The sequence below is a fragment of the Oncorhynchus kisutch genome, linkage group LG20, assembly GCF_002021735.2.
Source record: "Oncorhynchus kisutch isolate 150728-3 linkage group LG20, Okis_V2, whole genome shotgun sequence".
Classification (NCBI taxonomy): domain Eukaryota; kingdom Metazoa; phylum Chordata; class Actinopteri; order Salmoniformes; family Salmonidae; genus Oncorhynchus; species Oncorhynchus kisutch.
The window spans coordinates 16,437,825-16,509,913 of record NC_034193.2 but is presented as its reverse complement, the minus strand read 5'-3'; the positions used below and the strand labels follow the sequence as shown (position 1 = coordinate 16,509,913).

The window sequence follows — 72,089 nt, the reverse complement described above, 5'->3', positions numbered from 1 at the left end:
GCCTCAAGATTATCCAGCTCAGTGAGAAACGGGCGGTCCACCTAAGTGGATGGTGAGAGATATGAGCTTGTGTATGGGGTGACCCAGAGTACAGCATACACTGTGTACAAAACATGTACAAAACATTTCCATGACATAGACTGACCAGGTGAATCCAGGTGAAGGATATGATCCCTTATTGATGTCACTTGTTAAACCCACTTCAATCAGTGTAGATGAAGGGGAGGAGACAGTTTAAAGAATCATTTTTAAGGCTTGAGACAATTTAGACATGGATTGTGTGTGTGCCATTCAGAAGGTGAACGGGCAAGACAAAGGATTGTGCCTTTGAACGGGGTATGGTAGTCGGTGCCAGGAGCACTGATTTGAATGTGTCAAGAACTGCAACGGTGTTGGTTTTTTAGCAACAAAACTGATGCATGTGCAATTATGGGACAAAACAGACAGGGTTTGGCTTAGACTGTTAACGACATGTAAACTATATTTTGTCTCCAAATGTTTATCGAACACATAAATACATTTGCACTATGAGCACTTGTTGTCTCTCAAATATGTTGTTACAGTTGTTGGTTAGCTAGCTAGCTAGCTAATTATGGCGCATGGCTAGAGCCCCTCTCTGTGGTCCCTCGGTGACCTCTCCCCTTACAGGCTTGTTGTGAGCTATACGCTGTGGTAATGTTGTGTTGAGATCAGGTTCTCTATTGCTTTTGGCCCTGCGTTAGCCAGCGAAGCCTTCCTCACCTGTCAAATTACAACTACTGTTTGTTTTTAGGTAATCACAAGTATCAAGGCCCGGCCTTCTCCAAACTGCCCTAGGGAAAGGCAGGCTACTTGACTTTATATTAGCTTTCATAGAACACTGCGGCCTCTCAGACGTTACTATGGAAGCAAATAAACAGGATTATTTTTCACTACGTGTTTTTTTAAGGTACAGCGAAGATAGTCGAGATCCAGCCAGCATCAGTTTTGGCGGCAAGTACAGGTATGTTCTGGTGGGGGGAAACATAGAGAGAGTTTTTGGATCATTAATAAAGCCTAATTGCAGTTAACCTAGCTGTTATCGGCTTGCCCTTAAGCAAGCTCTGTGGTATGAAACTCAAGATCTTCCTCTCAATTAGGCCAGTGTTAGCACACTTTATGTAAACACTTTATAAATCCTCCGTATGAGGTAGTTGGTAGTACTAGCCCAGGGCCATTCATGGCCTGTTTCTCCAGCCTGAAGCGATCTCTCTCTCTCTCTCCGCATGGGCTTATTTAAAATAGGTTCTGTCTCAGATGTTTCATGGGATTTATAGCAAACCGCAATCCGCTGGAGCGAAGAGAGAAAAAAAAGACCTGGATCATGATTTTTTTATTTGCCTTTTGGAATTATTGCCTTTGTCTGCAGTTGGAAAAATATCCATGTTTTATTTGGGGGGGGGGGGGGGGGGGCAGAGACAAAGGGGAGGTTGCCAGCAGGGAGAGGAGAGGCAACGCTAGAGAAAATCACTGCTCCACTTGGCAGGAAATTACAAATCCACCCTTCAGACAATCATGTCCTACCTGTACAACACTCAACCCATTCAGCCCCAAACACTGGGCCACTCCAAATGCAGCATAACTATAACCAGCCCAAACACAACCCAGCGCTCTCTCTCTCTCTCTAAAGGCACACGAAGCAGCAGGCCACGGATGTACAATGATTGACTCTGATTCTTTCTTCGCTTCACATCCCATCCGCAGGTGGGAGAGCTTGATGAGGGTCCAAGAGAACAGAACACAAGGCTGCTGTCCACACCGCTGGGATGGGATGAGAAATTGAGGTTTATGGTGTATGTCTTCCATGTGCAGTTGGGGAATACTGGGGGACTCAGGGGAGATGCATGGCCATTGGTCAACAGATGCTGATGTCATTATGGAGGGGAGGGGGGTCCACCGTCTCTCTCCTATACCCCTGTCTGACTATGTTATATCTTACACAGCCCATTGGCATGCATACTGTAGAGATCCCTCTCAGATGCACCTCTTCCTCTGTAGTTTAACCCCTCTATTTCCCACTCCACGCTCATACATAGTTCCGTTTCCAACCATTGCGTTTGTTGAAAGAAAGAAAATAGAAAATTGTAGTGTTAGAAGCAAAGAGAAAATAAACATAATGAAAGAAAGAAATGAACGGTCAGATAGGCAAAGTTCCAAAGTTCTCCACAAAGGCTCTCCTCGCACCATTTAAACGATACTTCATTCAAACTTCTGACCGGTTTATGTAAACAGCCATTTAAAAGTCTCACAAAAGGAGTAAGAGATGCATGTCAGATAGCTTGTAGTTGAGGGACCTTTGGATAATAGGTAAATGCATCGAGTGCCAGCTGAAACGGAAACACACACTAGTCAGTATTGTACGTATGTGCCTATGCCTACAGTACATAAAAACAAGCCAACAAAACCAGCTAACCATTACATATGTCTGAAGGCCTAAAGCCAATGGAGCCAGTGGACACAGAGAGAATAATGAGGCTCCTTCAGTATATTTGCCCAAGTCTTCTATAATCCACATCACTGCAGTGCTGAAGACCTAGAGCCACAGTGCTCTGTGGATGTTGGCACTCCAGTGGCCTGTACCCTGTCTGCCCACTGCTCCACCCCTCCATCACCCTGCCACCCTTCTTCCCCTTCTAAACCCTCTGTTCCAGCACTGGCACCAGCTTGAACCCCCTGGCACACAGGCCTATAGACTAGACCGGCTGTCCTTGTACACACGCCACACACCACACACACACACACACACGGTCCTCCACTCAGTGTACTGGGCAGCGGCTGCTGTTGGCTGGCTAGAGTAATTACCAATGTAATTAGAAACAGGAAAATATAATAACTCCCCTCTACTGCTGATATTGACTAAATAATAACACAGTAGAAAAAAATAACACTGCACATTTCGGCAATCGGGAATATCACCTAAACCCGCAACAACTTCCCATATGATGTAGCGTCTAGCCCTCTGAATGGTCAAGAGGTGAGGAGGCTACTCAGAAGTTTGGAACAAAAAGTTAAACAGGTTCACGGCCATGAGTAACTCTCTCTTTCTGTCTTTCTCTCTCGTTCCCTCTCTCTGCTCCCAAAACTAAATGTTCTCTCTCTTTTTTCAAAGCAAGAGAGCAAGATTTAAAGGATAGAAATGAAAGATTTAACAGAGATCTCAGTCCCAAGCTCGGTGCATTCGTTCAGGGGTTCCCTTCCCTTGGCTCTCATGTCATTTACAACACCAAGCCCTAGCCCACACTCATCAAGGGAAAAATATACACTATCCTGGAACAGACCGGTATTTAGCACCAACACTAACTAACCCGCCTACTGTTTTATCTGCTGAACCAATGAAAAATCAAGTGAGACTTCTTAACGGACAATCAAATTATTTTCATTGTGAGGAACCACATAGGGAATGTAAAGGCCTGGATCCAACCCAAAGATCATACACACCTCTGGCTGTCCTGCTCGTTTCTCTGAGGCAGAGAGGGGGATCCGAAAACGGATGTGATAAATATTATTAAGTTGTATCTGATACTGCGGTTGTGTGTTGGCGTAGAAGCTGGGCTAGTTAAGGGGCTGGAAGCTGTACAGAGGAGCAATTGCACACACCAACACACACACTCATGCCCCTTCAACCCCCCCTCTCTCCTTCTCGTCCCAGGTTTAAAACGCCGGTGAAGGTCCTAGGAAGTGTGTTCACTTAGCAGGTGACCTCTCACTGGCTTCGATGTCTAATAAGCACACAAGTAATACTCTATTGGTGAAGTAGAGGATGTACGTTTATGAGGATTTTCCAGCACTAAGATTATGAGAGAAAAAAGTCATTTTCGACGTCTCTCTTACACTCTTTTGTATCTCTCTCACTCCTATTCCCCTTCTTACTGGCCCGGCTTCCTTCTTCTAAAACTCCTCATTTGTCATGTATTTCAGTCACGCTACGGTCAAAAGTAACATATCCAGGAACAGCACTCATCATATCCATTGAAGCAGATGTCCTGTGATATTCATGCTCAGGCTGCGGTGAGTACCACGCTAATGCTCCTGCTGGAAGTCTGTCCATGCAAGATAAGGCTCTTACAGCTCACCTTCTCTGTCTGGGCTGGCTGTCCCCGTTTAGGCATTAAATGAGTATTAATGCACCTGTAATAGAACTGCGTGTGTGTGTGTGTGTGTGTGTGTGTGTGTGTGTGTGTGTGTGTGTGTGTGTGTGTGTGTGTGTGTGTGTGTGTGTGTGTGTGTGTGTGTGTGTGTGTGTGTGTGTGTGTGTACGCGCCGGCCTTCGTCCACACTGGCGTCTGGAAATGTCCATTGGGAGAGTCAGGACCTGGAGGTAGTGAGGGAGGAGAGGACACAGTGCCAGACACGTGTTAGGACTAACAAGAATCCTCCTCGACACCCTGCATGGCTGAGTACAAGGAGGCCAGTGTAGAAGGTTGAAGTAGTGTCATCCACAACAGCAAACCCTCAGCAAAGACAGTAGTCAGCAGACAGCTAAAATAGTCCCTCTCCCTCAGCATCATCCTTCCACAGTTCACCAACAGTCAATAAATAAGGACCGTGTATCTTTGACATGGCAGTGCTGGCTCTCGTGAATGGTGAGATGTGAGATGGGAGTGGTGTCCTATAGAAGCAGCAGTGAGCATATGCCTATGGGAAGTAGGGAGGGGCCTTACCGGACTCGCCACCCGCTCAGCCTGGCAGAGGCCCAGCACTGCTCTGTCAGCACCGCTTAGGGCTGTTTGTTTACCATGTGCCAACATGTCTATCAGTGACCGGACGGGGCAGCAGCAGGTGTGTGTGTGTGTGTGTACCCCCTCTAACGAACAAACACACAACCAGCCCCACACTCCACCCAGGGGCCCAGCTGCTCCTGTGCCAGGGATGAGGTGTTGAAAGATGTCTCAGACCCACTGGAGCAGATGGGCTGCCAAAAAGCAGAGGAGCTAGTCAAAGCATGGAGGTAGAGAGACTGAGAAGGGGAGGAAAGAGAGACCGAGACGGACAGGGAAGACAGACTGAGACAGGGAGGGGAGAGAGACTGAGATAGGGAGGGGAGAGAGACTGAGACGAGGAGGGAAGACAAACTGAGACAGACAGACAGACAGACAGACAGACAGACAGACAGACAGACAGACAGACAGACAGACAGGCAGGCAGGCAGGCAGGCAGGCAGGCAGGCAGGCAGGGAAGACAGACTGAGACGGGGAGGGAAGAGGAGACGGGGGGAGAGGAGACAGGAAGGGAAGACAGACTGAGACGGGGAGGGAAGAGGAGACGGGGGGAGAGGAGACAGGAAGGGAAGAGGAGACAGGGAGGGAAGATGAGACAGGAAGGGAAGACGAGAAAGGGAGGGAAGATGAGACAGGAAGGGAAGACGAGACAGGGAGGGAAGGCGAGGCAGGGAGGGAAGAGGAGACGGGTAGGGAAGACGAGACCGGGAGGGAAGACGAGACAGAGAGGGAAGATGAGACAGGGAGGGAAGGTGAGGCAGGGAGGGAAGACGGGACAGGGAGGGCAGACGAGACAGGAAGGGAAGACGAGACAGGGAGGGAAGACAGACTGAGATGCAGAGGGAAGAGGAGACAGGGGGGAAGAGGAGACAGGGGGGGAAGAGGAGACAGGGGGGAAGAGGAGACAGGGGGGAAGAGGAGACAGGGGGGGAAGAGGAGACAGGGGGGAAGAGGAGACAGGGGGGGAAGAGGAGACCGGGAGGGAAGACGAGACAGAGAGGGAAGATGAGACAGGGGGGGAAGAGGAGACAGGGGGGAAGAGGAGACAGGGGGGGAAGAGCAGACAGGGGGGGAAGAGGAGACAGGGGGGGAAGAGGAGACAGGGGGGGAAGAGGAGACAGGGGGGGAAGAGGAGACAGGGGGGGAAGAGGAGACAGGGGGGAAGAGGAGACAGGGGGGGAAGAGGAGACAGGGGGGGAAGAGGAGACAGGGGGGGAAGAGGAGACAGGGGGGGAGAGGAGACAGGGGGGAAGAGGAGACAGGGGGAAGAGGAGACAGGGGGAAGAGGAGACAGGGGGGGAAGAGGAGACAGGGGGAAGAGGAGACAGGGGGAAGAGGAGACAGGGGGGGAAGAGGAGACAGGGGGAAGAGGAGACAGGGGGGAAGAGGAGACAGGGGGGGAAGACGAGGCAGGGAGGGAAGATGAGACAGGGGGTGATGAGGAGACAGGAAGGGAAGACGAGGCAGGGAGGGAAGACGGGACAGGAAGGGAAGACAAACTGAGATGCAGAGGGAAGAGGAGACGGGGGGGAAGAGGAGACAGGGAGGGAAGACAGACTGAGATGCAGAGGGAAGAGGAGACAGGGAGGGGAGAGGAGACAGGGAGGGAAGATGAGACGGGGGGGAAGAGGAGACGGGGGGGAAGAGGAGACAGGGAGGGAAGAGGAGACGGGGGGAAGAGGAGACAGGGAGGGAAGAGGAGACAGGGAGGGAAGACAGACTGAGATGCAGAGGGAAGAGGAGACAGTGAGGGAAGGCGAGGCAGGGAGGGAAGGCGAGGCAGGGAGGGAAGGTGAGGCAGGGAGGGAAGACGAGACAGGGAGGGCAGACAGACTGAGATGCAAAGGGAAGAGGAGACAGGGGGAAGAGGAGACAGGGAGGGATGATGAGACAGGGAGGGAAGACAGACTGAGATGCAAAGGGAAGAGGAGACAGGGGGGAAGAGGAGACAGGGAGGGAAGATGAGACACGGAGGGAAGAGGAGACAGGGAGGGAAGACGAGACAGGGAGGGCAGACAGACTGAGATGCAAAGGGAAGAGGAGACAGGGGGGAAGATGAGACAGGGAGGGAAGACAGACTGAGATGCAAAGGGAAGAGGAGACAGGGGGGAAGAGGAGACAGGGAGGAAGAGGAGACAGGGGGAAGAGGAGACAGGGGGGAAGAGGAGACAGGGGGGAAGAGGAGACAGGGGGGAAGAGGAGACAGGGGGGAAGAGGAGTCAGGGGGGAAGAGGAGACAGGGAGGGAAGATGAGACACGGAGGGAAGAGGAGACAGGGGGGGAAGAGGAGACAGGGAGGGAAGATGAGACAGGGAGGGAAGACAGACTGAGATGCAAAGGGAAGAGGAGACAGGGGGGAAGAGGAGACAGGGAGTCAAGATGAGACAGGGAGGGAAGACAGACTGAGATGCAAAGGGAAGAGGAGACAGGGGGGAAGAGGAGACAGGGAGGGAAGATGAGACACGGAGGGAAGAGGAGACAGGGAGGGAAGACGAGACAGCGAGGGAAGAGGAGACAGGGAGGGAAGGAGAGGCAGGGAGGGAAGACAAGACAGGGAGGGAAGGCGAGACAGGGAGGGAAGGCGAGGCAGGGAGGGAGGGAAGACGAGACAGGGAGGGAAGACGAGACAGAGAGGGAAGATGAGGCAGGGAGGGAAGATGAGACAGGGAGGGAAGACGAGACAGGGAGGGAAGGTGAGGCAGGGAGGGAAGACGAGACAGGGAGGGAAGACGAGACAGCCACAACATTTTTAGAAGGCTCTCCTGAGTCCTGACAGTCCACATTTGTCCACTTCAATTAGAAGAGTTGGGCAAGGTTCAACAGGGTTATAAGGGTTACTACTGGGCTCTTCTGAAATGGAGAAACTAGGTGCATACTGTCTCACTCTCAGCCAATCATTTCACTGTCTCCCCTCTTTTCCCTTTCCAGGCTGTTTAGACGTAAAACATATGCTTCATCTTTATCATATAAAAGTGCCAATGGCTGGTCCCAATCTTAAATCTTAAACATTGCCATATTAGGCAGCAAGGCTAATCTCCATGGCTGTCCCAGAGTCTGCTGCTAAAGTCAGACAGGAGTGAGGAGAGTAACTGTCTGTCTCAGTAGCCCTGTAAAAAACGACAATCCCTTTCCACTTCTGTCTTCTATCTGACACACCGTGTTCCTGCCTTTTGCTCACGTCTTCATACTGTATGCTTGCAGTTAGCCACTGTCACTGATTCCTTACAAACCACTCATTGTTACATTTTTAGATTTCCAACTTGTTGTGTAATGTTTATGTCCAAAGGCCGATGAGCACGGATATGTTTTATCTAGAATTTCTCTTCATTATTTCTCTTCATAGTGTGACGACCCTCCCAATCTGTCTGCCGAATTCTTTCTCTTTGCTCTTGTTTTCCTTATTAGGATGTCGGGACACACCTGGGCCCGGGTGTGTCCCAGGATAAATACACCTCTTCCCCATTCATTGAGGAGACTCTCTCCATGCAGACACACTGTTAGATTTTGGTTGTGGCATTTTTGTGGCTATTTTGTTTGCTTGCTTTGGGTGCTTGCTTTGGGTGCTTGCTTTGGGTGCTTGCTTTGGGTGCTTGCTTTGGGTGCTTGCTTTGGCATCTTTCAACACTCCTCATTATCACATCTATACACACAACCACTCACTTACACTACTGATTACTGACTACACACACCATTGTTTATTGTATATAGATTACTTCCGTTAATAGATCTTTTTTTGTTATTCCTTATCTCCACGTTGTCTCCCTTTTTGTTAGGGGCTTTGAGTCGGTTCGTGACAATATGACAAGGATTAAAAAGGATTTGCCAGTAGATTATCGACTGGTTTCATGATGATGACTGCTTGTCTAGCTTGCTAGATAAGATTTTGAAAGTATGATGTTGAGATGATCAGTCCAATCAAAACTACTGTACATATAACGTGATTTGACGACCTTTTATCTGTGGCTAATGACCTTGAGCCTTCTTGGATGGGCACTCCTAATGTAACTCCATGACAGCACCCAAGGGGCTAGAATTTTCGAGCTCTAGCCTTAGACTTGGTGGTGACGGAGTGTCCCCATGAGTGACAGAACACTGAGCAAATCTTGGCGCTACGCTCCGTGTTTTCTGCTGGCTTGCCGCACCACCACAGAAAGCACTGAGCTAGGCTGAAGCACCTGCATTTTGGAGCTGCCTTACTCAAGAAAACCAAAAAGAGACCATATTTGTATGCACCTTTATTAATTCAATGATAAATATATTTTAGATGCTGTTTTCAAACTGATATGTGGTATGTATTAATGCCAAAATAACATGCGAAACACACAAGCCCCCCCCCCCCCCCCTAATTGGAAATTAGTATTAGTACTTCCGTTTTCTCAGCAGCAGCTGTAAGCAGCAGTCTCGTTGCAAAACGTAGACTTTTGCTGAAACAAAGACAGTTCTGCTGAGTTATTCGAGGAAGGAAAGAGAGGAAGGTCCAACACCACTCTCCCACTTTAGTATCTTACCTAGTTGTTTTCTGATTATCTCATTTCTGATATTTTATAGCTTTGTCAACTATGTGTGTTTTCTATACCTGTTCGTTCCTCTCCCTGTAGGCTTTACAGACACTCCCCACCACTTGGCTGTAACCCTTATAATTTAGTGTCCCCTGCGCACACAACCCATGTGGAATTCCTGGACTCTGGCAGCGTTTGAAACAACCGATCTGCGGTCAAGAACGCAGAGTTCATCTCAGCCTCTGCTGACCTTCCGTCCCTTGACCTCTTGGCCCTTACGGAGACATGGATCCCCTCAGAGAACACTGCTACTCCAGCTCCTCTCTCTTCATCTGACTGTGTTTCCTCTCGTCGTCCGAGAGCATCTGGTTGTCAAGGTGGAGGCACAGGGCTGGCTACTCCTTTCTCCTAAATTTAGATTTGGTCTTTTCTCCCTCTCTCTCCCTCTCTCACCTCATTTGAATTCCATGCTGTCACTGTCACTTGTCCACTCAAGCTTGACATTGTTGTCCTCTATCCCCCACCAGGTGTCCCTAGAGAGTTTCTCAATGAGCTTGACACCTTGATAAGCTCATTTCCTGACGACGGCTCAGCGCTCTTCGTACTTGACGACTTCAACCTCCCGACATCTGCCTTTGATTCATTTGTTCCCAACTCTCTCTTTCCCCTCCTTGCCTCTTTTGCCCTCACCCTTTCCCAGTCCCCTCCCACTCACAAGACAGTCAATACGCTTGACCTCGTCTTTACTAGAGGCTGTTCTCCTACTAATCTCACTGCAACCCCCCTCCAGGTCTCTGATCACTGCATTGTTTCCATTTCTGCCTCCCTCTCCTCCAACCCTAATCACACAGCCCCTACCCAGACGGTCATGCGCCGTCGCAATCTTTGATCGCTATCTCCCACTACTTTCTCCTCTTCTATCCTATCATCACTCCCTTCAGATAAATCCCTCTCCCTCCTGTCTCCTGATTATGCCTCTCTGTCCTTACTTTCCTCCCTTTCTACATCCTATGACTCGCACTGTCCCCTTCCTCCCGGCTGGCTCGGCCCTCCCCTCAAGCTCCGTGGCTGAGTGACTCATTGCGAGCTTACAGAACAGGGCTGTGGGAAGCTGAGAAAAAAAACTTCAGGAGAACCTATCATCCTTTCACTCCCTCCTCTCTACCTTCTCTTCCTTTGTATCCAAGGCTAAAGCCACTTACTATCACTCAAAATGTCACGCTTCTGCCTCTAACTCTAGGAAGCAAGTCACTAGGCTCTGTCATATCCTCACATGGTCTCTCCTATCATTGCTTTCCGATGACACTCAACTACTTTTCTTCTCCTTCCCCTCTTCTGACACACAGGTGGTGACACGCATCTCTGCTTGCATGGCAGATATCTCAGCTTGGATGTCGGCCCACCACCTCAAGCTCAACCTCGACCAGACGGAGCTGCTCTTCGTCATCGGGAAGAGCTGCCCGCTACAAGACCTTTCCATCATGGTTGACAACTCCACTGTGTCCCCATTCCAGAGAGCAGAGAACCTTGGCGTGACCTTGGACAACACCCTGTCGTTCTCTGCAAACATAAAAGAAGTGACTTCTCCTGCAAGTTCATGCTCTACAACAGAAGCTTCTGAAAACATCTAAAAAGCCTACCTCTTCAAAGAGAGCGTCTGCTAAATGACAAAAATGTCAAATGTAGACATATTAACGTGATCCGTCCGAACTTTGACTTCACCCTGTAGAAGTTGAAATTTAAGTTATGGTTAAGGTAAAGTTTAAGGTTTAGGTTAGGGACGTACCAAGGTTCCCGGATAGCACTAACCATTGGTTAATGATGGGAAATGTGCAATGTTCTTTCAAATTGATTGCCCACTCCGTACTAGTCAAAACGAGGCTCCACATCGAAATGCAGTGGGTATCAATTTATGCTTTGGCCAATGCCGCCATCTGCTGTATACATGAGGCTACTGCATTCAGCCAAGAACCAAGGCAGAGACGAGGTCGCTGTTATACAATACAATGCAGAATAACGTGGTAGGCCTGTGAGATTCTGTCCACGTCATATGGCTTCTCTTCACGTTTATCAGTAATCCGCACATGGTCAATCCAAACATTTGAGGTGATCTCACACACTGCGTTTATTGGCCACAGAGGGGGCTTCCAATATGCCCTGCGCCGTGGATGACGCACATGCAGGGTCCCCTGTATACACAACTGTCCACTTTCACTGCTGTTCAAATGCTTTTATGTCCATGGTGTGGTTGTCTGGCAAATATGCTCCTCGGTATTATAATCGATATGTATAATGGAAAATATGCACACAGTAAAATGAGGGACACATTCACAGTATAATAAATTCGCATACAGTGATATGTCATCTGGCCATCGGGCTCACGTGCGTAAAATAACAAGACCGTGATCGAGTAATTGCCTCCAAATGAGGGGATCATCATTTGATTAAATTCATTATAAATTGAAGCCACATTGATCAATGAGACGATTTTAGGAATGTGTTCTCACCCTTGATTGAAGATAATCCCTGATTAATTTAAAATGCGAATACACAAATTATCGGATTTGGTGACACCTCCATTCATTAGCATTTAATCCTGTGAGTCATTCAATAAACAACGCCCAACAGAAACGGAAACTCCCCGTAACAACAAGTAAATCTCAGTTTTCATTTGCGTCATAGGTTTGTGTGTGCGTTCCTTTGGGGACCAACTGGCCTCATACAGATAACGGATAACACACTATAGATTTATTTTAAAGAGGATAAACTGAGAAAAACGTTTGTCTTCTAGTTCATGATGTGAGGACGTGCGTCATTGGTCTTTTTGTTAAGCATAACGTGTTTTTTTAAAATCTATGCTTGAAAACTCAAATGTAAACCATATGATATCTTCAGGTTAAGATTAAGGTAGTATTTGACATATCAGTAGGCATAGTGATTTACGATCATGTCATGTTAAGTTTACCATTTAAAATTCGATTTATAACAATTGAATAATCTATCTTTTGTGAAGGGGAGAGAGGTTGGATCAGACAAATAGTTAAGATGACCCTCTTATTTGGGCCAACCTGCAATTTGTAGGTCAAATGATTCATTGTTTGTCTGAGGGGGTGCTACTTCCGTATTTAAATCCGCTATATGAATTCGTAGACCTTTAAATTGTCCATTCGACCATCACCCTCAGGACAGGGGCGCTTGCTCCTACCAAAGGCGGTGATAGCCGAATCACTGACCCATAACCAGTCGGGCTCATTAGGCTATCGCTAGCATGATATTACAGGGTCTACTCGTCTGGCTAGTCCTCACATTAACGCTAAGAACCGTGTCCATGTTCACTATCTCTTATGACGAAGAATCCAAAGAAACTGTTTGGAAAGAGAACCGTTTGGATATAACAAAGTCGGCTAAGAAGATGGACGAATTGTTCAATCCGAAGGATTTGCCTGAGAGCTCTTCAGTGCCTCATAGAAAGGCACCTCAGTTTATGCTGGACTTGTTCAACTCAGTGGCGGACTCCAATGGATACCCCAGGAACTCGGAGAAACTAGAGGGCAACGTAGTGCGGAGCTTCGAGGACAGAGGTGAGTTATCTCCAAGCGCATAATACGCACAAACCTTTGTGACCAAGCATGTTTGAAGATAATGTACAACATATTTATATTATCTTAATGGGAAAACGTTCCTACTTTTTATTTTAACACAATTCTTGATATATTTATGCAGGACATGCCGGTGGAAGGTTTCATTTCTTCCATTTGTCCTCATTTGCCAGAGATGAGAGAATGATCAAAGCAGAATTTCGCTGGTTCAGGCAAAAACAACGACTTTTCCTTGGGCAGGCATACGGACCCCATTTCTACAAGGTTAGTTGGAAATAAATACTTTTAAGTGTGTTGAGATAACTCGATATCATTATTGTACTGTTTAGCCTAACGCATGCTTTGCGCGCGCAGGTGGACCTATATGAGGTGTTGGACAACAGAGTAAAACCTTGGAGAGGGAATCTAATCACGTCAAGACTGTTGCCTTTATACACTCAGGGATGGGAAGTCTTCAACGTCACACAAACAGTACGATCTGTTCACGTTTTATCACTGCACACCATATTTCAACATCACCCTTTCTATATTTGAATCGCATCATTTGTTTTCCCAAATGAAAGGTGTCCAACTGGATTCGCAACAGTGATGAGAATAATGGTATTCTGGTGGTTACTACTCTGCCATCGGGGAAATGGATTAAGTCAGTCCTGCAGTCTTCAGAGAGACAGGGAGAATCACCTGCGGAGAATGCTTTCCTGGTTATATTCTCAGACGACGGAAGAGGCTCGACCACTAATCAATCACTAAATCAAGGTAAACTAGCAGAATTTTCAGAATTTCAGTTTTTGAATATTCAGACAGAATAACAGTAGAATCGTGTACAAAGCACTCAGACCTCCAAACTCATAGTTGTCAAAAAATACATCGAGAGAACTCTTTTCAATGTTTTATTTGTAAAAAAAACAGACAAAAAATACGGATAACAAGGTTGATGAATATAGTTTCTGTTGCTTCGGATGAATAGTTATCATTCTCTCGTCCTAAGACATAGGCTCCTCGGTAGAGTTTACTCGGTGTAGTTCCTCCAGCTGTATGCCTGGCAGTACGTCTGAGGCGCACCAGGTGTACATTGGGGTGCGACATGAATAACAGCCTTGATAAAGATGAGAAAAAATGCCTGTATAAAATAAATAACTCAAATACTGAGCTATATTGTATGTTTAAAAAAAGGTATTCAAAAGGCACTCGCTCATCTGAGCTATCTTTTTTGCAGGTGCATGGTAACAGTTGAATAAAATGAGAAAAAGCTCTGACGAAGGCGGTGAGGCCGATACGTGAAGCTTATTAAAGAGCAGTGATATTCTCAAGAGCAGTGTGCGAGTTCCTTCTTTTTTCTCATGTTAAAAAAAGGGACATTATATTATTTTATACTAACACAATTGCGCAGAGAAATATATTTTGTTTAACAAGAAGGCCTGGTGGGCGGGATGTTTAAATCGAATAATGGGCCAACAGTATGACTACTTGCAGGACTGAAAGATACAAACGGGGAGAATTCAACGTTGAAAATAAACGTTTATCTGATTGTAGGCCATGAATTGGACTTTGTTCATCATAGAACATGTAGTACGAACATTTCTACAAGCATATTGCTGGGCTGTCAATGATCAAATTATATTATGTGAATGGTGGAGGTTTGCAGTTGTATGCCTAACTGTCGATAATTATTGAAATACTGATATATTCATTTCTCATGTACATTTTTTGTAGGACATGTCAGCCACGCCACCGCACATGACAGTCCTGCGAAGGTATTGCGTCAAGACAGCGGGAGCAGAAGGAGGCGCGCAGCCCCAAGTTATCCCCGCAGCCGCCCCATGTCCTGCCAGCGTGTCCCCCTCTTTGTGGACTTCGAGGAGATCGGCTGGGCAGGCTGGATCATCTCTCCACGGGGGTACAACGCTTACCACTGCAAGGGCTCCTGCCCGTTCCCACTCGGAGAGAGTCTCCGCGCCACGAATCATGCCACTGTGCAGTCCATCATGCATGCACTAAAGCTCTCCAACGACGTGAATACACCATGCTGCGTGCCTGACAAACTCCAGTCCATCAGCCTTCTCTATTTTGACGACGAGGAAAACGTAGTTCTTAAACAGTATGACGATATGGTGGCAGTCAGCTGTGGCTGTCATTGACTACAGTGCGATTGCCAGCTGCACTCCGGGAACATTTTCCACGAGTTTCAGAAATGTTGACTGAATTACAGTATGTCCAGTGATTCATGCATAAATGGAAGTTATTTTTGAGAAATAAAAATCGGTCGTTGCAATTTAACATGTTTATATTGATATTTGATTACGCTTTGAGGCCGGGCACAAGCAGTAATGGAAGTCCCTGTGGCGCTGACCAAGGTGCTGAAATGAAGCGTCCGTGTGGTGCAATTGCCGCGAAAGAAAACCCTTTAATGAATAAAAAGTATTGCTATTGTCAGAAATGCTGGCAATACTAACAAAGCGCATGAATTATCAAACTATTTTACTGTCATGGTTGTCAACAAGATGAGGTTGTTATTGGTAAACTACACGTTTTCAATTTTCAAATGTTATTGTCACGTGCACACTTACAGTGAAAGGCCTTTCATGCTAGCTTTTTCCCAACAATGCAGTAATCAATATCAGTAGGAAAAAATATGATAGTATAAAATAAACTAAAGTAGAACAAAAACAAAATAAAAATAGAAATAATAAAAAATAAAAAAGTGATGAATCAGGCTCCACCATCTGGCAATCCGACTGATGAATCTGGGTTTGGTGGATGCCAGGAGAATGCTACCTGCCCAAATGTATATTGACCACTATAATTTTGGTGGAGAAGGAATAATGTTCTGGAGCTGTTTTTCATGGTTCGGGTTAGGCCCCTTCGTTCCAGTAAAGGGAAATCTTAACACGACAGCATACAATGACATTCTAGACGATGCTGTGCTTCCAACTTGGTCGCACCAATCCCAAAGTACTTAAAGTAGTCAACACACATGAACACAGTTGTGAAGAAGGCGCGACAATGCCTTTTCCCCCTCAGGAGACTGAAAAGATTTGGCATGGGTCTCCAGACACTCAAAAGTTCTACAGATGCACCATCGAGAGCATCCTGACCGATTGCATCACCGCCTGGTATGGCAACTGCTTGGCATTTGTAAGGTGCTACAGAGGGTAGTGCGTACAGCCCAGTACATCACTGGGGCCAAGCTTCCTGCCATCCAAGACCTATATACTAGGAGGTGTCAGAGGATGGCTCACATTTCTTTCCAATATTCCAGTCACACAAGTCATAGACTGTTCTCTCTGCTACCGCACAGCAAGCGGTAGAAGGCTCAATAACTGCTAAACAATTCATCAAATGGCCACCCGGACTATTTACATTGATCCCCCCCCCCCCCCCCCCCCCGCTTTGTTTTTACTCTGCTGCTACTCATTGTTCATTATCTATGCATAGTTACTTTACCCTTACCTACATGTACAAATAACCTCGACTAACCTGTACCCCCGCACATTGACTCGGTACCAGTACCCCTGTATATAGCCTCATTATTGTTATTTTGTTGTCACTTTTTTAAATATATATATATATATATATATATTAATATTTTCGTTTATTCTGTGAATATATTCTTAACAATATTTTCTTAAAACTGTGTTGTTGGTTAAGGGCTTGTAAGTAAGCAGTAAGCATTTCACAGTACGGTCTTCACCAGTGACAAATACAATTTGATTTCATTTGATTCGCTTTTAAAACTCACCTTACTGTGAATGATCAATTTGAAGAAAGATGTTCAACAATAGGTTGAAGCTGAGTGGAAAACATGGTCAATGTGGATGCTGTTTCAAAGCCTAACAATCAAATGGAGATGCTTTCTAAGGTGATGATTAATTCAAATGCTTACGCATAAGCCTAGGTCTATACATGAGCCCAAGCCTGAAAAAACCCACTGAATTAAAATAATGATTGTGCTGTTATACAATACAACGTACATAATTGGTTTAGCCTAAATTAAACAAATTCAGATCTAGCATTCCATTTTTGTGATTTTTTTTTAATAGCCTAGTAATAGGGCTTTATATACACTGCTCAAGAAAATAAAGGCAACACTAAAATAACACATCCTAGATCTGAATGAATGAAATATTCTTATTAAATACTTTTCTCTTTACATAGTTGAATGTGCTGACAACAAAATCACACACAAATTATCAATGGAAATCAAATTTATCAACCCATGGAGGTCTGGATTTGGAGTCACACTCAAAATTAAAGTGGAAAACCACACTACAGGCTGATCCAACTTTGATGTAATGTCCTTAAAATAAGTCAAAATGTAGTGTGTGTGGCCTCCACGTGCCTGCATGGCCTCCTTACAACGCATGCTCCTGATGAGGTGGCGGATGGTCTCCTGCGGGATCTCCTCCCAGACCTGGACTAAAGCATCCGCCAACTCCTGGACAGTCTGGTGCAACGTGGCGTTGGTGGATGGAGCGAGACATGATGTCCCAGATGTGCTCAATTGGATTCAGTTGTAGATCTCCACAAGTCTGGTTCATCCTTGGAAGCAATGGGTACCACGTTCATCTGTACAAAAAAATAGTACGCAAGTATAATCACCATGGGACCACGCAGCCGTCATACCACTCAGGAAGGAGACGCGTTCTGTCTCCAAGAGATGAACATGCTTTGGTGCGAAAAGTGCAAATTAATTCCAGAACAAGAGCAAAGGACCTTGTGAAGATGCTGGAGGAAACAGGTACAAAAGTATCTATCTCCACAGTAAAACGAGTCCTATATCGACATAACCTGAAAGGCCGCTTAGCAAGGAAGAAGCCACTGGTCCAAAACCACCATAAAAAAGCCAGACTACGGTTTGCAACTGCACATGGGGACAAAGATTGTACTTTTTGGAGAAATGTCCTCTGGTCTGATGAAACAAAAATATAAATATATATATATTTATAATATAAAATAATTTTATTTGGCCATAATGACCTTCGTTATGTTTGGAGGAAAAAGGGGGAGGCTTGCAAGCGAAAGAACACAATCCCACCGTGAAGCACGATGGTGGCAGCATCATGTTGTGGGGGTGCTTTGCTGCAGGAGGGACTGGGGCACTTCACAAAATAGATGGCATCATGAGGTCGGACAATTATGTGGATACATTGAAGCAACATCTCAAGACATCAGTCAGGAAGTTAAAGCTTGGTCGCAAATGGGTCTTCCAAATGGACCATGACCCCAAGCATACTTCCGAAGTTGTGGCAAAATGGCTTAAGGACAACAAAGTCAAGGCATTGGAGTGGCCATCACAAAGCCCTGATCTCAATCCTATAGAACATTTGTGGGCAGAACTGAAAAAGTGTGTGCGAGCAAGGAGGCCTACAAACCTGACTCAGTTACACCAGCTCTGTCAGGAGGAATGGGCCAAAATTCACCCAACTTATTGTGGGAAGCTTGTGGAAGGCTACCCGAAACATTTGACCCAAGTTAAACAATTTAAAGGCAATGCCAATCAAATACTTTTTATTTTTATTTTTTATTTCACCTTTATTTAACCAGGTAGGCTAGTTGAGAACAAGTTCTCATTTGCAACTGCGACCTGGCCAAGATAAAGCATAGCAGTGTGAACAGACAACACAGAGTTACACATGGAGTAAACAATTAACAAGTCAATAACACAGTAGAAAAAAAGAGAGTCTGTATACATTGTGTGCAAAAGGCATGAGGAGGTAGGCGAATAATTACAATTTTGCAGATTAACACTGGAGTGATAGCGCATACAGGTCGCAGTGGTGGGTGGTATAAGGTGCGTTAGTGACAAAACGGATGGCACTGTGATAAACTGCTTCCAGTTTGCTGAGTAGAGTGTTGGAAGCTATTTTGTAGATGACATCGCCGAAGTCGAGGATCGGTAGGATAGTCAGTTTTACTAGGGTAAGTTTGGTGGCGTGAGTGAAGGAGGCTTTGTTGCGGAATAGAAAGCCGACTCCAGATTAGATTTTCGATTGGAGATGTTTGATATGAGTCTGGAAGGAGAGTTTACAGTCTAGCCAGACACCTAGGTACTTATAGATGTCCACATATTCAAGGTCGGAACCATCCAGGGTGGTGATGCTAGTCAGGCGTGCGGGTGCAGGCAGCGAACGGTTGAAAAGCATGCATTTGGTCTTACTAGCGTTTAAGAGCCGTTGGAGGCCACGGAAGGAGTGTTTTATGGCATTGAAGCTCGTTTGGAGGTTAGATAGCACAGTGTCCAGTGTCCTAATTCATCCTGCCTGGACGGGCCGGAAGTATATAGAATGGTGTCGTCTGCGTAGAGGTGGATCAGGGAATCGCCAGCAGCAAGAGCAACATCATTGATATATATCATTGATATATAATTGAGTGTATGTAAACTTCTGACCCACTGGGAATGTGATGAAAGAAAGAAATGCTGAAATAAATCCTTCTCTCTAATATTATTCTGACATTTCACATACTTAAAATAAAGTGGTGATCCTTACTGACTTAAGACAGATGTTTTTACTAGGATTACATGTCAGGAATTGTGAAGAACGGAGTTTAAATGTATTTGCCTAAGGTGTATATAAACTTCCAACTGTATTTCTGATGTCCCCATTAACTAAATTGTGTAAGCCTATGAATAATTTGTGTTTTTATCTTTGATTTTTGTTTGTTTGTTTGCAATATCATACACTAAATCATACACTACAGTTGTTATTTCCCTCTTCAGTGTAACAAAGAATACACACTAGATGATGCCAGAGGGCTGAGATTCACATTAAAAAAGTCAATCTCATGCATGGTATGAGACAGCGTTTCCCAAACTAGGGGTCGCGTGATTTGAAAAGGGGGGTTGTAAATTAAACTGTGGTTGTAATAAACACAAGGGTTTGTTTTCTTCCTACAAATGTGATTCTAACTTTTGAACGGTTTAAGCTTGAAAATATTGTGACCCCATCATTGAAAGATAAGACTCTTCTGCAATGCCCCCAAGTCTCATCAGAACATTTGAACAAGACCAGGTGCTAAATCAGACTGGAGGTGGGGATAAAATAATAAATGATGATGTTGTTTTCTACACAGAAAATCATACAACATCATTGCCTGTTGATCTTCTGAACTTCCCAATACCTTTCCGATGCATTTCAGTCACTTGAAACCATATTTCTTTCAGATGAAAATACTGTACAGAAGTACAGAAGTACCATCAGACTGATTTGTAATAGACTGGCATAGTCCCAATTAAAAAAGGTGAACTTTGGCCGTTGATTACATCACTTTTTTTTACATGGTGGGGTCGCGATAAAAAAAAAAGTTTGGAACCACTTGTATATGATCTCTCACCATGAATTGGAATAAAAAATAAAAAATAAAAAGCATTACAATATGGTGTATAAATGCAGTTTAGGCCTAATCATCATGTGTTGGTAGGCCTACATATGAAATGGTAGGCCTTTTTATAAATGGATAAAAATCACTTCATATTTTAACAAGCTCAAGATTATGAAACAACAGCAAAGGATAAATCTAGTTATTCAGATCTTTTTTTATTGGAATGATTTACAAAAACAAAATGTAGACCTGCTTTTTCTAGCCATTCAATGCAAAATACTGCCAAACATATTTCCAAGTATCTCCAATTATTTTACAAAACATAAATCATTGCCAAGTACATTAATGGTATTTCAAGCATTTAGATATTAGTATGAAACGTAATGTGCGACTTTCAATATTCAGTTGCATGTTGACTGATATTGACTACTGAAACGTAGATTAAAACACAATGTATCTTTATGTTTAAATAAATAAGTAAAAATCGGACTAAATTGTGTTTATGTGAGGGCAAACTGCTTGTGGAAAATGTCAACAACAAAAAAAGCTGAACTTTACATATCAATAAAATAACAAAACAATACATCAAAATGCATAACCAAACTTCATGTCTACGTGTGAAAATACATATTACCACGGAACACCCATGTCCTTTCTCTTTAAGCTGTCCTTTTCCATCAATAACATTACAAATCACATATTTATCGTACATGAATCCCTGAAGTCAGACACTCCCAAATGCCAATTTTATATTAAGTCTAAAGTAGCTCATATAAACCACAAATTCAAAAATGCTAATGAACACTCCACTTCAACTCTGTTAAAACGTTTCTCACAAAGTTGATAAAAGCCCTATCAGCTCATACAGTCATAAGGATCCTCAGTGCCTAAGAACTCCCCTAGCATGTGATCTTGGGAGCCGTTCACTGGCTCTAGGTAGCGATGACCATCGTTTGTGTGTTTATACCTCTGCCTTTCCAGCCTTTGTTCAAAGTCTTCCTGGTCCAACTGTGAGGCGGGGACAATGGATTTCTGCGATGGGATGGATGAGACAGGCACTGGGACAAAGGAACCGTGGTAGAGTACCATTGGTGCGGTTATCACCTCCATGGTGGAAGCCTGAGACACAGGGCCCTCGGGAGGCTGAACAGGTAACTGCACGTAATTCCCAGTTTTGGGATCAAAGAAGGTCTTCGTTTGGACCTGGACGGACATGTCAACTACGAAGTACTGCCCCGAGTCTGGATCCTGCAGCAACTTCCGTTGGGTCATTGGGTAGGAGGCGTAACCGTGCTCGATGCTGGACTGACGAGAGAACTGGCTGGTGTAACTGGACTGCCGGGATAGATTAGGGTGAGCTGATGTCAAGTCTATAACGTCACTGGCATAGGAATCAACACTATGGTTCCAATTCTCTGGTTTCTCTCTGTTGGATCTCTCTTGGGCTCGGCCCCTCTGAGACAGCTCCTCCCTAATGGACTTCTCAATACGCTGACTCCTCGGTACTGGTCTGTCCCTAGGAGATGTCTCACTACTACGAATTCTCTGTTCCACTTTATCACCGATGTGTCCATCCATGCTCTGAGCTCTATGACGCGGGGTTCTCTCACTGTTTTGCCTTTTATTCTCACTGACAGCTCTGTCGCTGCTGCGGAATCTCTTTTCTTGCATCCCTCGGCCGTGTTTCTCACTACTACGGCCCTCACGCTTGAAATCACCAGGACTTTGCTTGTCACTCTTACGGCCTTGATGCTCTGATTCACCATGCCTCTGTTCGTCAATGCTGCGTCCTTGCCTGTGTTTCTCACTACTATGACTGCTGTGCTCTTTTTTTTCTGTCGGGGGCTTCTCATTAGCATGGCTCTGATGTTCAGGTACACCATTGTGGTGCTTCTCACTCTTATAGGCTTGACGCTCTGATTCATCCTGCCTGGGCTTTTCACTACTACGGCCTTGATGCTCCGATTCACCACGGCTGTGCTTCTCACTGCTATGGCTGATGTGTTCGGTCCTTTCCTGATGTTGCTTCTTACTACTACAATGCTTGTCAATACTATCACTGCTACTATTTTTATGCTCCGATGATTTATCAATCTTGTTTTTATCACTTCTACTGCTGCGGCTCTTGTGTGGTTGACTTCCCTTCTCCTCCTTTCGGATCCTTCTGGTGGTCAGCTTCATGGCTTTGAGGAGGGCCTTCTCTGACTTAGGAGGGACCACGGGGGGTCTGCCGGGGCCTTGGGTGTCATTCCCGCTGCAGGCTGACCCAGACTGCACCTTGGAGTCCTCTGGGTTGTTATCAGCTGTATCCACTGTGCTTGTCCCCCCTTCTGATGATGGACACACCCCCGAATGTATGTCATCTTCCTGATGGACAGTGAGGAAAGCCCCATATTGTTGGCCTTTTGGGGTGTTTTCGGGGGTCAGTTTTGTGGGAGACAGTGGGGAGTGTGTAGCGTGGTGAGATTGAACCTCTTTGGGTTTGAGGTGTTTGTCTGGTGTGGTGGCAGCAGCATGGGGTTCAGGGATATCAAGGTGATCTTTCTCGCCCCTCTCAGAGCCACTCAAGCACTCCCTGGGTGACCATGGCGCACGTTTGCCTTTTTGACTGTGTTCGGGGGTTCGTTTTGAGGGAGACAGCGGTGACTGTGGAGAGTGGGGAGATGCCGTCTCTTTGGGTTTGAAGTGTTTGTCTGGTGTGGTAGCGACATTATAGGGTGACGGTATTTCAATAGACTCTTTAAGATGATTGAAAGGATCTTCCTCACTCCTCTCAGAGCCACTCAAGCTTTCCCTAGGTGACCACGGTGCACGTTCCACTGGGTCATGGTTTGTCTTGTGCAGAACCTGTTTCACTGTCTTGGTTACAGGTGAGACATGATGCTTGAATGTGTTGTCTTTCACTTTGAATAGAGCCGGTTTCCCCAGAACTGGTGAAGAGGCGTTGGACTGAGATGTTGGCGTTTGATTGTTTGTGTTGTCCATGGGGCTCTGGAGCCATCTAATTTTGTCCATCTCTCTGGCTCTTGACTCATTGTCCTCCTTCCGGGATGTTTCCCTATCTCGCCTGGAAGGGATTCCTGGCTTGTCTCCAACTTCCTCATTTTCATGATCACTTACCGAGTAATACTCCACTTCTGTCTTTGTCTCCAAATCCCATCTCACACGTTCTGCCACATCCTCTACTCCTTCCTCAACCTCATCTAATTCAGCAATCAAATTCTCCAAAGAGTGATAGATGTTTGAGTCAGTTTCGTTGTTTCTTTGCAATGAACTCGCAACAGAGAAATAAGATGACTTCGAGGATATACTGGTTTGATCCTGTTGACTTTGATTTATACTACTGCTATTTGACAACGGAGACACTAATTCTCTAATATCTTTATCAACATTTGCAATATCTTCACTAATCTTAACTGATTTGTTCGACTCTTCAGTTGCTTGGCTCTTTTTCATGGTCTCTTTTTCCATTATTGATTCATCCTCAGTAGTGATGCTTACTTGGTTTGAAGGTTTTGAATGATCTTTGCCTGGTTTTAAAGGGGCCTTCCTTCTTGCACAGGGTTGTTCCTGTTGTTCCATAATGTTTGGTGTTTGTTCTGCTTTGGGCTCCCTTACAGGAAGTTTATTAGTTTGGCTTTCATTTAATAAAGTTTTCCTTTCCTTTTCCTTCTCTTCACTGAGTGAAAAAGAGGCATTTGTTTCATGGGGATGCTTTGAATGTTTAGAATAGTCTTCTAGAATAGTCTTTTTCTGGGGATTATTTTGTATAATTGGCGTATCTTGCTCAGTCGTCTCCTCTGTTTGTCTTTCTGCTTTTATCTTTGCATCAAGGGCCTCCCTGTTTGAGACCTTGCCACTTGCCTGTGTGTTCCTTTGTTGTTGAATTGTGTCATTAGTACTATACCTTCTTGAAAGTTCTCTATTCTTTATATCCTCCTCAATTATATTCATAACATTCCCACATTCTTTCTCCTCCTCTGTGCTGTCCTCTTTTTCAGTGTTCCCTTTCTTGCTCCTCGGTGGTACCTCTGGTTTGAGAACGGGTGCGTCTGGTTGACTCTCCTCTCTGACGACCTCATCATTTGTAGAGGTGTCATCGCTTGTTTCAATAGATAACTGTCTAGCAACAGTTCTATCACTCTCCTCTGCTGAGTATTTGCTGGATCTAATATTGTATTTTTGTTTGTCACTGACATTATTGATGATGTTTCTAGTCTCTTGATCCTCCCTGATAGGTCTTGTTGCAAGTTTCTTTTCTTCAGCATAGATTGTGGCACCTAACCTGTGATTTCCACCAAGTTTTGTCTCAGTCTTGGTAATGATTTCTTGTGTTTGATGATGATGATGATCCCTCAGATCTCCTAGCCTCTCTCTCGCCTCCTTTTGTTCCTCCTCTGCTGCTGTCCTGATAGAATCCTGTCTTGCTTGTCTACGCTCTTGGACTCTAACATTACAACTATCATCAGTGTTCTCACCTGGGACTGTATCGACATCCTCTTCTTTATTCTTTAAGACTTTCTTTTTACGTTTCTCTTCTCTATCTGATATGATTTCCTCGAGTGCCATTTTAGCCTTGTCATAATTGTCGTTGATCAATGACTTGTTTATAACAACGTTGTTGTCTATTTTTGAGAATACATTATGCTTAGTTTGCTCCTTCTCTTTGTTCACAAATGCCTCTTTTTTAGCAAATGTGTTTCCTCGCATAGAAAGCATACCCCTTTTGATGTTCCTAAGCTCCCTGGAAATTAAATTGTTTTTTGCCTTTGTCTCCCTATCTATCCCTGGTTCGAGGTTCAAATTCTCACTGTCCTTGATAAGGTGTTCACCCAATCTAGCCTTTTCCAGCTCTTTCAGTGCATGTAAGTCACTTACTTTCTTTTCGCTATCGTTCATTTCTTTGTGCACCATCTTCTCTGTATAATGTACTTCTTCATCCACATCTTTCTTATTATTTACCTCCATTTTAGGTTCAAAATCCTCCTCATCCTCCACTTTCTCGCCACTCTCCTTCATTGCATATCTTTGGCTTTTAATATAGTTGTTTTGTCTCGCTGAAAATGCGTGTTTAAAACTGCCTTGCTTTTTAACTGGCTCCTTCTCCTTTTCTGACAAAATCATTTCTTTTTCCGCACATTCTATAAATCCGTTGGTGAGTGTGTTGTCAGTTGGATGTGTCTCACCTGTTGTCTGTCGCTCTATCCGTCTGTGGCTTGGCACTGAAAGGGAATGAAGTGAATGTCTATCCTCGACTACAATTGCATTGTCATCTTTCTCTTGGGACGCCTCTGTTTTGACGATGTTGTTCTTGTTCATGGTCAATTCTTCTACAGCTTCTGTTCTATTGGGAGATAGTATTCTGGTTTGAGCGGTGGATATTGCTTCCAAACCGGCTTTCGTAACCTCTTCAACTGCATATTTGACATTTAACTCGCTCATGTCCTTTGTTGACCTTTTGGTATGGTCTTTTCTTTTCGAGAACAGCACTTTATTTTGGGCTGTAGTTAATGTCTCCCTAATAGCTGTGATGGCTTCTCTTGTATTTACAGTCTGTTCACCGATGTGTTCTTCCTTCAATTCCACAGTGTCTTTTGTTGGTTGTTTAGCGTTGTCTGTTAAATTTGGCGACGGCACTTTGTTTTGCGCTGCAGGTAAATTGGGAGATGCCATCTTGTTCTGTGCTGTATTCGTTATTGTATATACAGGCTGGTCACCGATGTCTTTCTCCTTTCGCTGAAACATCTCTTTTGCTGGATTTTCTGGTATATTCAGAGAAATCCCTTTCTTTTGTGCACCAGGATGGTACTTTGTCTGGTCTGAAATATTCAGAGAAAGTCCTTTGTTGGGTGTGGCAATGGACAAAGTATCCTTACTCAATGACGGTGAGAAGTGTTTCATCTCTGGCCCTGCAGGACTCTTGTACAAGTTCAGAGTTGGGTATGTTTGTTTCGTAGTCAGGGAGCGCTTGTTCACCTTTGAGTGTGTGAAGGGCGACCCAGGGCTCCTGCTACCCGCAGCCTCTCTTTTGGTTTGCAATAAGTTGGATATCAAGTAATCGTCTGATATTTCCGAATCCATATATTTCCTAAGACCAGCATTGCTAGATTCTGAAACAGCTGGGCTACAGATAGGCAGTCCATCTAATAGAATGGGAGGTGTGCTTAAACCGGAGGCTAGAATGGCAGGTGTACTGAAGCCAGAGGCTATACCATCAGAAGGAGCTTTTGCATATTTGAGTAGTCTCTGTTCCAGCAGCTTTGGAGACAGAGTGCTACGATCCGCCTGTTCGGTTTTGAACTTTGGCGGGCTGTACCTGCTCTTGACCCTCTTCCTGTTATCCTTGAGGTTGAACAACAAACTGGACGCAATAGATTTGTAGCTGTCTCGTTTGACGACCTCGGAGGTTGACCTTGATATGACTGGCGACACATGCTCTATGTCTAGGAGGGGGAGATCGAGGAGAGAGGGAGAGAGCACTGCTGACAGGATCTCTGAGGTGTCTGTAGCCTGTCTGAACAGTATTACGGGTGTCATCAGCTGAGAAATGCTGAAAGGAGTATTGGTCAAAGAGTACGACTTCTCCACTTCTTTCACCTTTGCCGACTTGACTTCCTTTTTATACAGCAGAGGAATCTCCTCCATCAGTTTTGGGGTTTCAGTGGGAGGGCAAAGTACTCCCGGTTGGTTGACAGGTACAGCACTCTTGGCTCTCACTCTGTTTCTCCTCCAGGGGGCGCTGGTTTCACCCTTAGAAGAGGTGTCCGACGCAGACCTCTTCTCAGGGGCAGAGGGTTTTGGCAGAACCTTGGGTGGAGGACGAGGAGGAGGAGGGGGTTTGACTGGTTTCTGCCACTGCTGCTCTGTCTCCTCCGCAAGCAGTGTTTCTATTCGATGCGCCTCAGTCAGTTGTTTGTATAGTGGGGAGTCATACCATTTAGGGAGGTTGTCCACCACCGGGAGAATGGAGGTGATGCCGTCTTGACCTAGCGGAAAGCGATTAAAATCCCTCCACGATTGGAACGGGCTGAACTCGCTGTGGAGAAAAAAGTTTTTGATATTCAGCTTCCGCAGCTTGAAAATAGATTGGCCATTTTTTGTCTTGGAGGACTTTGCATTTTTGTCTGATTTCTTGGCTGTGAGGTTCTTGTAATCGGAGGAGAATTCTGATAGTTCCCTTTCGATGCTGAAGAGGGCCGACTTATCCCACGAGTCCACGTTAGGGTCCTTAAAATCACTATTTTTAATCAACACGTTGGACATGCTTTCCTTCTGCCTCCAGGGTTGAGTGTCTTTGGCACCATTGAGTTGGTGCTTTGTACCAGCGTCTTTAGTCTTTTCCAGGGGCTTCTCCACTAGGGGCTTGTGACAGCTGAAAGGGTATCCATATGAAAACTCATCGTTGTACACGGCCTCGTCTCCGATGCACAGGCTCCGGAAGGCTCGGTCAGTGAGCGTGCTGACCTCTCGGTCCGTCTCGTCCAGGAAGATCTCAGTGAAGCCGTTGGGGAAGCGGTGGTGGAGCATGGTATTCCGGTGGCTCACGTGTTGGCGCTTCTCCACACAGGTCATGGTGATGGCTGATGGTCGACAATGGGTTTTAGATGGTTGAGTCTATAGCGTCCCTAGTTGGGTCAGCTTACCATCTTCCTGGGAAAGAAGGAAATACGTACAGTGTCACAATCAGGAAACAGCAGCACTTAATTGCTTTATTCAGATTGTATAGTGACTGACTTTGAAGAATGTACAGTATCTGCTCAATGAAAGTTCCAGGCTTTTGTCGATGCATTTCTGAGATGCAAGCGTTTTTTTCATCAGCCGAATAATTTTTTACAAATTACAAGCTAGATGTAGTTTTTTTAAATGTTATTCCTCCTAACACTACAGAAAGGGCTGTGTCCATTTTGATAGCACAATAAATTGTTTGGTAGACCATGTACTGTATCTCACTCTGTCCTTTGTGTCCATGATATGTGTGAACTGAATTATCTCGTCGCTATGTACACCACAGACAAACACATACCATACTGCAGGCTATTTCTAGGGAAGGAGGATGCTTCTACACTGTCTCCTAAACCTCAAGGATGACCATGGATATGAGCAGCATGACAATAAAGAACTTTTGACCTCGTGTCTCATAAATACTGAGATTTTATAGGAGCTGGTGTCCTTGATGCCCTGTACCACAGTGTATCTGTTGTACTGCCTACAGATGTAGGATCTTAATTTCAGCCAGTTTGCTACAGCAGGAAAATAGTCCTGCAGCAACAGAAAATGTGGCCTAATTAATGGACATTTTTGTAGGGGTTGATACATTTTCTGTAAGTGAATTTTGTTTTGTTAGGGCAAATCAATTCTGAAATTTCAAAGTGGAAATTAAAAACTTTAGACACCTTTTTAAACCTCAAATACACCACAAGTGTGATATTTCTTACATGGGAAAAAAGTTATCCTGCAACTGGGTGATCTAATTAAGATCCTACACCTGTATGACTATGTTAGTCTATAGGCATTATTATCTGACTATGTCAGGGCTCTCCAACCCTGTTCCTGGAGAGCTACTGTCCTGTAGGTTTTTGCTCCAACCCTAATCGAGCACACAAAATTCTAATAATTAGCTAGTTGATACGCTGAATCAGGTTAGATACAACTGGGGCTGGAGTAAAAATGTACAGGGGGGTAGCTCTCCTGGAACAGGGTTGGAGAACCCTGGTATAGTCCGATAATAATGGCTTTAGACTAACAGGCTATGGACGAACAGACTAATAGACTAATATAGGCATTATCATCAGAAAAGGCCATCACATTGTAATCACTGTTATTGTTTGCAACATTCCTATAAATCAGCATAGGTTTGTGTTCAACCATGTGGGTAGCATGTTAACAGCATGTTAGAACATGCTACAGGTGCAGGATCTTCATTTCATCACCCTGTCATTGCAGGAGATGCAAACTTGTGGTGTATTTGAGGTTAAAAAATGCTTAAAATGTTAGTCATTTCCACTCTACAAAAATGTCCATTATTATAATCCACACAATAATTCACTTTTCCTGTTGCTGCAGGATTATTTTCCTCCTGTGGTCACCTTCACAATGGATATACAGCACTTATTATATTCCCCCGAGTGGACAAAACATTAGGAACAATAGGAACTCTTTCCATGACAGACTGACCAGGTGAATCCAGGTGAAAGCTTTGATCCCTTATTGATGTCACCTGTTCAATCCACTTCAATTAGTGTAGATGAAGGGGAGGAGACAGGTTAAAGAATTATTATTTTTTAGCCTTGAGACAATTGAGACATGGATTGTGTATGTGTGCCATTCAGAGAGTGAATGGGCAAGACAAGATATGTATGTGCCTTTGAACGGGGTATGGTAGTAGGTACCAGGCGCACTGGTTTGTGTCAAGAACTGCAACGCTGCTGGGTTTTTCACGCTCAACAGTTTCCTGTGTGTTTCAAGAATGGGTCCTCCACCCAAAGAACATCCAACCAACTCGACACAACTGTGGGATCACTTTCAACACCTTGTAGAGTCCATATCCTGATGAACTGAGGCTGTTCTGAGGGCAAAAGGGGGTGCAATCCAACATTAGTAAATGTGTTCCTAATGTTTTGTACAGGCAGTTTATATTTTCATAATATGATTGATGGTCAAGCAAATCACACACCACGATGCTCTTTAAACATTTTATGTGCAGAATAAGTTTACGTGGGGCGCTGAGAATGCATTTAAATCACGGCGTTGTTCACAGTGCACTTTGCAGCAGCTGCTTAGCTCAGTTTAGCTATCTGGGTGAGGGTCTAGAATAGCTCATTAACCCATTTCAATATTTTGACCTGGGAGCTTAACCGTTGGCATATTGGTCAATGTTATTGTTCCTACAAAACTCCTTAAAAGAAGCTGCAGCTGATCAAGATAAATAAACACACAAACACAGTGAGAGTACCGAATGTAAAGAATATGCCATAGTGTTGTATACAATTGAACCCTCTGAGTAAAACGGGATTCAAAAGCAGAGAATAAGAAACATGATTCCGATTCATGATCATGTCAAGTTCAACAGCAGTTACCCAGACGTGTGTAGGCCGAGCTCTGCGTACAGTCGTCCTGACTTTGCCAGTCACACACATGCATTTTCAATCTTTTGCCCTCAATATTTAACAACACACTTTATTACGTAACTGGAACTGAGATGAAAGAATGCATTCTCTTTCCAGTAGAATTTGGCCAGCACTAAGCTATTTTCCAGTACTTATAATGTGATGCCAGCTACAGAGGCAGGGTGATTTCCCAGCCTCTAGTTGGTGTATTAATACCAGAGGAGAAACAAGAGTAGAGAGGCTATCTATCCCACCTATCAAACCCCAAGGTAACTATTCAGTATTATACAGTTAAGGTACAGTAATATACAGTAAACTTAGTGTCAGCAACATAACAAACACCGTCTTCAAAGTTACGCCTCATAACTCATGGACTTAAAAATGTTTGGACTTAAATTGTTTGGACATAAAAGTGCACAATTTGGACAAAAGCTTCAGTTGGTATATATATATATATATTTGCATATGGCTATCATAAAAATGAAAAGTAAATATTGACATGTTTGTCGTGTACATGTGCCATATGTTTGTTTGGGTATTAGGGTAGAAGGGTCAGATTGTGAGCCCTTCATCCCACACACAAAGAAACAATCCAGACTGTGTGATCCAATCATCCCCTTACATTTCCATGCTTTGGACAGTTATTACCATTAATGAAGATACAATTCGGCTTTACCTTTTGATTGTGTATTCCATGTTTGGTTGGGGGTAAGGGTCACATCAAGACGGGGGGGGGGGGGTCATGAGGAAAAATCCTTAAGTCCTGATGAATCTACGGCACCTGCAAAAAAGATCGTAGGAGTGAGTAACAAGTTTACAAGCAGGCAAAAAGTTGACTTTGAATAAATAAATAACCAAAGATAAATCCTTGAACCTACTCAAGCTCTGAGTTCCATGCGATAAATGCAGCGGGGTAAAGGACCCTAAAAGCTAAGCATGGAAGAGTGGCTACAGAAATAGACACAGAAGACGGTGTGGCCAAACTGAGCAGTAACACTAATTTTAGTATCTAAGAGCATGTGTCCATAGCAGCACGCTAGCCTTATCTTTAAGCGCCTTCAAAGACTACAGTGGCTATTCACGTGAGGGGTTGAGTGGAGTAGTCTCTAGCTCCTGTTGGACTCATGGGGTGATGGTTTTAAGTCTGTGACTCACTTGTCTTTCCCATGGTCTCGCCATACAAACAAGGTATCAAACATAGCTCATTGCGTCATCCACACAAGTGTCACACTCCTTAAAGCGGAGAATGAGAGACAAATGGCATCTGATTACCATGACGGGTTTGCTTTTCCCCACACACACACACACACACACATCGTCCATGCTTTGTTTACTGGGATAAGCTGTGTGGTCTGTGTGTTTGAAGCTTCTGTTGTTTCAGTGAGATTGAAGTGAGAGGCGTCTAGTTTCTGGTAACTTTTACTCAATTTAGTCAATCATTGTTCAACCACATTGGTGAAACTTTCATAATTACTTTGGTAAGGAAAATAAGGACTTGATTAGTACACACATAAAATAGCTCTTGTAATCCTGCAGACAAATTAAGATTTGAATCGTTCCTACAATTAATCAATTTCCCCCTTTTATTGTCAATACCACACTTCCATTCAGGGTTGAGCAGTAGCTGATTGCATGTAATCAATTCCATGTAATCTGATTACATTTTTTTTAAACTGTAATAATTGACGTTAGCAGCACAAATATTATAATCGGATTAGAGATACTTTTGTAAAACTAGATTACTTATTGGATTACTTTTACATTTAGAAACATGTTTGCGAGAAGAAAAAAAAACATTATGACACATTTCTGTTTTCTCAATGGCATTCAAGTCAGCATTGAAAAAATGACTCATCAATCAGGCAAAAGCACAAAATAGGAATAAGGAGGAATCACATCTACGAACATAGACAAGGCTCTAACTCCCCTAGCTCCACAATGAGATAGGGTGCAGGCCAGGCAGCAGGCTGTTAGCCAGCCTGCCAGCTTAGTGGAGTCTGCCACTAGCACAGTCAGTGTAGTCAGCTCAGCTATCCCCATTGAGATCGTGTCTGTGCCACGACCTAGGTTGTGCAAAACTACATCTCAAAATAGGGCTACTTAATGTTAGATTCCTCAGTTCCAAGGCAGTTATAGTCAATGAACTAATCACTGATCATAATCTTGATGTGATCGGCCTGACTGAAACATGGCTTAAGCTTGATTAATTTACTGTGTTAAATGAGGCCTCACCTCCTGGTTACACTAGTGACCATATCCCCAGTGCATCTCGGCAAAGGCGGAGGTGTTGCTAACATTTACGATAGCAAATTTCAATAAAAAAAAAAAACTATGTTTTCGTCATCTAGTCATAAAATCTATGCATCCTACTTAATCACTTTTTAATAGCTACTGTTTACAGGCCTCCTGGGCCGTATACAGCGTTCCTCACTGAGTTCCCTGAATTCCTATCGGACCTTGTAGTCATGGCAGATAATATTCACATTTTTGGTGACTTTAATATTCACATGGAAAAGTCCACAGACCCACTACAAAAGGCTTTCGGAGTCATCATCGCCTCAGTGGGTTTTGTCCAACATGTCTCTGGACCTACTCACTGCCACAGTCCTACTCTGGACCTAGTTTTGTCCCGTGGAATAAATGTTGTGGATCTTAATGTTTTAATAGACTATCAGACCACCATTTTATTACGTTTGCAATCACAACAAATAATCTGCTCAGTCCCCAACCAAGGATCATCAAAAGCCATGCTATAAATTCTTGGACAACCCAAAGATTCCTAAATGCCCTTCCAGACTCCCTCCGCCTAACCAAGGACGTCAGAGTACAGAAATCAGTTAACCACCTAATTGAGAAACTCAATTTAACCTTGCACAATACCCTCGATGCAGTCACATCCCTAAAAACAAAAAACTTTGGTCATAAGAAACAAGCTCCCTGGTATACAGAAAATACCCGAGCTCTGAAGCAAGCTTCCAGAAAATTGGAACGGAAATGGCGTTACACCAAACTGGAAGTCTTCCGACTGGCTTGGAAAGACGGTACCGTGCAGTATCGAAGAGCCCTCACTGATGCTCGATCATCCTATTTTTCCAACTTTTCTCCAAAAAGTACGATCTTTGTCCCCATGTGCAATTGCAAACCGTAGTCTGGCTTTTTTATGGTGGTTTTGTACCAGTGGATTCTTCCTTGCTGAGCGGCCTTTCAGGTTATGTCGATATAGGACTCGTTTTTACTGTGGATATAGATACTTTTGTACCTGTTTCCTCCACCATCTTCACAAGGTCATTTGCCATCTTCACAAGGTCATTTGCTGTCATACTATTGTTTGTACAGATGAACGTGATACTTTCAGGCGTTTGGAAATTGCTCCAAAGAATGAACCAGACTTGTGGAGGTCTACAATTTCTTTTGCTGAGGTCTTGGCTGATTTCTTTTGATTTTCCCATGTTGTCAAGCAAAGAGGCACTGAGTTTGAAGGTAGACCTTGAAATACATCCACAGGTACACCTGCAATTGACTCAAATGATGTCAATCAGAAGCTTCTAAAGACATGACATAATTTCTGTAATTTTCCAAGCTCTTTAAAGGCACAGTCAACTTGGTGTATTTAAACTTCTGACCCACTGGAATTATGATACAGTGAATTATAAGTGAAATAATCTGTCTGTAAACAATTGCTGGAAAACTTACTTGTGTCATGTGTGACAGGTTAAAGGAAATAGTCATAGCCTGTTATACATTAAAAAGTATTAGTAAGTTCATAGTATGTGAGGATCTTAAAACATCTAAGGTTAAAAAGATGCATTCAGTATCAGTTGATAAAGATTGATAACATTCATATAATTGTGTTAAAGTTCAAATCTGTCAAAGGGTACGAATTGTGAGAGTAATGTGTAAATGTTATATTGATTACTTGATTTTGTAGTGCCTAAAAGTGTTAATCTGTGATCTACGAAATGCTCTTAATCTATGAGCCGGAGATCGATTGCTCTGGTCTCCACCCATATTCCTGGGGAAAATCGCGGTCTTTTTCTCATTCAACTAAACGTTAAATTGAGAATACAACACCGTATCACTCTCGTGATTATTTCTCCCCTGTTTTCAGGTACTTTATTGATGATAAAAATAGTAATTTAAATGTTATAACTCACTAACATGTCAAGAGTGTTTAAGGTGTGTCTTAGTAACGTTTTGAGGAAGTTAGAGTTAAGTTTGAAGAGAGTAATATTAGCCCTGCTTGGTTGAAGTGAAGAATAGCATCGTACTGAGAGTAGCTGCCATTTTATGTCGATTGTGAATGAACATGTACGTTTTTAATAAGATATTTTGCTGTGTTATTTGTATAATGGTTTTTCTGTTGTTTTGTAATGTGTTACTTTTGTGAAATTTATTCAACTAAACGTTAAATTGAGAATACAACACCGTATCACTCTCGTGATTATTTCTCCCCTGTTTTCAGGGGCGTAACATTTTTGGAGGCTCCGCTGAGATAGCTGCTCAGATGTCCAGTTTCCACACCCTGGTCGCTGAATTCCGAGCCAGCTAAATCTCCACAGAACAACTCAGGCAGGCTGCAGTGAGGAAAGTGTTGCTGTTCGAGGGAAGTTGGAAGTTAGTGGTTAAGTACGTGTCAACTGAGGCCATTGATCGACCATCAGAGACAGTAAGGACCATCTAATTCAGAGTCAACTCCTGCACAGTAAAAGTTCCTCCTGTTCTGTCAACATGACAAGCGCCTTGGAAGAACTACAGGAAGAGGTAGTAGGAGAATTGCACACCCTGACTAAAGACAAATTACTAGAGATGTGATTTCCTTGAAATATCAGGCGAACAGAGAAGAGATGTTAAAGACAAATCCCGCATAGCATTAATGACTCGCATTATGATGTTCCTTGAAAGAGAGGAAGTTGCAGAGTTAGAAGATGGCGGCATGTCGGAATTGTTGCTACTTAGAGACGAAATGACAGAAATGATCAGTGGCATAGATAACAAAACAGGGCAAATTGACCATGATATTGAACCAGCCGGAACACATCACAGAATAGAGGAATTGAGAACTGTAACTCCACAACAAGGGGTGGGAACTGAGCAGATTATTGCAGCCAAAGCCAGTGATTCTCTGCGTCAGCCCCAACAACATGCCAATCTTCAGGGGAGCGTGCCGCTCTCACCCAATGCACAGCCCAGCTCATACTGGCGCAAAGAGTTTAAAATTTCTGGTCAGATAGGTGAACCGGGCCAGAAAGAAAAACTTATTTTTTCCAGCCTTGTCCATCAGATTGGAAATGGACTTAACAGAGGATATCCTGAGGTAGAAATAGTAGACGCAGTAGTCAGGGCTATTTCTCCAGGCTCACAGCTACGCAGCTACTTGGAAGGTAAACCCCAGCTAACTCTTCCCACACTTAGATGTATCCTGCGTTCCCACTTCCAAGAGAAGAGTGCAACAGAGCTTTACAAACAGCTAGCTTCAGAAGCACAGCATAGCAAGGAGACCCCTCAAAGTTTCCTGATGCGCGTTTTAGATTTGAGGCAAAAAGTACTGTTTGCATCCCAGGAGTCGGAATCAGGGCTTAAGTATGACCCTGCTCTAGTCCAGAGCATGTGTTTTCACACAGTCCTTACGGGTCTCCAGAGTGACAGTATCAGGATTGACATGCAGCCTCTCCTGCTAGAGAGCAAAACATCAGATGCGGTTTTGCTAGAGAAGCTTAACATTGCTTGTGCTAATGAGATAGAAAGACGAAACAAAAAGCGGTTTAATGCCCCACAGCCTGCTACAACTGTAAGTGTAGTCCAGTTAGAAGATACGCCATCTGCAAAGTGTCCTGTGAAGGAAGCCAAAACTACGATACCCGCAGGACTGTTAACAGAGTTAGCTGAACTTAAGACAGGTGTAGCTTCTCTAAAAGGTCTCAGTGCAGAGATTGCTCAGATTAAAGAGACATTACAGCAGCCTATGTTTCAGTCACCGCCTTGTGCCTATGCCCCACCCCCAGTTAGGAGGCCAAATAGGGACCCCCAGCCACCTGTTTCCCAGCAGCAGTATTACAGCAACTACAGTCGGTCCCAAGCACCTGACCCTGCGCAGCATCAATATGCACCTAACCGGTATACCAACCACTCTGCTCAAGCTCCAAGGAGGTGTTTTGTCTGCCAGCAGGCCAGAACAGATGCACGCTGCACACACTGCTTCCGATGTGGGAGTGGAGAACATTTTCAAGCTGGATGTAAAATCCGGGGAGCCAGACCATCAAGGGAGGCCCCTTTAAACGGAAACGGGTTACCGCTGAGGGACGAGTGTTAACCGTAGCTACCAAAAAGTCCCAGGAATGTGCAAATTGTGCCAGAGAAGATTCATTTGAGAACCTGAAACAATGTTCATCATGTAAAGAGACACTGTACTGTTCCAAAGTATGTCAAAACCAACATTGGACTAAACATAAGGAAAAATGCACTCACCTGAAAATGTACTCTAATAGTGAAAGGTTTTCCTGTACAGAGGAAAATGCCCACTCCTTACCATCCCTAGCTCAAGGTTGCCACCCCCGTAAGGTCACCTCGCTAGTAGGCAGACAGTGCCTTATTGAGTGTCACCTGAATCGCCACCACCTCCAAGCTCTATGGGACACAGGCTCTCAGGTATCGGTCATTGATGAACGATGGAAAGAGGAATCTCTCCCAAACGCAAGGCTGAGAGATGTTTCAGAAATTCTGGACTCACCTGATGATCTAAGGTTGACTGCAGCAAATGGGACTGAAATGCCGTACCTGGGATGGATTGAAACAACTTTTCGGCTAGCCTCTGAAACTGACCAAACAAAGGAACTGATCATCCCGGTGCTGGTAATGAAAGACTGTCACCTATCACATCCCATCATAGGTTTCAATGTTATCGAGCACATCCTGACAATGACCGAAAAGACTAAACGATACAGTACAGTAAAAACAGCTTTCCCAAGCCTCAATAGAAACAAGGTGAGAGCTTTTATACAGGCTGTTAGCGCAGAACAGACAGATGAATACGCAGTGAAAACCAAGAAAGAGAAGGTTGCTGTACCAAAACACAGTAGCATTCAGATTGAGTGCCGTGTAGCTTCCCAGCCTTTCAAAGATGACATGACAATGCTTTTCCAGCCAGACCTGAACCCGCAGTGGCCAGACGACCTTGAGTTCTTTGACACACTAGTCAGAGTCAGGAAAGGTGTTTTTCCAGTTATCCTGCTTGATGTCTCTAACCCCACTGACCACGACATTGCCCTGCTAGGACGCACAATAATCGGTACAGTACAAACCATTATGACTGTGTTACCTGCCCAAGTCTTTGAAAAAACTGTCACCCCAGCCACAGTGAATCACACCAGCGTTCGAACCCCATGTACTGCTACTGAACAGTGGGATCCACCAGTAGATTTAACTCACCTAACCGAAGAACAGAGAGAGGTTGTTAGGCAAATGCTTAGAGAAGAGTGTCACTCCTTCTCCAGATCAGACAATGACATTGGCTGCATTGAACGATTGAAAATGACTATTTCTCTAAAGGACTCTGAACCAGTAAAGCGCACATACATGTCAGTGCCCAGGCCACTGTATCAGGAGATGAAGGGTTACATTTATGACCTCATAGTCCAGGGCTGGTTTAGGAAGTCAAACTCTTCATATTCTTCACCTGTCGTGTGCGTTCGTAAGAAGGACGGGACCCTCCGGTTGTGTATAGATTACAGAGACCTGAACAGAAAGACACATCCCGACCGCCAGCCCATCCCTCGGGTCCAAGACATCATGGACAGTTTAGGTGGTAATTCCTGGTTCTCCCTCTTAGATCAGGGGAAAGCGTATCACCAGGGGTTCATCTCTGAAGAGAGCAGACCACTGACAGCATTTGTGACCCCATGGGGACTCTATGAGTGGATACGTATGCCATTCGGCCTCATGAACGCTCCTGCAGCTTTTCAGCGGTGTATGGAGGAGTGTTTGGAAGGGCTCCGGGATAACATCTGCATTCCTTATCTGGACGACACGCTAGTTTTCAGTAAAACATTCGACAGCCATGTGAATGATGTGCGAAAAGTTTTGCAGCGTCTCAGAGAGTATGGCATTAAACTCAAGCCAAGTAAGTGTGATCTCTTTAAACCCCAGGTCCGTTATTTGGGCAGAATAGTGTCTGCAGAGGGCAGCCGAGTTGACCCAGCCGATTTTGAAGCAGTAAGAGCATTGAAAGAAATCAGACCAGAGACTGTGGGCCAGCTCAGAAAAATGCTTGGTTTACTCACTTACTACAGACAGTACATCAAAGACTTTTCTAGGAGTGCCTGCTGCCTGTATGACCTCCTGAAAGCAGACTCAGAGAAATTACCTGACCACCCACGGAAAACAAAAACAAAGAAAGTAAGTCATGTGGTGCCCTCAAACAAGCCAATCCTGTGGACTGACCAGCATCAACAGGCACTTGAACAGCTGATTGAGTGTTTGCTTCACCCACCAGTTTTAGGTTTCCCTGATTTCACTCAGCCATTTGTTGTACACACTGATGCGTCACACCAAGGCTTGGGAGCAGTTCTTTATCAAAAGCAAGAGGGGAAGCTTAGGGTCATTGCTTATGGCTCTCGAACCTTAACAGCAGCTGAGAAGAACTATCACTACCACTCGAGCAAGCTAGAATTTCTAGCTCTAAAATGGGCAATCACTGATAAGTTCCATGACTATTTGTACTATGCTCCGACCTTCACTGTATACAGCGATAACAACCCGCTCTGCTACATTCTGTCTACTGCAAAACTGAACGCAACCACTTCCAGGTGGGTTGCAGACTTGGCTGATTTCCACTTTACAATAAAGTACAGGCCAGGCAGAGAGAACGGTGATGCAGATGCTTTGTCAAGGATGCCACTGGATGTAGAGTCACTGATGAGAGAATGTTCTGAGGAGCTTCCACCAGACACCATCGCCGCCACGATACAAGCAGTTGAGGTACAGAAAGAGGCTGTTGTACCTTGGTCATTTTCAGCTGCATCTATGGCAGTATCAGCTGAAGGTGAGACAACCACTGCAACAACCAGCTCGATCCCAAAAGATGGGATAAGAGAAGCACAAGAATCTGATCCGGTCATCCGTCCTGTGCTCAATTTCAAACTGTCTGGTTCCAAACCGCCAGTTAAAGAGCAAAAGAAATTCAGTCCAAAGACAAAATGCCTATTCAGAGAATGGGACAAATTGACAATAGACAGTGATGGCATTCTGTACAGAATCACTACAGTCCACAAGCAGTTAGTTCTACCAGAGCAGTACAAAGGTAAAGTGATGGAAGAGTTGCACAATAACATGGGACACCAAGGTACTGACCGCACTGTATCACTAGTACGTGACCGCTTCTTCTGGCCATATATGCAATCTGACATCGAGCACTATGTGACTAAAACTTGTAGCTGTGTCAAGCAGAAAAAGCCAGCCCATGCAACAAGAGCTCCTCTGACAAACATTGTGACAACACAGCCATTTGAACTGGTATGTATTGACTTCCTTCATCTCGACAGATGCAAAGGGGGATATGAGTACATCCTCGTGATTGTTGATCATTTTACACGGTTCACTCAAGCCTACGCCACCACATCAAAGTCAGGCAAAACTGCTGCAAATCTCATCTTCAATGACTTTGCCCTGAAGTTTGGGTTCCCGTCCCGCATCCACCATGACCAAGGGGGAGAATTTGAAAATCAGTTGTTCCATCAGTTAAAGAAACTCAGTGGCATGGCGGGGTCCAGGACAACACCCTATCACCCGATGGGAAACGGTCAAGCGGAACGCATGAACAGAACATTGTTGCAAATGTTAAAGACACTAACTGAGACACAAAAGTCAAATTGGAAGGAGTCTCTGAACAAACTGGTTTATGCCTATAACTGCACCCGTTGCGAAGTGACTGGCTATTCACCATTTTATCTTCTGTTTGGGAGATCACCCAGGCTTCCAGTTGATATGCTCTTTGGATTGTGCACAGAGGCAGGTTCCAGTAACCAGCGAGAATACGTGGAGAACTGGAAACGAGGGATGGAAGAAGCATACGCCATTGCAAATGCAAATGCTCAGAAAGCCGCTGAAAGAAGTAAGAAGTACTATGACACTAAAGTTAGGAGTTCAGTGCTACAGCCTGGCGAGCGAGTTCTGATTAAAAACCTGACACCAAGAGGAGGACCAGGAAAACTCCGTAACTATTGGGAAGATACAATTCACACAGTGGTGAGACAAATGGGTTCAGACCTGCCGATTTATGAATTGAGACCAGAAAAGGGTAGGGGACGCTCCAGGGTCCTGCACAGAAATCTGCTCATGTCCTGTGACCACTTACCTTTTGAGACACAACCAGAAATGACCAAAGCGGACAGAAGTCAGAAAACGAGGAGACACCAGCCTGCATCACAGACTCTAGATTCTGATGAAGATAGTGGGGATGAATATGACCTTCATCATGAGCCGCTACAGGTTCCCACATCTCCTACAGTACCTGAGGAGAGGAATGCTGAACCAGCGAGAGAGTGGGAACACAGGCCCCCAACAGTGAAACAGACAGTTGCAGTGCCAGTCCCTGATACGCTACCAGCACAGCCTCTTGTTGAAAAGCGGCTGGAGGAGACAACAACAGTTAAAGACCTGCCTGCTGAGGAGAGTAACTTGCCTGCTGAAAATTTGCCTGATGATCGTCCACCAAGTGCCTTTCCTTCATATACTGATGCTGCTGAACCTGAGGAACCAGCCTACCAGCTGCCACAAAGAGAGAGACACCCTCCAAGACGTATCACCTATGATCAGCTTGGTATCCCTTCCTGCTACAGTATACAGCCACAGCCACAGTTGTTCCCTGTCTACTCTGCACCAGGACTGGTTCCATGGCTGCCATCACTACAGCAATGTTACTTTCAGCCACCTTACATGTATGGGCTTCAGCAAATATGAGACTACAGAGTTGACATGTTTGACCATGGACTACTGTCTGATTTCACAGACTGTCAAAAGAGACAATTTGCAGACTATGCATATAGATCATTAAAATTGATGGACTGTTGATCAATAGTATGAGAAAATACTGCTTATGTTATATAGCTGGTCAACAGATATGGACTGTGAATATAACTTGTTAGTTATATTTGAACTGTGACCCTTGACCTCTGCTCAAGTACTACCTTACAGAAGAGGATTTTCTAGGTCCAGTGCATACGGACTGTTGAAGAAGACAATGTTGGTAATGTTGGGACAACATTTATTGTGTCGGGGAGAGTGTGACAGGTTAAAGGAAATAGTCATAGCCTGTTATACATTAAAAAGTATTAGTAAGTTCATAGTATGTGAGGATCTTAAAACATCTAAGGTTAAAAAGATGCATTCAGTATCAGTTGATAAAGATTGATAACATTCATATAATTGTGTTAAAGTTCAAATCTGTCAAAGGGTACGAATTGTGAGAGTAATGTGTAAATGTTATATTGATTACTTGATTTTGTAGTGCCTAAAAGTGTTAATCTGTGATCTACGAAATGCTCTTAATCTATGAGCCGGAGATCGATTGCTCTGGTCTCCACCCATATTCCTGGGGAAAATCGCGGTCTCATTCAACTAAATGTTAAATTGAGAATACAACACCGTATCACTCTCGTGATTATTTCTCCCCTGTTTTCAGGTACTTTATTGATGATAAAAATAGTCATTTAAATGTTATAACTCACTAACATGTCAAGAGTGTTTAAGGTGTGTCTTAGTAACGTTTTGAGGAAGTTAGAGTTAATTTTGAAGAGAGTAATATTAGCCCTGCTCGGTTGAAGTGAAGAATAGCATCGTACTGAGAGTAGCTGCCATTTTATGTCGATTGTGAATGAACATGTACGTTTTTAATAAGATATTTTGCTGTGTTATTTGTATAATGGTTTTTCTGTTGTTTTGTAATGTGTTACTTTTGTGAAATTGATTCAACTAAACGTTAAATTGAGAATACAACACCGTATCACTCTCGTGATTATTTCTCCCCTGTTTTCAGGGGCGTAACACATGCAAACTATAGTTTGTTAACAAGAAGTGTGTGGAGTGGTTGGAAAATTAGTTTTAGTGACTCCAATCAAAGTGTATGTAAACTTCCGACTTCAACTGTAGCTACTGACCATTGAACTGACCCTGTATATAGCTACTGACCCTGTACATAGCTACTGACCCTGGAACTGACCCTGTATATAGTTACTGACCTTGGAACTGACCCTGTATGTAGCTACTGACACTGGAACTGACCCTGTATATAGCTACTGACCCAGTCATGCATCCTCTGAAACATGACCTGTTAAGCCGCGCTTCTCAACACCTCTACCTCAACATGATCAAGGTAAAGGAGATGATTGTGGACTATAGGAAAAGGAGGACCGAGCACGCCCCCATTCTCAACGATGGGGCTGTAGTAGAGCAGGTTGAGAGCTTCAAATTCCTTGGCGTCCACATCACCAACAAACTATCATGGTCCAAGTACACCAAGATAGTCTCGAAGAGGGCACAACAAAATCTATTCCCCCTCTGGAGACTGGAAATATTTGGCATGGGTCCTCAGATCCTCAGAAGGTTTTACAGCTGCACCATCGAGAGCATCCTGACAGGTTGCATCACTGCCTGGTATGGCAACTGCTCGGCCTCCAACCGCAAGGCACTACAGAAGGTAATGCGTACGGCCCAGTACATCACCGGGGCCAAGCTTCCTGCCATCCTGCTGACCTCTATACCAGGCGGTGTCAGAGGAAGGTCCTAAAAATTATCAAAGACTCCAGCCACCCTAATCATAAACTGTTCTCTCTGATACCGCACGGCAAGCGGTACCGGAGCGCCAAGTCTAGGTCCAAGAGGCTTCTAAACAGCTTCTAGCCCCAAGCCATAAGACTCCTGAACATCTAATCAAATGTCTACCCAGACTATTTGCATTAACCCCCCCCCCCCTTCTACGCTGCTGCTACTCTCTTATTATCTATGCATAGTCACTTTAATAACTCTACCTACATGTACATATCACCTCAATAACCTCGACTAACCGGTGCCCCCGCACATCGACTCTGTACTGGTACACCCTGTATATAGCTGCATTGTCTTAAAACTGCATTGTTGGTTAAGTGCTTGTAAGTAAGCATTTCACTGTAGGTTGTATTCAGGGCATGTGACAAATAACATTTGATTTGCAGGCATCCGGCCCGCAACAAGGAGTAGCTACTTGGCGATGAGCCAAGTAAAGCCCCACCGGCCAAACCCTTCCGTAACCCTGACGACGCTGAGCCAATTGTGTGCCGCCCTATGGGGTTCCCAGTCATGGCCGGATCGAACCCCAGGCTGTTGTGATGCCGCTACACTTCAATGCAGTGCCTTAGACCGCTGCACCACTCGTGAGGACATTTTTTTCCTTTTAAATTAATGATATGTACACATTGATTCTTTAAGAATATATTTTATACATTTCCCATGAACTTAGTTCAACTGTTATACCAAATCAGTACCCAACATATGAACTTGTTTTTCCCCAAAACAAGGTAAATTTAAACAAACATGGTTAAAATTATTATGGATGGTAAGTCCTTGCATCCATACCCCGTCTATGAATTAGAGAGTGGTTACATTTCTCCAGCTCCATCCCTCAGCTTTTCACAGAAACAGGGGAGGGGGAAATTATTTGTTATTGTTTCAACTGCTGATTGCTGCTTTAAGGGGAAAGTAATCCCAAAGTAACAAAGTAATCAGATTACGTTACTGAGTTTGGGTAATCCAAAAGTTATATTACTGGACATGTATTTAGTAACTGCAATGGACTGCATTTAGAAAGTAACTTATTCAACCCTGATTTCATTGTTTTTGTTCCTTGGTTTACTTTTCCATGAACTTCTCCTGACTTACTGTACCAAGGTGCTCTATTTAAGCAGGTCTATTTCTGTCATGTTGTATTTCATACAGTAACAACCTGTCTCTCGTTCTGTCACACCTTCCATATCTCAGCTAATCAGTCAAATGTCAGGCCAACAACACCTGTTACTGGCAGCAAGCAAGGTCCAATGTGATTCCAGGGGATGGAAACAGTGTCTTCAATGCCTTTGCTTACTTGAGAGATACAGTGTGAAGAGTTGTTGCAGAAAGTATAGACACGGGATTGGAAGGACTGTATCTTTGAAAAAGCAAGATTTCAAGAGAAATTTGAGAAATGTGTGATTTTACGCAACTTTTCTGTTTGCAAGCAAAGGTGACACAGACTTTTATTTTAACATTACCAAGATGGTTTGCCAGAAAAAAAAGCATGAAGTCACGAGCTCTGCTGGCCAGCTACTGCGTAGCAACCTAGCGGTGCCATAAACCCTAGTCTGCCCTAGAAAGCCCATTAGGATCGCCACAATGGCCAACAGGCTATGAGGAGGCTTGTACCCTCATGCCATAGACATTAAGGTTGACTCACCCAGTCAGGATGAAAATGATTACATCAACCATGATCCTTTGCTAGTTATGGCCACTTTCACCATGATCCTTTGCTAGTTATGGCCACTTTCACCATGATACTTTGCTAGTTATGGCCACTTTCACCATGATCCTTTGCTAGTTATGGCCACTTTCACCATGATCCTTTGCTAGTTATGGCCACTTTCACCATGATCCTTTGCTAGTTATGGCCACTTTCACCATGATCCTTTGCTAGTTATGGCCACTTTCACCATGATCCTTTGCTAGTTATGGCCACTTTCACCATGATCCTTTGCTAGTTATGGCCACTTTCACCATGATCCTTAGCAATTATTTATAAGTGCCATTCAGCCCCATTATGCAAAAGGGTGCACTTCAAATTAAAATATGTTTGGGTTCATGGGAGCTTTCCATAGGAATATATGGATGATGTCAGCGCTATCACTATCTACTGTTTTAAATGTGTATGGAATATACTAGACAATTTATCGATCTCAGAGGGGGAAATTCCCTTCATTGTTTTGGAGAGATTGATAAGATGATTTAAAAGTAGAGTGCAATCCGAGTGCATTTCCCTATTGCTATCTGTAGCCAGCCACTCAACCTTTCCCAGAATCAGGTCACATGGTGTCAGCAGGAGGGTCTCCCCTAGCAACCCAGCCTCCAACCAAGTTCCAAACTGACTTTCGTGTCAGTTCCTCTTGCTGCCATTCTCCCTGCAGCCAGCTAATGCTAAAATAGGAGATTGGAGCTGCGCGGGCCGCTTTTTCCGCTGGAGTGTCAGTCAATCAGGGACACAGTCATGACGGCCGGCAGGGATGCAGGGCCCAGACCCTATCTGATGGACACACACACATGGGTCTGTGCTGGGCAGCAGTGGGGGGCTAGTTATCTGTCACAGCCACTGGGGACCATACAGGCAAGCACATGCAAGCAAGCACATGACTAACTGACTGGCTGTCATGACAGTAAAAACAGGCATTTCTGTTCGGTATGAGGACGATGTGCACAGCTGGTGGAATGCCCGTCATTCCTGTCCGCTGATGCAGTTAGCACAGCTGGGATCAGCTAGTTGATAGTCTGTCCAACTCCTCTTGGATACATTCAGTAGGCCCATGGTTCCCTGGATCAGATAGATAGAAAAGCAGTGTGTTACTGAAACAGCCAGACCAATTGGTCAGCCAAGGACAAGCCCAACAGCCCAGACATTCTGACACCTCTGAGGTGACATCGATAGTTTGACAAGCTAGGAATGAGGCCACCATTACTGTATGAAGCAAGTTGGAACTGGTCAGAGATACACATTTATAACCTTTATAGAGAAACATTATATCAAAATAGATTAGCGTCTGTTCGAACAGAACAAACAAAACTAACCTCTGATTATCAAGCTTAATGTACAATCCACAGAAACCAGTGGAGGCTGCTGAGGGGAGGACGGCACATAATAATGGCTGGAACGGCGCAAATGGAATGGCATCAAATACATGGAAACCATGGAAACTATGTGTTTGATGTATATGATTCCATTCCACTAATTCCGCTCCAGCCATTACCATGAGCCCGTTCTCCCCAATTAAGATGCCACCAACCTCCTGGGAGAGAAACCATGATACCTTGTTCATTTGTTTGGTTTCATGGATCAAGATACTAAAATGCATACTTAACTCGACCACATTCAATCCGTGGTCTCAAGAGTGTGTGGAGCAGTGGAGACAAGGCTCCCGTGTGATACTGTCTGTGGCATGTGTCTAGGTCTGGAATCACACCGGAGGCCATCATAATTCCAGGAAGCCAGAAGAAACTGGAGAGGCAACCGACTGTATGCCAACGACACAAGGTCACAGTCTGAGGAGGCCTCATTGACCTCCACGGTATAGGAGGACCATGTGGCTTGGCCTATAAAGTGGCATGTAATCATGGGAGGCAGGATTCACATGGGTAGAATAACATGTAATACTGTAGGTATTCAAGTGTCCCAGTGCAGTGTCTGCCATCTCCGTTTAATTCAAGGATTTATTTGAGCAAAATAATGCACACATTTTGTATGGTATGAAAGGCTAGGAAACATGATTGCAAACATTACCAAAATACTTTTTGTTTTGTCACCTAATCACTGTAGTTTATCCAATACATGGCACACCCACCCGTCTGTTTGTTTGTTCATTACCTTCATCTAATCAATGCTTCCAAAATCCCCCCTTGTCCCTACTAACAACCTGCAAAGACCCAGCTCATGTTAATATTGTCTTCTCTCCTTATCTCCCACACCTCTCCAGTGTAGGGAGCTGCAGTGGAGTGGTGGGGGGGGTTGAGGTTAGTGGGTTGGTCGTTGCTGGCTGGCTGGCTGGGGCCATGGGGGGTGCTCTGGGCCCGTGCCAAGGCATCCTAGGCAGCTAGGCGCACAAAGCTACCCTTGCCATTGTACATGTCTGCGCCTCTCCAAAATTTACACAGCAGGTCAAAAATAATCAAGAGATACCTGGTGATATGGACCAGGCTGTTGCTATTAATGAAGCAGTAGACTGTGTCTTTACAAGGGAAAGCTGGGAGAGTTTGAGCATTGCTGCCTGCTATTAAACCCAACCATGACCCGAGCACTGAGAAGGGGCAAGCTCTCCTCGGTGTGCCCTGAAGAACCCATGTTACGAACCTGACACCCCGGGCCTCTCCGGGTCCAGACTTCTCAGGGTCACGGAGAAGGGAATGGGAGGGTTGAGAGGGGGCCGGGGTAAACTCCCCTTAAGGTCACTGACCGGTTGTTGTTGAGCAAAACACAGACAGCTCAGAAAACTGCCAAAGAGGATTGTCTGCCGGTGGGCGGTATGCTCCACAGTTGCCCTTGGGATTTATGTTCTGTATATTATGGTGGAACATGTCTGTGCCCGTCTGACCCACATGCCAGGCAGAATTCATTCCAAAATACCAAGTACTGTGTACCCAACATACCCAACATCCAAGTGTCAATGACTGCTGTGTAATCAAGCAACAGCACTCCACCACATACAAGTTCATACAGTGCCTTGCGAAAGTATTCGGCCCCCTTGAACTTTGCGACCTTTTGCCACATTTCAGGCTTCAAACATAAAGATATAAAACTGTATTTTTTTGTGAAGAATCAACAACAAGTGGGACACAATCATGAAGTGGAACGACATTTATTGGATATTTCAAACTTTTTTAGCAAATCAAAAAATGAATAATTGGGCTTGCAAAATTATTCAGCCCCTTTACTTTCAGTGCAGCAAACTCTCTCCAGAAGTTCAGTGAGGATCTCTGAATGATCCAATGTTGACCTAAATGACTAATGATGATAAATACAATCCACCTGTGTGTAATCAAGTCTCCGTATAAATGCACCTGCACTGTGATAGTCTCAGAGGTCCGTTAAAAGCGCAGAGAGCATCATGAAGAACAAGGAACACACCAGGCAGGTCCGAGATACTGTTGTGAAGAAGTTTAAAGCCGGATTTGGATACAAAAAGATTTCCCAAGCTTTAAACATCCCAAGGAGCACTGTGCAAGCGATAATATTGAAATGGAAGGAGTATCAGACCACTGCAAATCTACCAAGACCTGGCCGTCCCTCTAAACTTTCAGCTCATACAAGGAGAAGACTGATCAGAGATGCAGCCAAGAGGCCCATGATCACTCTGGATGAACTGCAGAGATCTACAGCTGAGGTGGGAGACTCTGTCCATAGGACAACAATCAGTCGTATATTGCACAAATCTGGCCTTTATGGAAGAGTGGCAAGAAGAAAGTCATGTCTTAAAGATATCCATAAAAAGTGTCATTTAAAGTTTGCCACAAGCCACCTGGGAGACACACCAAACATGTGGAAGAAGGTGCTCTGGTCAGATGAAACCAAAATTTAACTTTTTGGCAACAATGCAAAATGCTATGTTTGGCGTAAAAGCAACACAGCTCATCACCCATCCCCACTGTCAAACATGGTGGTGGCAGCATCATGGTTTGGGCCTGCTTTTCTTCAGCAGGGACAGGGAAGATGGTTAAAATTGATGGGAAGATGGATGGAGCCAAATACAGGACCATTCTGGAAGAAAACCTGATGGAGTCTGCAAAAGACCTGAGACTGGGACGGAGATTTGTCTTCCAACAAGACAATGATCCAAAACATAAAGCAAAATCTACAATGGAATGGTTCAAAAATAAACATATCCAGGTGTTAGAATGGCCAAGTCAAAGTCCAGACCTGAATCCAATCGAGAATCTGTGGAAAGAACTGAAAACTGCTGTTCACAAATGCTCTCCATCCAACCTCACTGAGCTCGAGCTGTTTTGCAAGGAGGAATGGGAAAAAATGTCGGTCTCTCGATGTGCAAAACTGATAGAGACATACCCCAAGCGACTTACAGCTGTAATCGCAGCAAAAGGTGGCGCTACAAAGTATTAACTTAAGGGGGATGAATAATTTTGCACGCCCAATTTTTCAAGTTTTTGATTTGTTAAAGTTTGAAATATCCAATAAATGTCGTTCCACTTCATGTTTGTGTCCCACTTGTTGTTGATTCTTCACCATAAAATACAGTTTTGTATCTTTATGTTTGAAGCCTGAAATGTGGCAAAAGGTCGCAAAGTTCAAGGGGGCCAAATACTTTCGCAAGGCACTGTACATGTAGATTTCGATCCAGATCAACAATAACACATATTATTGTAATATACACCGCACCAGTAGGACCCAATGTTTTCTTTATCATCTATAACTTAACGATCCATTTTGCAAAGTGAACATACTCCCTGTGCATTGACTACTGTGTTGCATGGCCCTGTGTAGTTTACAAATCTTTACAAATCATTGGCTAGCCAAGAAATTACAAATGTAAATGTATCAACCGTTTTCATAATCATATACAGAATTATATCTAAAAACAAACTTGCCATTATCAAGCATACAGTGGCAAGAAAAAGTATGTGAACACTTTGGAAATACCTGGATTTCTGCATAAATTTGTCATAACATTTGATCTGATCTGTATCTAGGTCACAATAATAGGCAAACACAGTCTGCTTAAACTAATAACACACACAATTATACGTTTTCATGTCTTTATTGAACACACTGTGTAAACATTCACAGTGCAGTGTGGGAAAAGTATGTGAACCCTTGGATTTAATAACTGATTGACCCTCCTTTGGCAGCGATAACCTCAACCAAATGTTTTCTGTAGTTGTGGATCAGACCTGCACAACGGTCAAGAGGAATTTTGGACCATTTCTCTTTACAAAACTGTTTCAGTTCAGCAATATTCTTGGGATGTCTGGTGTGAACCGCTCTATTGAGGTCATGCCACAGCAGCTCAATCGGGTTGAGGTCAGGACAATGACTGGGCCACTCCAGAAGGCGTATTTTCTTCTGCTGAAGCCATTCTGTTGTTGATTTACTTCTCTGTTTTGGGTCGTTGGCGGACAGCCTAACATTCTCCTGCAAAATGTCTTGATAAACGTAATACATTTTTCCATCGATGGTGGCAAGCTGTCGAGACCCTGAGGCAGCAACGCAGCCCCAGACCATGATGCTCCCTCCACCATACTGTACAGTTGTTCTTTTTGGACAGCAGTGGCTTCTTCCTTGGTGTCCTACTATGAACACCATTCTTGTTAAGTGTTTTATGTATCGTAGACTCGTCAACAGAGATTTTAGCATGTTCCAGAGATTTCTGTAAGTCTTTAGCTGACACTTTAGGATTCTTCTTAACCTCATTGAGCATTCTGCGCTGTGCTTTTGCAGTCATCTTTGCAGGACAGCCACTCCTACGGAGAGTAGCAACAGTGCTGAACTTTCTGCATTTGTAGACCGTTTCTCTTCCCATACACTGATGAACATCAAGGCTTTTAGAGATACTTTTGTAACCCTTTCCAGCTTCATGCAAGTCAACAATTCTTCATCTTATGTATTCTGAGATCTCTTTTGTTCAAGGCATGGTTCACATCAGGCAATGCTTCTTGTGAATAGCAAATTCTAATTTAAAAAAATATATATATTGGGCAAAGCAGCTCTAACTAACATCTCCAATCTCGTCTCATTGATTGGACTCCAGGTTAGCTGACTCCTGACTCCTGACAATTATCAGGTTAGCTGACTCCTGGTTGGCTGACTCCTGGTTAGCTGACTCCTGACAATTATATTTTGGAAAAGTCATTAGCCTAGTGGTTCACATACTTTTTCCAACCTACACTGTGAATGTTTAAATGATGTATTCAATATAGACAAGAAAAATACAATAATTTGTGTGTTATTAGTTTTAGCACAGTATGTTTGTCTTGATTGTCTTGATTGGAGTCTAGCTGTGGTAAATTCCATTGATTGGACATGATTTGGAAAGGCACACACCTGTTTATATAAGGTCCCACAGTTGACAGTGCATGTCAGAGAAAAAAACAAGCTATGAGGTCGAAGGAATTGTCCATAGAGTTCCTAGACAGGATTGTGTCGAGGCAGAAAATGTGTGCAGCAATAAAGATTCCCAAGAACACAATGGCCTCCATTATTCTTAAATGGAAGAAGTTTGGAACCACCAAGATTCACCCTAGAGCTGGTCGCCTGGCCAAACTGAGCAATCGAGGGAGAAGGGCCTTGGTCAGGGAGGTGACCAAGATCCCAATGGTCACTCTGAGCTGTAGAGTTCTGCAGCACTCCACCAATCAGGCCTATATGGTAGATTGGCCAGATGGAAGCCACTCCTCGGTAAAGGGCACAAGACAGCCCACTTGGAGTTTGCCAAAGGGCACCTAAAGGACCGTCAGACCAAGAGAAACAAGATTCTCTGGTCTGATGAAACTAAGATTGAACTCTTTGGCCTGAATGCCAAGCGTCACATCTGGAGGAAACCTGGGACCATGCCTACGGTGAAGTATGGTGGTGGCAGCATCATGCTGTGGGGATGTTTTTCAGCAGCGGGACTGGGAGACAAGTCAGGATCGAGGCAAATATGAATGGAGCAAAATACAGAGAGTTCCTTGATGAAAACCTGCTCCAGAGCGCTCAGGACCTCAGACTGGGATGAAGGTTCACCTTCCAACAGGACAACGACCCTAAGCACACAGCCAAGACAAGTGTCTTTGGGACAAGTCTCTAAATGTCTTTGAGTGGCCCAACCAGAGCCCGGACTTGAATCCGATTTAACATTTCTGGAGAGACCTGAAAATAGCTGTGCAGTGACGGTCCCCATCCAACCTGAGAGGATCTGCAGAGAAGAATAGCAGAAACTCCCCAAATACAGGTGTGCCAAGCTTGTAGTTTCATACGAAGAAGACTCTATGCTGTAATTGCTGCCAAAGGTGCTTCAACAAAGTACTGAGTAAAGGGTCTGGCAGGTGCGGTGAGGGGTGCTCTGGGCCCGTGCCAAGGCATCCTAGGCAGCTGGGTGCACAAACCTACCCTTTCCATTGTACATGTCTGCTCCTCTCCAAAATGTATACAGCAGGTCAAAAAGGGTCTGAATACTTATGTAAATGTGATATTTCAATTAAAAATGTGTAATACATTTATAAAAACCTGTTTTTGCTTTGTCATTATGGGTTATTGTGTGTAGATTGATGAGGGGGGGGAATTGAATTGAATTGAAGGCTGTCATGTAACAAAATGTGGAAAAAGTCAAGGGGTCTGAATACTTTCCGAATGCACTGTAAATGGATGCATTGAGATGTGCTGAGCTGCATATTATCTCATTTCATCATCAACCACGCTCTAAACTAATACAGGAAATGTTTATTTTTCAATGAGACAGCGCCTTCCAAGCAGCTATCAGAGCGAATGAACAAAATAAATGGTAAAGAAAGTCTAAAGAGATGAAGACGCTTCACAATGGTCTATGTTTGTCCATCAAAACAATTATCTTTACAATTGGTGAGTGACTCCTGTATATTTAAATACTGTGTGTTTATATCTCCAGTCACGGAAAAACATGCCTTCTAAAATCGAATTCTGATTCAATATCTGGATTTGCAGAATTTATTGATTGTGAATAACTTCGTAATATGATCGTCTTGCATATTTCACTAGTAAATTTGTCTAAATGATCAAGCTTGGAGAGGGCTAGTTGTTATACTCATGGATTTGCTGCAGATACTCTGTTTGCGTTTACATGTCTGTTGAGCAGAGAGTGAGTTAAGAATCACCACTCTTCTCGAACATGTTACGTCAGAAGTAATATAATATATGCCATTTAGCAGACGATTTTATCCAAAGCGACTTGTGTGCATCCATTTTATGTATGGGTGGTCCCGGAATTCAAACCTAAAACCCTGGCATTACAAGCGCATGCTTTACAAACTTGAGCTACAAAGGATCAAACCATGGTCTCCTCGTGGCTGCCAATGGAATGTGACTAGGGAGGGTCGGCTGTGTACAGCGTCAACTACCCAGTCTCCAGTGCTGGTGGTTTGACAGTGAAATTATTGGGGGTCTGGTGTTGGGTGGTGTGCTAGCGTCATGTGACCCATGTTGCAACATTATTGTTCAATCTATCTGGCAATCACACACTGTCAACAGAGTCGGGCCTCAACAAGACTGGCTCCAAAATAGATATGTGAGCTCTGTTTATGTGTGTTTTAGTAACACCTTGAAGAAGTTCATTAGATATATTTAGTTTTGTTACCACAATGCTCTTGTATGGAAAGGCTATGACCTTGAATAGCAAATGCACTGTCCATTGAAATATACAGTTGAAGTAGGAAGATAACATACACTTAGGTTGGAGTCATTAAAACTCGTTTTTCAACCACTCCACAAATGTCTTGTTAACAAACTATAGTTTTGGCAAGTCGGTTAGGACATCTACTTTGTGCATGACACAATACATTTTTCCAACAATTGTTTACAGACAGGTTGTTTCACTTATATTTCACTGTATCACAATTCCAGTGGGTCAGAAGTTTACGTACACTAAGTTGACTGTCCCTTCCAGAAAATAAAAAATAAAATAATGTCATGGCTTTAGATGCCTCTGATAGGCAAATTTACATCATTTGAGTCAATTGGAGGTGTACGTTTGGATGTATTGAAGGCCTACCTTCAAACTCAGTGCCTCTGCTTGACATCATGGGAAAATCAAAAGAAATCAGTCAAGACCTCAGAAATTGTAGACCTCCACAAGTCTGGTTCATCCTTGGGAGCAATTTCCAAATGCCTGAAGGTACCACGTTCATCTGTTCAAACAATAGTACGCAAGTATAAACACCATGGGACCACACAGCCGTCATACCGCTCAGGAAGGAGACACGTTCTGTCTCCTACAGATAAACATACTTTGGTGCGAAAAGTGAAAATCAATCCCAGAACAACAGCAAGGAACCTTGTGAAGAAGCTGGAGCAAACAGGTACACAAGTTTCTATATCCATAGTAAAAATGAGTCCTATATCGACATAACCTGAAAGGCCACTCAGCAAGGAAGAAGCCACTGCTCCAAAACCACCATAATAAAGCTAGACTATGTTTTGCAACTGCACATGGAGGACAAAAATCATACTTTTTGGAGAAATGTCATCTGGTCTGATGAAACAAAAATAGAACTGTTTGGCCATAATGATCATTGTGTTTGGAGGAAAAGGGGGGAAGCTTGCAAGCCGAAGAACACCATCCCAACCGTGAAGCACGGGGGTGGCAGCATCATGTTGTAGGGGTGCTTTACTGCAGGAGGGACTGGTGCACTTCACAAAATAGATGGCATCATGAGGTCGGACAATTATGTGGATATAGTGAAGCAACATCTCAAGACATCAGGGAAGTTAAAGCTTGTGGGTCTTCCAAATGGACAATGACCGCAAGCATACTTCCAAAGTTGAGGCAAAATGTCTTAAGGACAACAAAGTCAAGGTATTGGAGTGGCCATCACAAAGCCCTGACCTCAATCCCATAGACAATTTGTGGGCAGAACTGATAAAGTGTGTGCGAGCAAGGAGGCCTACAAACCTGACTCAGTTACACCAGCTCTGTCAGGAGGAATGGGCCAAAATACACCCAACTTCTACTTGGGTACTACTAGGCTACTACTACTTTTTTTAAATATTTTTTTAAAAACATTTTTTATTTAATCTTTATTTAACTAGGCAAGTCAGATAAGAACAAATTCTTATTTACAATGATGGCCTACCAAAAGGCAAAAGGCCTGCTGCGGGGATGGGGGCCTGGGATAAAAAATATCTATTTTTAAATACAATATAAATATAGGACAAAACACACATCACAACAAGAGAGACAACACTACATAAAGAGACTACTACTACTAGGCTACTACTACTACTACTCAGCTGCTACTACACTACCTCTATTATTACCACTACTGCTACTACTACTGTTACTACTGCACTGCTGCTGCTGCTGCTGCTGGTGCTACTACTACTTCTATTACTGCTACTACTACACTACTACTACTATTATGGACTAAAGACATCATCAAGTTCAATCAATCAAGTTCAAAGTGTTTTTCTGCTCTGTTTCTGCTCTGGATTAAATATCACTGTCCTCATCTGTCTTATCTACATGAACATCCTGTTTTCAGCTATCAGTTTCATCCTTACAACAAGTTGTGGACGCGTGACTGTCTGAGACAGATATTAGAGAAGTGCATTAGCTTGTTCTATAACAAAGTTTATCCCTGTGTTTCAGAGTCTATGTTGACAAATGTGAGAGGAAATGAACTGGAAAGCAATGAAGAACCAGGTAAGAAAGAAAGTTTCCTCAAAATTCATATCTATACTATAATGAGTCCTTTTTCTGTCAGTAGACTTTTAGTTGAGTGACCTATTTAGTAAGTGACCTATGCAGCTCAAACACTGACATGCCAAACAAGCCAATCCCCTATTACAATCCAAGGCCTTCCGATTCCAATTGAGAACCACTGACGCACTCGAAGCATTTCAGATCAACACAGGTTCATACAGGGACTGAGGACCTAACTGGACCTTTCTTTAATCAGACTGAAGAAAAAGTGGACACATTGCATTCGGCAGCTCTCACGTGTAAACTGTCCTCTTGAGCAATCCAAGCAACTGTGTGCAGCTGCTTTCACAACATGCTGTTACAACATGCTGTTGATGACTTAGTCTGCATATTACATTCTCAACATTGTGTGTTGGTTTTTCTCAGATGCCACATATGCTTGGATTGGGGCAGGGATCGGGCTCTTCTTTGCTATTTGTTTTATTGGCAGCAAGCTCTACATGATTAAAAAGCATATGCTTGATAATGAAGTTTCAGGTAAATGCATAAGCACTACTGCATAATAGCATACCCTGATATACCCTGATATATGTGAAACTGAAAAGCATTCTTTACTTGTTTTAGAGGATTCCGTAAAAAGACCATCTCTTCGGTAAGTGGACAGTATCTAACATGACGGAAGTATCGATATATAACACATTTGACTTAACTTCCCATGTGTGGTTTTATTCCTTTGCTAATAGAACTACTTTGGTGGACATGAAGGACTGAAGAAGAGTAACTGATAGATGAAGAGAGCAGGACACCAGGGGAATACTGAAGATAAATGGCATCTACTAATCTACTAATGTGATTCACTGTTTGGGCATACACAATGTGAATAACAATTTAGTAATGTGTGTTGGAAGAGGGTCCACCCTATGTTCCCTGAGCCCTATGTTTCCTCAGCCCTATGCTCTCTCAGCCCTATGTTCCCTCAGCCCTATGTTCCCTCAGCCCTATGGTCCCTCAGCCCTATGTTCCCTAACACCTATGCATGGCAATTTTAGAATGTAAATCTTGGTGGGGCATTTTTTTTTTTAAATGGTGAGTCGGGGGGGGTGGGGGGGTGCATGCCAGCAAAGCCACTACACAACACAACAATAAACAATACATTAATTACACTATAACGGTGACAAACGGTGCCCACAAACTGTTAAGGCCTACATAAAGCTGTCCCGACGAGTCCAAACAGCAGTCCCAACACCTTACCACTGGCTCTCAGCGGAGCCTTGTCTGGCAGCGAAACAGTTAATTCAAACTCATTTACTGCCTTTAAAAAAAACATAGCTGATTTGGCTGAAGATCTTCTTCTGTTGGCACTCCAAAAGGGCCCAGCTACATCACAAATGGTCCTTTTGTTCAATAAAGTCTTTATTTCCCCAAAAACTCAGTTTAGCTGGCGCACTTCATTCAATAATCCACCGGTTTCCCAACTTCAAAATGCATACAAAATGAATCCCAAACATTACCAATAAACTTCTTCAAACAAGTCAAACAATGTTTATAATCAAACCTCAGGTACCCTAATAAATAAATAAACGATACAATTTAAGACAGAGAATCGATATTGTCTTTACCAGAGATAAACAACAAAGAACATGTTCTCATCCACACACATGAAAACACTTCAGCCAAAATGGGAAGCACTTAGAAAAACTACAAATTCTAGATAATATTTCCAAAAACAAGCCTGAAACTCTTTCTAAAGACTGTTGACATCTAGTGGAAGCCCTAGGAACTGTAATCTGGGAGGTTTTCCCTTTATATTAAACATGACAGCCATTGGAAACAGTGGTAGGCTGAAAAAAAAATCTGGATGGTTTGTCCCTGGGTTTTCGCCTGCCATATCAGTTATGTTATACTCACACACATTCTTTTACCAGTTTTAGAAACTTTAGAGTGTTTGCTATCCACATCTACCAACCATATGCATATCCTAGCTTCTGGGCCTGAGTAACAGGCAGTTAACTTTGGACAAGCTTTTCATCCAGACGGCAAAATACTGCCCCCTAGCCCAAAGAAGTTTTAAACTCACTGAAGTCAGATATCCCAGTTCCGAGTTAACAGTTGTTTTGAGCATGGCAGAAATCCTGCTGGATTGACAGCATGGCCAATGTTGAATGTTAATCATTTTAAGCTTGGAAAAGAGACCCTTAAACCCAGAATTGGGACCACACACCCACTCTACTGAATAGCAGACTAGTGATTGCTTTGCAATGCTTGCAGTTAGCCACTGATTCATTCCAAATCACTCATTGTTGAATTTGCAATTTCCTTCTTGTTGTGTAATGTTTATGTCCAATGGCCGATGAGCACCAATACATTTTATCTATTTCTCTTCATTATTTCTCTTCATATGACAAGGATTTAAAAAAAATTGCCAGTAGATTGTCGACTTGATTCATGATGATGACTGCTAGCTACGAAGTTGAGATAATCAATCTACTGTAGCTACTGTAGATATAACATGATTTGACGTCATTTTATCTGTGGCCAATGACCTTGAGCCTTCTTGATGGGCACTTCTAATGTAACTCTATGGCAGCACCCAAGGGGCTAATTTTGGCATTCCGCATGCGGGAGAGTAATCATCGCCTGACACTAATTAGCATAATGCAACGGACATAAATATCCCTAGAAAATATTCCTATTCATGAAAATCACAAATGAAATATATTGAGACACAGCTTAGCCTTTTGTTAATCACCCTGTCATCTCAGATTTTCTAAATATGCTTTACAGCCAAAGCTAGACAAGCATTTGTGTAAGTTTATCGATAGCCTAGCATAGCATTATGCCTTGCTAGCAGCAGGCAACCTTGTCACAAATCAGAAAAGCAATCAAATTAAATCGTTTACCTTTGATGAACTTCGGATATTTTCACTCACAAGACTCCCAGGTAGATAGCCAAAGTTATTTTCTTCCCAAAATATTATTTTTGTAGGCGAAATAGCTCCGCTTGTTCTTCACGTTTGGCTGAGAAATCGCCCGGAAATTGCAGTCATGAAAACGCGAAAAATATTCCAAATTAGCTCCATAATATCGGCAGAAACATGGCAAACGTTGTTAATAATCAATCCTCAAGGTGTTTTTCAAATATCTATTTGATAATATATCCGTCGGGACAATTCGTTTTTCAGTAGGACCGATTGGAGTAATGGCTACCTCTGTATTTTACGCGAGAGTCACCCTGGGAGCCATCAGGTGACGACTTATGCAATGTAGCCGCCTACGGCTATTCTTCAACATAAATGCGTAAAACTACGTAACAATGCTGTAGACACCTTGGGGAATACGTAGAAAGCGTAAGCTGGTTGATAGCACATTCACGGCTCAATAGCGACTCATTGGAACGCAGCGCTTTCAAAATATGGGGCACTTCTGGAGCTGCCTTACTCAAGAAAGCAGAAAAGAGACCAGGTTGGTATGGAGGCTTTATTAACTTATTTATTTTTTACATTGTTTTCAAACTGATATGTGACACGTATTGATGCTAAAATAACATGCAAAACAAGCAACCCAAAACATTTAGCTAAAAATGTGGAGCTCTGAATGCACCACCTGCCACTGGCCCTACGTTACCTAAACCCTTTATTTGTATTGTTTTAGTTCACCTTTATGCCAGTTGAGAACAAGGTCTCATTTACAACGGCGATCTGGCCAAGATAAAGCAATGCAGTGCGACAAAAAACAACAACACAGAGTTGCACGTGTACAGTCAACAAAAGTATAGTCAATAACACAATAGAAAAATCTATATACAGTGTGTGCAAATGGAGTAAGGAGGTAAGGCAATAAATAGGCCATAGTAGCGAAGTAATTACAATTTAGCAAATGAACACTGGAGTGATAGATGTGTAAGTAGAAATACTGGTGTGCAAAAGAGCAAAAAAGTAAACAAAAACAATATGGGGATGAGGTATGTAATTGGATGGGCTATTTACAGATGGGCTGTGTACAGCTGCAGCAATCGGTAAGCAGCTCAGATAGCTGATGCTTAAAGTTTGTGAGGTAGATATAAGTTTCCAACTTCAGCGATTCGTTCCAGTCGTTGGCAGCAGAGAACTGGAAGGAAAGGCGGCCAAAGGAGGTGTTGGCTTTGGGGTTGACCAGTGAGATATACCTGCTGGAGCGCCTGCTACGGGTGGGTGTTGTTATGGTGACCAGTGAGCTGAGATAAGCTTTACCTAGCAAAGACTTATGGGTCTGGCAACGAATATGTAGCAAGGGCCAGCCGACGAGAGCATACAGGTCTCAGTGGTTGGGTGGTATATGGGGCTTTGGTGACAAAAAGGATGGCACTGTGATAGACTGCATCCAGTTTGCTGAGTAGAGTGTTGGAGGCTATTTTGTAAATGACATCGCCGAAGTCGAGGAGTCAGTTTTACGAGGGTATGTTTGGCAGTGTGAGTGAAGGATGCTTTGTTGCGAAATAGGAAGGCGATTCTAGATTTAATTTTGGATTGGAGATGCTTAATATGAGTCTGGAAGGAGAGTTTACAGTCTAGCCAGACACCTAGGTATTTGTAGTTGTTCACATATTTGTCCACATAAGTCAGAACCGTCCAGAATAGCAATGCTAGTCGGGCGAGCGGGTGCGGGCAGCGATCAGTTGAAGAGCATGCATTTAGTTTTACTAGCGTTTAAGAGCCGTTGGAGGCCACGGAAGGAGAGTTGTATGGCATTGAAGCTCGTTTGGAGGTTCGCTAACACAGTGTCCAAAGAAGAGTCAGATGTATACAGAATGGTGTCGTCTGCGTAGAGGTGGATCAAGGAATCACCCACAGCAAGAGCGACATCTTTGATATATACAGAGAAAAGAGTTGCCCCGAGAGTTGAACCCTGTAGGTACCCCCATAGAGACTGCCAGAGATCCGGACAACAGGCCCTCTGATTTGACACACTGAACTCTATCTGAGAAGTAGTTGGTGAACCAGGCGAGGCAGTCATTTGAGAAACCAAGTCTTCCGATGAGAATACAGTAATTGACAGAGTCGAAAGCCTTGGCCAGGTCGATGAAGACGGCTGCACAGTACTGTATTTTATTGATGGCGGTTATGATATCATTTAGTACCTTGATCGTGGCTGAGGTGCACCCATGACCAGCTCAGAAACCAGATAGCACAGCAGAGAATGTACAGTGGGATTCGAAATGGTCAGTGACCTGTTTGTTAACTTAGCTTTCGAAGACTTTAGAAAGGCAGGGCAGAATGGATATAGGTCTGTAACTTTTGGGGTCTAGAGTGTCACCCCCTTTGAAGAGGTGGATGACTGCGGCAGCTTTCCAATCTTTAGGAATCTCGGGAAGATACGAAAGAGAGGTTGAACAGACTGGTAATAGGGGTTGCAACAATGCTGGCAAATCATTTTAGAAAGAGAGGGTCCATCGGTGGTGACCTTGTTTCCTAGCCTGGGAGGAGGTACTCTTATTCTCCATGGACTTTACAGTGTCCCAAAACATTTTAGAGTTAGAGATACAGGATGCAAATTTCTGTTTGAAAAAGCTAGCTTTGTTTTCCTAACTGACTGTGTGTATTGGTTCCTGACTTCCCTGAACAGTTGCATATCGCAGGGACTATTCGATGCTAGTGCAGTCCGCCACAGGATGTTTTTGTGCTGGTCGAGGGCAGTCAGGTCTGGAGTGAACCAAGGGCTATATCTGTTCTTAGTTCTACATTTCTTGAAAGGGGCATGCTTATTTAAGATGGTGAGGAAATTACTTTTAAAGAACAACCAGGCATCCTCTACTGACGGGATGAGGTCAATATCCTTCCAGGATACCCGGGCTAGGTTGATTAGAAAGGTCTGCTCGCAGAAGTGTTTTAGGGAGCATTTGACAGTGATGAGGGGTGTTTGTTTGACCGCAGACCCATAACGGATGCAGGCAATGAGGCAGTGATCGCTGAGATCCTGATTGAAAACAGCAGAGGTGTATTTGGAGGGCAAGTTGGTCAGGATAATATCAATGAGGATGCCCATGTTTACGGATTTAGGGTTGTACCTGATCATTTTTGTGAGATTGAGGGCATCTAGCTTAGATTGTAGGACGACCGGGGTGTTAAGTATATCCCAGTTTAGGTCACCTAACAGAACAAACTCTGAAGATAGATGCGGGCAATCAATTCACATATGGTGTCCAGGGCACAGCTGGAAGCTGAGGGGGGTCTATAACAGGTGGTAACAGTGAGAAACAAATCAACTTTAATCAGTGTCAATGAAGGGGAGGAGACATGTTGAAGAAGGATTTTTAAGCATTGAGGAGATTGGGACATATATTGTGCATGTGTGTGTCATTCAGAGGGTGAACGGGCAAGACAAAATATTTAAGTGCTGTTGAACGGGGTATGGTAGTAGGTGCCAGGTGCACCGGTTTGTGTCAAGAATGCAACCCTGCTCGGATTTTCAAGCTCAACAGTTTCCCGTGTGTATCAAGAATGGTCCACCACCCAAAGGACATGTAACCAACTTAACACAACTTTGGGAAGCATTGGAGTCAACATGTGCCAGCATCCCTGTGGAACGCTTTCGACGCCTTGCAGAGTCCATGCCCCGACGAATTGAAGCTGTTCTGTACAAAAATTCGCTTTTTGGTCTTAATTTAAGGTTAGGGTTAGGCATAAGGTTAGCAGTGTTGTTCATTTTAGAGTTTAGGTTAGGGTTAGGCTTCAAATACAAATGTAAGAGGAGAAATTGTAGAACTGGGTGAGGTTTATGACTTTGTGTCTATAAAAGCTAGGGATGACCCAGAAGCAGCTCAGGGTGAAGGGTCAATGGGGTTGTCTTCACGTTTTGCTGCACGCGACTTCTGAATCTTCATGTTTTCGCACTGTCTCCATCCACCTTGTAATTCAATATTTGCCATGTTTGGAAATATATTGGTGGAAGCACTTAATGTCCCTCTATGCACATTAAACATGTTTTCAGCTGCATGCAGTTTAAATGTACTTTATCTATCTGTAAGATTGATGGAAGAATACATCAAACATTATTTCAGAAATATCCTGACTTCATTAAATCATACAAATTCCAAAAATTCTTGCTATTTCAGCTGAACCTACTTCTGTTCTGATGACACAAATAGAGACACATGTTCTTATTGGGAAACACTATCAATATACATCCCACAAGGTGGCAGTATTTCTTACCATTGATAGCACCATAACAAGGCAGCTTGCCTAAACTGCAACTCCACAACTCACTTCCCTGAGCTCCAATTCCTCCCACACACATCTCACATCTGAGTGCAAGAAGGATCTTGTTAACATGCCTGTTTACTTGACTTTCCCTGCAACCACGTCAGTCTTAACTGCCTTCTGTTGAAAAGACATAGACTTTGATTTAAAGGAACACTTGACTGATGAGAGTCTGAAGTCACTGTAGGATTTATACCCCCCCCCCCCTCAGTCTCTCAGTGAAAAGAGAGAGAGAGAGAGAGAGAGAGAGAGAGAGAGAGAGAGAGAGAGAGAGAGAGTCTGTGTGATGGATAATACTACGCAAACGTCAGATGCACTTAGGATTGTCCTCAACAGACGTTCTTGAGCAGTGAAAATACAGTAACTCCCCCATGCCGCACCCACCTAGTAGCCTAGTGGTTAGAGCGTTGGACTAGTAACCGAAAGGTTGTCAGATCAAATCCCGAGCTGACAAGGTAAAAATCTGTCATTCTGCCCCTGAACAAGGCAGTTAACATACTGTTCCTAGGCCGTCATTGACTTACCTAGTAAAATTTAATGAAAAATTGCTCTATATAAGTGTCTTCTTGGACGCTTGTCAAGTCATTCTGGGGATGCGGAATAGCTCAGGATTTTCTATACAACTCACAACCGAGATGATTGCATCTCCAGCCTCGAGCATGGATAGAATATACAGATTTTAATTTAAAGACTTTTGAGAAAGTTACCAGACATCCATCTACAGTTGAAGTGGGAAGTTTACATACACTTAGGTTGGAGTCATTTAAAAAAAAATCAACCACTCCACAAATTTCTTGTTAACAAACTATAGTTTTGGCAAGTCAGTTAGGACATCTACTTTTTGCATGACACAAGTAATTTTTCCAACAATTGTTTACAGACAGATTATTTCACTCATAATTCACTTTATCACAATTACAGTGGGACAGAAGTTGACATAAATTGACTGTGCCTTTAAACAGCTTGGAAAAATCCAGAAAATGATGTCATGGCTGTAGAAGCTTCTGATATGCTAATTGACATCATTTGAGTCAATTGGAGGTGTACCTGTGGATGTATTTCAATGCCTACCTACAAACTCAGAACCTCTTTGCTTGACATCGTGGGAAAATCAAAAGAAATCAGCCATATCCTCAGAAAATAAATTGTAGACCTTCACAAGTCTGGTTCATCCTTGGGAGCAGTTTCCAAACTCCTGAAGGTACCACGTTCATCTGTACAAACAATAGTACCCAGGTATAAACACCATGGGACCACGCAGCCGTCATACCGCTCAGGAAGGAGACACGTACTGTCTCCTACAGATAAACGTACTTTAGTTCGAAAAGTGCAAATCAATCCCAGAACAACAGCAATGGACCTTGTGAAGATGCTGGAGGAAACAGGTACAAAAATATCTATATCCACAGTAAAACGAGTCCTGTATCACCATAACCTGAAAGGCCGCTCAGCAAGGAAGAAGCCACTGCTCCAAAACTGCCATAAAAAAGCCAGACTACGGTTTGCAACTGCACATGGGGACAAAGATCATAATTTTTGGAGAAATGTCCTCTGGTCTGATGAAACAAAAATAGAACTGTTTGGACATAATGACCATTGTTACGTTTGGAGGAAAAAGGTGGAGGCTTGCAAGCCGAAGAACACCATCCCAACCGTGAAGGACAGGGGTGGCAGCATCATGTTGTGGGGGTGCTTTGCTGCAGGAGGGACTGGTGCACTTCACAAAATAGATGGCTTCATGAGGAAGGACAATTATGTGGATATATTGAAGCAACATCTCAAGACATCAGTCAGGAATTTACAGCTTGGTCTCAAATGGGTCTTCCAAACGGACAATGACCTCAAGCATACTTCCAAAGTTGTGGCAAAATGGCTTAAGGACAACAAAGTCAAGGTATTGGAGTGGCCATCACAAAGCCCTGACCTCAATCCTATAGAAAATTTGTGGGCAGAACTGAAAAGCGTGTGCGAGCAAGGAGGCCTACAAACCTGACTCAGTTACACCAGCTCTGTCAGGAGGAATGGGCCAAAATTCACCCAACTTATTGTGGGAAGCTTGTGGAAGGCTGCCCGAAACATTTTACCCAACTTAAACAATTTAAAGGCAATGCTACCAAATACTATGAGTGTATGTAAACTTCTGTCCCACTGAGAATGTGATGAAAGAAATAAAAGCTGAAAGAAATCATTCTCTCTACTATTATTCTGACATTTCACATTCTTAAAATATAGTGGTGCTCCTAACTGACCTAAGACAGGGAATATTTACTACGATTAAAAGTCAGGAATTGTGAAAAACGGACTTTAAATGTACTTGGCAAAGGTGTATGTAAACTTTCGACTTCATCTGTAAGTCTCGCTAGCTCTAAGACAAATGGATCCATGAATGCAGTCACGTTTTATTTCAAGAAGAGTGAATGTCTGAACGTTTGTTCTAAACTCTAGTGTGTCTATAAAGAGAGGAGACAGAGTTGCTCTCACAAACTCCTGTACAAACATTGTCTGTGGGCTCCAGTTACACAGTCAGAGACTGTGTGTGTGTGTGTGTGTGTGTGTGTGTGTGTGTGTGTGTGTGTGTGTGTGTGTGTGTGTGTGTGTGTGTGTGTGTGTGTGTGTGTGTAATAAAAATCTAGCCAAAAGTGTCTGTTTTCTCTGCTGTAGTCCACAGCTGGAAGTCTGATCGAGTCTGCGTCAAAGCTATAGCACAACCTTCCTTCCTTCTACACAGGAAATTGCATTTCCCACTTTCTGCCAAGCAGAGGAGTGAGGTGGGTGGGGTTGTGAGCCTGGGGGGAGGAGGGTGGTTCTAAGCAGAAACAGAGCGAGCCCCATTTCGTATTACACACGAATACAGAAAAAAGAAAAGGGAATCCTGAGCTGAGGCTCTTTACTTCGGGAGACATTGAACTGTTTTTTATGGAGACTGCTGGTCTGGAAAATGAAGATCTCTTCTGTGGTCATAGTTCTCCTGACTAAAGCGTTCATTGGAGGTAAGCAACTTTTCTACTTAGTTAACTTGGTTCAAATGGAAAATAGTGTTTTTAGGTCATGATATGAAATTTGGCAATACCTTGAAGAGTTATGTGTTGATGGAGAGAGAGAGAGACAGCAAGAGAGAGAGAGAGAATGTCATAATAAAAGATTGGGAAAACTTTTGTGAAATGTGTAAGTGTTAGAAAACACATTCCACATGACATGCATTTGAATCAGTAAATCATGTGTTTTCCCTCATCTTTGTTAAAAAAACTAATTTACTCTGGTTTGTGTGACTTTTTCATAAGATGCAGCTTAATACTTTAGCTAAATAAATATATCTAGCAAATTATAGATTTGATCTAGAGATGAATAGTTCCCTTCTTAGTGGCTTGATGGCTTTGTGTGTCATAGAAATATGCTTACTGCAAATGGAAAGTTATGAAATTACTTTAAAAACCAGATGTTGCTTTTGTCATGAAACAGGCCATAAAGTTTGGTCCTTAATATTTCTTCCACTTAAAATGGACATATGCTTGCACTTGAGCCAAACACCACTTTCAGATGTCTCATCCACAAACATTAACACAGTAGGAAAGAGATAATTGGGAACACCTTCCTAATATTGAGTTGCACCACCTTTTGCCTTCAGAACAGCTTCAATTCGTCGGGGCATGAACTCTACAAGGTGTCGAAAGCGTTCCACAGGGATGCTGGACCATGTTAACTCCAATTCTTCCCACAGTTGTGTCAAGTTGGCTGGATGTCCCTTGGGTGGTGGACCATTCTTGATACACACAGGAAACTGTTGAGTGTGACAAACCCAGCTCAAACTGGTGTGCCTGGATCCAACTACTATATCCCATTCAAAGGCTCTGAATGACACACATACGCAATCCATGTCTCAGTTGTCTCAAGGCTTAAACATCCTTCTTTAACCTATCCCATCCCCTTGATCTACACTAATTGAAGTGGAATTGAAGGTGACATCAATAAGGGATCATAGCTTTCACCTGCATTCACCTGGTCAGTCTATGTCATGGAAAGATCCAGGGTTCCTTATGTTTTGTCTACTCGGTGTTTATTTACTGTACATACCCTTTGTGTACTATATATTTCAGAAGTGTGCCAGGCCATCAACATCACTGTCACCCCCTCCCCGTTTACGGTGGCCCAGGAGGGTGAGAACGTCACCCTGACCTGCCAGGTGTCCCAGAGACGTCGCTCCAGCAGCCTGCCCGTAGTCAAATGGACATTCCTGCCGGAACGTGCTTCAAGCGACAAAGAGTTCCTCATCGCCAGGGTCAACATGAGAAAGGCCAGGTTCTATGGGGACTATACCAAGAGCTTCCCCTGGCCTAAGTTGAAGCTGACAGTGGTCAAGCAGGGGAAGATTTTCGACCTGCTCATTATGAACATCTCAGCGGAGGACCGTGGACTCTACATATGCCGGGTGCAGGAGTTCAAGAAGCACCAGAACCGATGGAAGGCATCAACAAACTGTACGGCCGCCACCGAGCTTAGAGGTAACTATGGCTTTAGGTGTAGCACTGTCTGTGGTGCAGTAGAATATAAATTATGCAGTTGGTGGTGGTAGTAGTAGTAGTAGTGGTAGCAGTAGTAGTAGTAGTAGTAGTAGTAGTAGTAGTAGTAGTAGTAGTAGTACAGTGGTATAAGTAGTAATAGTAGTAGTACAGTGGTATTAGTAGTAGTACAGTGGTATTAGTAGTAGTAGTAATAATAGCAGTAATAGTAGTAGTAGTAGTAGTAGTAGTAGTACAGTGGTATTAGTAGTAGTAAAATGGTATTAGTAGTAGTAGTAATAATAGCAGTAATAGTAGTAGTAGTAGTAGTAGTACAGTGGTATTAGTAGTAGTACAGTGGTATTAGTAGTAGTAGTAATAATAGCAGTAATAGTAGTAGTAGTAGTAGTAGTAGTAGTAGTACAGTGGTATTAGTAGTAGTACAGTGGTATTAGTAGTAGTAGTAATAATAGTAGTAGTAGTAGTAGTACAGTGGTATTAGTAGTAGTAGTAATAATAGCAGTAATAGTAGTAGTAGCAGTAGTAGCAGTGGTGGTAGCAGTAGTAGAAGTACGTTTACATTGATATTTTAGTTATTTAGCAGACGCTCTTATCCAGAGTGACTTACAGTTAGTGCATTCATCTTAAGATAGCTAGGTGGGACAACCATATATCTCAGGCATAGTAAGTACATTTTTCCTCAATAAAGTAGCTATCAGCAAAGTCAGTGCAAGTAGTAGCAGTAGTATTAGTAGTAGTAGTAGTAGTAGTAGTAGTAGTAGTAGTAGTAGTAGTAGCAGCAGTAGTATTAGTAGTAGTAGAAGTAGTAGTGTAGTACAGTGGAAATATTAGTAGTAGCAGTAGCGGTAGTAGTAGTAGTAGTAGTAGTAGTAGTAGCAGTAGTAATATTAGTAGTAGCAGTAGCAGGAGTAATAGCAATAGCAGTAGCAGTTGTAGTAGTAGCAGCAGTAGTAGCAGTTTTAAGACAGAGCCGGAGGCTAGTTTTACGTATTCCTAACCAATTGTTTTTTTGTTTGTTTCTTTGCGTTGTTTGTAACCTAGTTTTCAACTTATTTTGCACATAATGTTGCTGCTACAGTCTCTTATGACCGAAAATAACTTCTGCACATCAGAACTGCGATTACTCACCATGGACTGTCAGAATCCTTTTTTCCCCCTTCATTTGCGTGAAGAGAAGGTCGGAGAAAAAGGGGCCAGAGGGCGGGCTGCCTTCTGAGAATTTGTAGGCGATCGAATAAACCCCCACTTCCTTCCATTCTGCTAGCAAACGTCCAATCTTTGGAAAATAAAATCGATGACTTGCGCGGAAGATTAAACTACCAACGGGACATTCAAAACTGCAATGTCTTATGCTTCACGGACTCGTGGCTGAACGACGACATTATCAACATACAGCTGTCTGGTTATACGCTTTATCGGCAGGATAGAACAGCAGTGCCTGGTAAGGCAAGGGGCAACGGACTATGTATTTTTGTAAATAACAGCTGGTGCACGATATCTAAGGAAGTCTCAAGGTTTTGCTCGAGAGTATCTCATGATAAGCTGTAGACCACAATATCTACCAAGAGAATTTTCATCTGTGTTTTTGAAACTTAAATCCATCTTACCAAATTTCTATCAGCATGTTAAATGTGCAACCAGAGGGAAAAAACTCTGGACCACCTTTACTCAACACACAGAGACGCATACAAAACTCTCCCTCACCCTCCATTTGGCAAAACTGACCATAATTCTATACTCCTGATTCCTGCTACCAAGCAAGCAGTGACTCGATCAATAAAAGAAAGTGGTCAGATGAAGCAGATGCTAAGCTACAGGACTGTTTTGGTAGCACAGGAGTACACCACATCAGTCATCGGCTTCATCAATAAGTGCATCGATGACATCATCCCCACAGTGACTGTACGTACATACCCCAACCAAAAGCCATGGATTACAGGCAACATCCGCACTGAGCTAAAGGCTAGAGCTTCCGCTTTCAAGGAGCGTTTCACTGACATTTTCAACCTCGCCTTGTCCGAGTCTGTAATACCAACATGTTTCAAGCAGACCACCATAGTCCATGTACCCAAGAACACTAAGGTGACCTGCCTAAATGACTACCCACCTGTAGCACTCACGTCTGTAGCCATGAAATGCTTTGAAAGGCTGGTCATGGCTCACATCAACATCATTATCCCAGAAACCCTAGACCCACTCCAACTTGCATACCACCCTAACAGGTCCACATCTGATGTAATCTCTATTGCACTCCACACTGCCCTTTCTCACCTGGACAAAAGGAACACCTATGTGAGAATGCTATTCATTCAGCGTTCAACACCATAATGCCCTCAAAGCTCATCATTAAGCTAAGGACCCTGGGACTAAACACCTCCCTCTGCAGCTGGATCAGTGATAGGCCTGATCACCGACAATGACGAGACAGCCTATAGGGAGGAGGTCAGAGACCTGGCCATGTGGTGCCAGGACAACAACCTCTCCCTCAACGTGATGGACTACAGGAAAAAGAGGCCCGAGCATGCCCCCATTCTCATCAACAGGGCTGTAGTGGAGCAGGTTGCGAGCAGTTTGACCGCAAGGCACTACAGAGGGTAGTGCATACAGCCCAGTGCATCACTGGGGCCAAGCTTCCTGCCATCCATGACCTCTATACCAGGAAGTGTCAGAGGAAGGCCCTAAAAATTGTCAAAGACTCCAGCCACCCTAGTCATAGACTGTTCTCTCTGCTACCACACAGCAAGCGGTACCGGAGTGCCACGTCTAGGTCCAAGAGGCTTCTAAACAGCTTCTACCCCCAAGCCATAAGACTCCTGAACAATTAATCAAATGGCTACCCAGACTATTTGCATTGCCCCCCCCCCCTCCCCCCACCCATATTTTAAACCGCTGCTACTCTCTGTTGTAATTATCTATGCATAGCCACTTTAATAACTCTAGCTACATGTACATATTACCTCAACTAACCGGTACCCCCACATATTGACTCTGTACCGGTACCCCCCTGTATAGTCTTTCTATTGCTATTTTACTGCTGCTCTTTAATGACTTGTTACTTTTATTTCTTATTCTTATTCGTGTTGATTTTTTTAACTGCATTGTTGGTTAGGGCTCGTAAGTAAGAATTTCACTGTAAGGTTGTATTCAGCACATGTGACTAATACAATTTGACTTGATTTGATTAGTAGTAGTAATAGTAATAGTACAGTGGTATTATTAGTAGTAGTGGCAACAGTACAAGTAGTAGTAGTATTAGTAATAGTAGTACAGTGTTGTTATTAGAAGTAGTATTAGTAGTAGCATCAGTAGTAGCAGTAGCAGTAGCAGTAGTAGTAGTAGCATCAGTAGCAGTAGTAGTAGTAGCATCAGTAGCAGTAGTAGTAGTAGCAGTAGCAGCAGTAGTAGTATCAGTAGTAGCAATAGCAGTAGCAGTAGTCGTAGTAGTAGCAGTAGCATAAGTAGTAGTAGCAGTAGTAGTAGTAGCAATAGCAGTAGTACTGTAGTAGCAGTAGTAGTGTAGTAGTAGTAGCAGCAGTAGAAGTGTAGTAGTAGTATCAGTATCAGTAGCAGTAGTAGTGTAGCAGTAGTAGTAATATCAGTAGCAGCAGTAGTAATGTAGTAGCAGTATCAGTAGCAGAGGTAGTAGTAGTAGTAGCAGTAGCAGCAGAAGTAGCAGTAGCAGCAGTAGTGTTATTATCAGTGCTAGTAGTAGTAGTAGTAGCAGCAGTAGCAGGAGTAGTAGTATTAGTTGTAGCAGCAGTAGTAGTGTAGTAGTAGTAGTAGTAGCATTCGTAGTGTAGAAGTAGTAGAATAGGTAGTAATAGTAGCAGTGGTGGTAGTAGTATTGGTAGTAGCAGCAGTAGTGGGGTAGCAGTAGCAGTAGCAGTAGCAGTAGCAGTAGCAGTAGTAGTGTAGTAGTAGTAGTAATAGTAGCAGGAGTAGTAGTATTGGTAGTAGGAGCAGCAATAGTGTAGTAATATTAGTAGTTGTAGTAGCAAAATTATTATTATTAGTAGTTGCAGTAGCAGTAGCAGTAGTAGTGTAGTACAGTGGAAACATTAGAAGTAGTAGTTGTAGAAGCAGGAGTACAGTGCTAATGATAGCTGGAACCAGAACTGGCTGACCTAGTTTCGTATTTCATCGATCATGAGAAGGAAGAGATTGTGTCATGTGTAAAGGTCATGTTTTCATTGTGGTAAGGAGTTCCATGGTTTTGAACAAGCTTGAAAAGAAGTGATACTTCATAGCGATGCTTCATGAGAGAGTATCTTGTCTTCTCTAAAGCTGATGTCAGCCCTTCTGTTCTGCCAGTTCGATGCACAACATTCTGTGAAAGAATCTAAGCAATATACACTGTAGCACAGCAGATGTAGCACAGCAGATGTAGCACAGCAGATATAGGAAAGCAGATGTATTACAGCAGATGTAGCACAGCAGATGTAGTCAAGTAGATATAACAAAGCAGATGTAGCAAAGTAGATATAACAAAGCAGATGTAGCAAAGCAGATGTAGCAAAGCAGATGTAGCACAGCAGATGTAGCAAAGCAGATGTAGTAAAGTAGATATAACAAAGCAGATGTAGCAAAGCAGATGTAGCAAAGCAGATGTAGCAAAGCAGATGTAGTAAAATAGATATAACAAAGTAGATGTAGTAAAGTAGATGTAGCAAAGCAGATGTAGTAAAGTAGATATAACAAAGCAGATGTAGCAAAGTAGATATAACAAAGCAGATGTAGTAAAATAGATATAACAAAGTAGATGTAGTAAAGTAGATGTAGCAAAGCAGATGTAGTAAAGTAGATATCACAAAGGAGATGTAGCAAAGTAGATGTAGAAAAACAGATGTAGTAGATGTAAGTAGATGTAGCAAAGCAGATGTAGCACAGCAGATGTAGTAAAGTAGATATAACAAAGCAGATGTAGCAAAGTAGATG

At 43.5% G+C, this 72,089-nt stretch overlaps 3 protein-coding genes across 3 annotated transcripts in view; 2 read left to right on the top strand and 1 right to left on the bottom strand.

Annotated features, from left to right (window-relative positions):
• The first annotated feature begins 12,319 nt into the window (after positions 1-12,319).
• Positions 12,320-15,350, top strand: LOC109865195 (bone morphogenetic protein 2). Its single transcript, XM_020453304.2, has 5 exons — positions 12,320-12,816; positions 12,959-13,098; positions 13,189-13,305; positions 13,398-13,590; positions 14,548-15,350. Exons 1-5 carry the CDS (start codon positions 12,504-12,506, stop codon positions 14,970-14,972), a joined length of 1,188 nt encoding a protein of 395 aa, XP_020308893.2. The 5' UTR covers positions 12,320-12,503; the 3' UTR covers positions 14,973-15,350.
• Positions 15,351-20,348: 4,998 nt separating this feature from the next.
• Positions 20,349-31,343, bottom strand: LOC109865390 (uncharacterized). The gene is made up of 3 exons (XM_020453526.2): positions 31,139-31,343; positions 30,937-31,041; positions 20,349-27,804 (listed from the first exon to the last, which is right to left on the bottom strand). Exon 3 carries the CDS (start codon positions 27,724-27,726, stop codon positions 21,010-21,012), a length of 6,717 nt encoding a protein of 2,238 aa, XP_020309115.1. The 5' UTR covers positions 27,727-27,804; positions 30,937-31,041; positions 31,139-31,343; the 3' UTR covers positions 20,349-21,009.
• Positions 31,344-65,416: 34,073 nt separating this feature from the next.
• Positions 65,417-72,089, top strand: part of LOC109865996 (V-set and transmembrane domain-containing protein 4) — a 13,523-nt gene continuing 6,850 nt past the window's right edge. Inside the window, exons 1-2 of the mRNA XM_020454525.2 lie at positions 65,417-65,627; positions 66,732-67,136. Of these exons, the coding sequence (XP_020310114.1) occupies positions 65,576-65,627; positions 66,732-67,136 (457 nt within the window). The 5' untranslated portion in view covers positions 65,417-65,575. The remainder of the gene's footprint in view (positions 65,628-66,731; positions 67,137-72,089) is intronic.

Bases quoted from the DNA above. Each gene is read 5' to 3' on its own strand.
- LOC109865195 (XM_020453304.2), top strand. From the start codon at position 12,504: ATGATATTACAGGGTCTACTCGTCTGGCTAGTCCTCACATTAACGCTA. The intron at 13,099-13,188 runs GTTAGTTGGAAA...TTGCGCGCGCAG, and splicing joins ACGGACCCCATTTCTACAAG to GTGGACCTATATGAGGTGTT. The intron at 13,306-13,397 runs GTACGATCTGTT...CCCAAATGAAAG, and splicing joins TCTTCAACGTCACACAAACA to GTGTCCAACTGGATTCGCAA.
- LOC109865390 (XM_020453526.2), bottom strand. From the start codon at position 27,726: ATGACCTGTGTGGAGAAGCGCCAACACGTGAGCCACCGGAATACCATG.